General features: G+C 36.7%; 1 protein-coding gene and 1 long non-coding RNA gene across 2 annotated transcripts; one reads left to right on the top strand and one right to left on the bottom strand.

Annotated features, from left to right (window-relative positions):
* Positions 1 to 16,847: 16,847 nt before the first annotated feature.
* On the bottom strand, positions 16,848 to 26,286 carry LOC109058835. The gene is made up of 3 exons (XR_002012501.2): positions 26,156 to 26,286; positions 25,931 to 25,963; positions 16,848 to 17,335 (listed from the first exon to the last, which is right to left on the bottom strand). It is a non-coding gene; the product is annotated as an uncharacterized LOC109058835 (long non-coding RNA).
* A 46-nt stretch (positions 26,287 to 26,332) lies between these two features.
* On the top strand, positions 26,333 to 59,651 carry LOC109072182 (ephrin-B1-like). The gene is made up of 5 exons (XM_042724289.1): positions 26,333 to 27,328; positions 42,356 to 42,633; positions 54,202 to 54,294; positions 54,669 to 54,812; positions 56,449 to 59,651. Exons 1-5 carry the CDS (start codon positions 27,129 to 27,131, stop codon positions 56,832 to 56,834), a joined length of 1,101 nt encoding a protein of 366 aa, XP_042580223.1. The 5' UTR covers positions 26,333 to 27,128; the 3' UTR covers positions 56,835 to 59,651.
* Positions 59,652 to 72,089: the final 12,438 nt, after the last annotated feature.

Here is a 72,089-nt window from a genome sequence, read left to right as displayed (position 1 = left end):
CAGCAGCACATGTACGCAAGTGAGAATGGGTATGCTGTGAGAAATGTCATTTAATTTCCAAAGCAAACAGTCATCAAGTTCATGTACAAGGCAACACCCACACATACACAAAACACAAAGACGGAGAACTATCTGCGGCCACAAAAACAATATGGTCCGGTATATAATGTGGTTAGCTGATTGAAGGCCTTTTTGTGTGTCTTTTCGCTGTTTGCTCAACTGTAAAATGATTTGAAATAAATAGAAAGCAATCCTTTTTTGCAGTTATTTAGATTCACACAAACAAACTGTTTTTCTTTCTCTGATTCTCGCTCGCTAAAGAGACAGGAGTAGGGTGTGTGAGTCTTTCCCGGAAGTGGTTGGCCGCTGGGTTGTGTCTCTGATTCCAATCCCAAGGAACAATCAGCAGGAACTTTTATACAGACACAGGAAATGAAGGGGTTAGGCGACGCTAACACACACACACACACACACACACACACACACACACACACACACACACACACACACACACACACACACACACACACACACACACACACACACACACACACACACACACACAACACACACAACATGTCATGCTGTACTGCATGCAGCTGTTTGTAATTCACACTCTTGGATAAATAAAAAGGCTGGTTTTGGGATGTTTGGGAAATCTAAAGAGCAGGACCTCTCAATATAAACAGAGGAATAAAGGTGTGTGCACACATACACATAAACGCTTTCTGGTTAATGAATATGAGAGATGTGAAGAATGAAAATGTGTATGTTGCTCCTTTAATGAAAGAACTGAGAAACACTACCAGATGAAGGAAATGTCCAGCAATGGGTTTTCTTTTTAAATGATCTATTTCATCCCAGCTCTCTTAATGAAGGTCTGAAATATGATTTCGTCAGCCATGATAAAGAGAGAGCATTTAGAAATGAGTGCAATGTGTGTGTGTCGTTATATGAGACGTTCAGCGTGCTCGCTGCTCTTGTCTCAGAGCCACTTAGCTCTGAAAACGGAGAAGAAAATCTATCCGTCCCTTTCTTCTCCAGCAACCCTGAAATCAATCTTTTGTGCAATGAGAAATTTGCATTTATTTGCCTGGTTACCTTCACTAAACAAGCCATAGGAAAACATGGGATACTGAAAGTGTCAAAATAAAACACGCATCATGTTGATACACTACATGCAAACAGACATTTGGTCACGCACTCTAATTCTGTGGTTTCAGAGAGACTGAAAGGCAATAACAGAGTGGTCAGTTCTTGTAATCAGACGAACAAATCGAGTGGCTTGTTTATTTTCTGAGTAGAATTCCCAATATGACGTATGCCATATTTTGTAAAACACTATAGCCATAACAATGTGTACAGTTTTCAGATACAGAATACTCAGTTTTGAAGTCAAAATGAAACAGAATGCACAATCTAACAAAACAATGTGAGGTACACTACTGTTTAAGAGATTGAGGTAAACAAGATTTTTATAAAATAAGTCTAATATTGTGAAATATTATTACAGTTTAAAATATCTATTTTCTGTTTAAATATATTTTAAAATATAATTTATTCCTATGATGGCAAAGCTGAATTTTCAGCAGTCATTATTCTAGTCATCAGTGTCTGTCACATGATTCCTCAGAAATGTGCTGATTTTCAAAAGAATAGTGTTTATTGAAATGAGCATCTTTTGTATCATTATAAATGTCTTTACTGCCACTTTTACATAAAAAAGAAAAAAATCTTACTGACCCCAAATTTTGAATGCTAACTTATTTCCAATTTTATCCAAAGTGTGTCTATTGATTCTGCTGATTCTCCTTCACAGCCAACAGAAAACACACAGAAAAGAAAAGACACATACTAAATGCAACAACATTCAAAAAGCCTACAGCTCTGAGGTGCCATTTCATTTACAAAGAATCACGTCAGAACTTTAAAAGCCACAAAAGCAAGCGGAAACTGTTCACAAAATGTACTTGGTCTCAGCATGACTGTGCTCTCATACTAACATACAAAATGGTCTAAAAATGAATCAAATGAAGGACCACCTTTTATAACAGAATGAAAATTGCTCTGCTGTTGACTTCCAGACAGTGCGATTTTATTTGTGTCCATCTTTGTCATCTGTATCAGTGTCCATACTGCCATTATACACCATATGGCCTGTGGGATGTCTTCTCCCACACACAGGTCAGATTCCACCATGTGATGAGTGCTCGGTGACTACTAAAAGAATTATTCATATTTATATTTTATAGTCAATTATTTCAGTTTTTTGTACTTTAAATCCATTAAAGGAATATATATATATATATATATATATATATATATATATATATATATATATATATATATATATATATATGTGTGTGTATATTACACCAATAACCCCGTTGAAAACTAAAAGGAGGAATGTGAATTGTCTCTTAAGCTCTCCTATGTTAGTTGACGTAGCAATTTATAATTAAAAAGTATAAAATATAGTAAGATAATCCATAACTATCTATTTAAAGGTACACCAAATGGTAAATTGAAACTCCCTGAAACACTTATTTTTCTAGAATGTGATACAACAGCTGCCTCTCCGTTACCTTATCAGTCTTATCAGTGCCTCATCACTCGTCTAAGTACATAAATTGCAGCAGACATGTGACAGACAACATTTAGTAACGCAGCAAATTCCATTGAAAGACTTATCTGAGTGAGATCATAAGAGTATGTTATGTCTCAAGACAGTTAAGTCAAAACTAATTCGAGGTGGGTAGGACTACAAGGGAAATTTACTATCACATGAAATGAACTTCACTGCCTTTCCTCTCTTGATACAAACCTCAGTCTGCCTGTTTGTACATGACCTCATGTTCACTCTCATTTGAGTGAACAAATCATTGTAGATACACATGGAGCAGATGTCAAAAGTTAATATCTGAAATCACACGAATATGCAGGTAATAAATTCATATTTATGTTTAACAGGGCTACAGCTCGTAAGTCACGCACGCACGCACATACACACACAAACACACACATACACACATTTATTCCTGTGAATTGTGAGGACTTTGCATAGGCTTCTTTTACTTTCATACTGACCAAATTATATTTTCAGTCCCTTAACCCTAAACCTACCCCTTACATAAAACATGTTTGCATTATTACACTTTCAGATAAACATCATTTACTATTTATAATATTTTTTTTTTTTTTCCCTCATTTTTTTTTTTTAAAAATCAACACACACAAACATACACAAACACGAAAACAAACACACAAAAAATAGCATAAACAAGTACACACACACACATACACACACACGCACACACACACACAAACACACACACACACACACACACACACACACACACACAAATAATAGAGAAATCATATCTTCATTCCAATTCTGTCTCAGCACAATGGTGCAATAACTACTGTTAAAAAACATTGAACATCAATAAATTGTATTGTAATCTCTAATGTTCACTTCAAGATGTATTATTCTGAAAAATAGGCTTGAGGTATAGGCTTGTTCAAGAATACAATGAAACACATCAGAGCCAAGCACTGGAAGGAGTGTGCTTTTACAGTGTGTGCAACAATCAAAAAATCTGAGCATGGGAAAATTCATCACAGTTACTTCATCATTTTATATGGTCTTTAAGACTCCAGAGACATTTTTCATTGAGGATGTTAGCAAGTTGAAATTTAGTGTATAATCAGTTCTCATAAGGGTAGAAAAAAAGCATTAAGTCTCAACCTGATACTTCAATGGTTAGTATATTTTTGAGCTATTAAAAGGCCCCATAAGGATCTCTCAGACCCCAAAGAAAAAAATAATGTTTCGCGGTTTCACAGAAACAATGAAAAGTTTTGCTTTACATTTTATTTCCCAATAACTTTCATAGTCTTTCTAGCTTGCTATAATCACATCTTCTGAAATGATATGGATCCTGGAGAATGAATGAGTATTTATCTCTGATCAAATTCATTTAGGCATATATTGTATATACTAAAACTTTACTCCAGCCAAAAGATCTGGAGTTCCTTGAATTATGTGTATATAAATATGTTTTTAAAGTAAACAGCAGAGGAACCTGAACTGCATGAGAATTTAACCAGTGTGCCAACACCAGTTATGAGTGTTCAGACAGAAAAGCATGTCTGTTTTTCGGCTAAATATGATCTATTTTGATTAAAAACGGATTTTGATTCCAGATGTGTGCGAGTTCCACTTCACATGCCAGTGCGTCCTATTGGCTCACTGGGAAATTGTCTTAGTAGTTAGTGTCGGATGAATTGGCCTGTCTCATGATATCTGGCTTTGAACTGTAGTGTTTGGAGAGTTGCCCTCATAATTTACTAAGAGTATAATGCATATGAAATATACTGAGCAAGCACACTCTTAATATAGAGAATGGATAAATGCTAAACGTGTGAACTCTATACAACCTTTTTTATACACTAAAAAACAAACAATCAAAAAAAAACAAAAAACGTCAAAATTCAAAGTGTTGTGGGAAATTGGAGTAGAGAGCACTTCGAATTTATCATTACAATTTATAATTTTTGCTGCATGATAAACAGAAACCGTTGAGTGTGGCATCAGTCTGACTAGCACTCTGACTGCTATTCAACCTGTTTTTTATTTACATACATTTTTATGTCTTTTTATGTCTTAAATAGGCAGAACAGGAGACAGACAGGAAAGCAGAAGGAAAGAATGGAGGAAATGGGATCAGGAAATGACACAGGACAGACTCAAACTTGTGTCCCCAAAGAATGGCACGTGCCATAAACGTGCCATCGTTTGCTTGTGCTGCAACTCGGCTCTGAATCTCTATAAAATGTAAATGGAAAGAAATGACATTACAGGTGGGAAACAAATTACGCACAAAACCCTCAAACTTTCCCTGAAGTCCTGCCATGGAAAGGTTGAAGAGCACTGATTTATCCCAGGCGTTGGATGAATCAAGTTGTTTATCCTAGTTTACCAGTTGGGTTTTACTCTTATGAGACATTTATTCCACTGCCGGCTTTTAGATGTTTATTTATTTGTATATCAGACATAAAACTCCGTAATCAAGCCAAATCAAACAGATAACGGCTCACAGAATCTGAGCGAGGCAAGTCTGTACATGTGCGTGCATGTTTGTGTTTGGCTTTTGTATTCGTGTGTTTTAATGTATGCGTGAGGTTAGTTAATCAGTTACGCTTCATACGATGATAAGCTTCCACCCTCAGGATCTTAATCTACTTCTGCACCTTTCACACAGGGAACGCTCACATTCTCTCTACCTCTCAACATCCCTCCAATCACATCCGCCATCCCACTGTGTTATTTAAGTCTTCACATTACGTCAGAGATTCTAAAATGCAGAAAACGTCCAACTTAAACAACACAGAGCCAGACAGATGTGTGTGAGCCACAGAACTTGCGGTATTTACTGTTTTTGCACATAATGAGCTTGTCCAAAAGCAAACGTTACTGTCTATGTGGAAAAAAGATTGTTGATTTTTGAAAACATGATTAAAGACAAGCAGAATTTGGCAGTAAAAAGGATCTTTTTATCTCTCTCTCTTCTGTCTCCCTCCCTCTCTATATCCATCTCTCTAATGTTCAGTTATAAATCAAACCTCATTTGTTCTGATAACGGTTCTAAATAAATTTCAAGATTACAAGATTATATTACATTACATTATACAGATTAAGCATACACATGCTGTTGGTTATGAGATATTTCTTTATGCACTGATAAAGCAGATATCAAACGATCTCTGGCCTTTGTGAGTGTGTGAGTTGTTAGTAGAATGTAAGTGTTAAGTCCCAATGACACCAGCAGCAACTTTTGTCACCGCATGTCAATTGTCTCTGTACTGTGAAGTTGTTCATGGGTTTATCTGGTGCTGTTGCTTTAATGTTATTGGTAGACTGTATGTCTGGACATATATTTAATGCAATCACAGATTATATATATTGCTGGAAAAAAAAGACATCATTCTAATTTGAATAGGAATTATTTTTGTTATTAATACAAATAATTTTGCTTTTGTGTTAGATAATGTACAGTAATGGTAGTGCATTAAATCATTAACAAGATGAACAATAAACAACTTAAACTAAAATACTGTCCAAATTTCCCAAAAATCATTTGAATTTGACAAAAGTCTATTTTCTTGAACATTGTGCTGAGGATGCAGCAGAGAATTGCATGGTAGTGAAAAACAAGAAAAACAAAAAAACAATTCATGTATGAATCCAAGATAGCGAACAGTTTCCTTTTGGTGCATCACTTTATTACATCCATGTATGTGTTTACAGATAAATCATACAGATGAGTGAAATCCAAAAATAATGCTTCTTGTCTTGCCTGCACTTCAACAGGGGTGCCATTTGAATAAAGTTAAACAATTCTCAACGTTTTCAAGTGGCTGGGAACGTCAGAAATCAACAGCTCACCAATGAAAATGAATGGGATCAGATTGCTTTGTCACTGCATGCCGCAGGCGGTAGTAAAATTATAGTTTGTGTATGTGATTATTAAAAATGAGTCAAGTCATGAAATCTAGGAACATTATGTACAAAAATACACCAGATACAAGCACAATGACCTATAGCTCTAAAAATGCTGTGTGTAAAGAAAGAAAGAAAGGAAATAAAAAATAAAAGATAAAATGATACAGAAATAAGAAAAAAAACATTTAGAATAAAAAACAATTATAAAACTAAAAATAGAAAAAAATAATATAAATAACAATAAATACTATAAAAACGAAAACAAGCAAGTACATAAATAAGTAAATAAAAGCAAGCAAGAAAACAAATAAATAAACAAAAACCAAAACCAGTAACAAATCAATAAATTATTTTTAAAAATTAGCAAAAAAGTAAGTAAGAAAGATGTGTATCTGATTAAATGCAGAATAATGAAATGCTTCCCAAACTGATCTACTACAGATAGATCAAAGTTCTGCTCTTCTCTCTCTCTCTCCTCCAGAACAAATGGAATACTGCAGACGGTTTATCATTCCAGTGATGAAAGCAAACCTAAACTCACACAATGACCCCAGACCGACGAGGTGTATATCACTCTGTTTCTCTTCCCCTCTGGAGAGGAGAGTCATGCTGCGTGCTTTTGGGTCTCCTCCTCACTGATATCACTCCCCCACCCCCATCATCACCCCTAAACACACACAGCCAGGTTGTTCTCTCATCTCCTGCCAGGTTTTCGTAATAATCCTGCTATTCAGATTTTTTGGATGAGAGTCTGCATGTGTTCAGTTGTGTGTATGTGAGGCTTTGCAACATTAAATGAACTCTCCAGAGTAGCACGGCTAAGATAAGATCATCACAAATTCAGGAGAGGAACTTCTAAATACAACACATATAAATCATAAGATGAATCTGACATGGCCATGATGGACTATAATGAGAGACGGAGATGACAAAGGAGATGACAAAATACCTCTTCTAAATGACAGCTGAAATTGGGCTTGAGAGCTGAACTGATGCAGGAAATAAGAAACAAACCATCTCTATTCAGTGTGGGGGCTATGAAATACTGTCCCATTACAGCGTCTCTGTCTATAGAACACAAGCTCTAATCACTGTCACTCCCTCCTCAACGTCTTAATAAACTGGAGACAGACCGAGAGAGAGGGTCTGCTGGGATTTAACTGAATTTGAAACCTCTCATAAAATATGAAACATCAGCGCTCGCAGCTCCCACTGAAAAACACCGGGACCCGGCAATTGCAAAAGCTAAAGAAACAAATAGAAGAAGAGAACATTGATAACACAAGGAAAGAAAAGGAAGAATGCTTCTCAGAGAGCATGCTGGGAGCTCTCAGTGGGGGGGTGGGACTAGAGAAGGGGTGGGGGGATGGGCTTGTTTAATTGATGGACGCTTTGTCAGGAGCTATGTGCATGATAATGAAGTCAGTTTTCACAGACCATGTCACGTTGAGGCCTTTATTAAACAGGATATTCACAGAAAAGTTGGGAAATTATTACTCATTCTCATTATTACTAGAAATAACTGTGCAAATTCCACACACTCCAATTAGGAAACATCTCTCTAGACACTTTTATCTTGCAACAAACATCACTCTTCTTACATATATGAAAAGTAATTGGTGCTGGCCTGTCTATTTGAACAAGGTCTTTTAGTGAGGTGGAAGGCATTCAAGTGTGTGTGTGTGTGTGCGTGTGCGCTTCAGCATTTTTGCTAGGAGGTCTAGGAGCCGCTTATTTTGGCTTCTTTTAGTGAGGCCAGTTGCTTATTTTGGGCTTGTTTTGTCAGACTAGGTCGCTAGCTTTTTCTAGCGAGACCTGGTAACTTTGTCCATGGGATACAAAAGGACCTCATTTTAAAAATTAAAGTAGATTTAATTGTTTTCTGTGAAATGCCATTTTAAAAATATTCATTTCTACCCATTTAAAACAACAATGCTATGATCTAAACAAAGAATTGAATAATCGTAAACCATTTTAATTGTATAGGATTTCTTGTTATTTCCTTTCGTGTATATGATGTTTACAGTACTTTTCAAATGTTTGGGATAAGATTTTATTTTTTGTTTAAAAACTGAAAACTTTTATTATGCATTAAATTGATCAAAAGTGAAAGTCAAGACATTTATAATGTAACAAAAGATTTCTACTTCCAATAAATTTTTCTTTTTTTTTCAAAGAACACTGAAATAAGTAATTGTAAGCCCAATTGTAATCCCCTAATAAGTAATCCCAGTTGTGCTGTCTGGGTTATGTAATCAAATTCCAAAATGTAATTACTTGTAATTAGATTAAATTACATACTCATAATCAGACTTCAATTACTTTTGTACTGATAACATATTATTCACATTATAACAATAATCTCCCTAGTTCCTCTTTTTCACCTTTTAAATGTTCCTTTATAAAATAAATAAAAAAAAAAAACAATAATTAAACAAAAATAACAATAAAAACAATAATAAAATAGTCTACCAATTATGTACATTCAGAAAGGCTTCCAGTTTAGTGGACCAGTGTCACAAACTTAATTTCAGTTTTTTTTGACCACTGGTTCTGGTTTAAGAAGTGTTTCAACGCTGCATTAACTACTAATGAACACATTAATTTTTATTTGAATTATCACTCAGTAGGTTATTTATCCATACTGCTTCTTCGGAAGGCTTTTGTCTTTTTAAACACATTAAAATGCACGTTATTTCTTGTAATGCAGGCATTCCTAAACTTTTCTGTCATCTGAACATCTTTCCCCAATATTTTTTCTTGAAGTACCCCTGAGATTTTAAAATGAAAATTGTAATAATTAAGTATCACATTTGCATGTTCAGGGTTAATGCATATCAATATGGTACAAGATTAATCACTGTGATAAAAGAGTTAGGTAAAAGTAATCTAAAAGTAGTCTGATTATATTACTTAAAATGTGTAATGTAACGTTACATTCCTAACTACAATTTATGTCACATAATTTGGAATCAGTAATGGACTACAAGTTGAAAGTTATACCCAGCTCTAGCAACTAATAATGTAAGTCAGTAAAGATGATCCCCTTACAACCAAGAATGACACTATGGCATTTCATTTTCATTTTCAATTTGCCTCCTGTAACACCCATTTATGAGACATAAATATAAAGATATAAATTACAGTAAAACACATTTCTGCATTTTTCATCATTAAAACACCAGATAATGTGGAGGCCATGCTAGATTGAACTTCAGCTCAATTCTGATTTACTTGTTTGCCATTTTTACAATACCAATATTCTAAAATCAGTTCAAAAAGAGTGACAATGGCAACGAAAAACTCCCAAAGAGCAGGGAAGAGACATGTCTGTTATGCTACAAAGCCACAAATAGTCATTGTCTATGGTCACCTGTCAGAAAGCACCCTGTCCAAAGGGCCCATGTGCATACCAGTGCTTTGGAGGAACGTGGGGCTAGAAGGTTAGAAGTGTTTAAACTCATGTTTTACTTTGTGTGTAGTCTTGTGTGTGAGTAACGGCTGCATATTTATAAAGCTGTGCTGATTTAGTGTGCTGAGAATGTGTACATGTGTGCATGTATGTATGATTTAGGAGTCAGGTCATGGACAGGTGAGACCCTACTCTGAGTAAGACGAGCCAGACAGGTGCAGTTTGTATAGAGCTGTTGTCTTTGACACAGCAGGGTGTGTGTGTGCGTGAAACAGAGGAATGTGTTTTGATAAAGATAGCTGTAAACAGAGAAAACCTGTCACTTGCCTATCTACACACACACACACACATTCACATCTGGAATGTCTGCAGATAACCATGTAAATTACATTACAAGCCAAACTAAAATTACACGTTCAGCATAGATATAATTTCAGAAGCTTGACATTAATGTAATTATTCCCATCTCTTGCAACACATGCAGTACATAAACTTGCCCTGCTGGGAGCAATAGATTGAAGTTATGCGATATTTTTGAGGTTCATCAAGTTGCAGCTGTGAAATGACCTTGGTATGTTTTTTTTCAATGTGCATTTGTGTTCTGATTTTAAATCAGTTTATAATGACATAATGACATAATGGAGGTCATACGTTTCCACTGAACAGCCAAGTGACAACAGCCATGCCAGAATCTGCTGCACTCAATTAGCGGTAAACACATAAGAGTGAGCACGATTAAACCGCATCGTATGAGATTTAGACTTTCGACTACTGTAACTCTACTCAAACGCATCTGTGCTCATCCACACACACTCACACCTGAACAAACACACAAATATCCACACCTGCAAAGACACATACACACAAGAATTTTGGGGTCTTTTTTTCCAGGCATGCTAACCTTTTCCCTGACCTTCAAGGCTAAATTTGGATGCCTGGACATTGTCCTTCCTCTAAAAGACTTTAATAACAGAAAGACTAATGGCTTTTACAAACAGACACACTCACCTACACTGACACAATTATATACACACACTCAAGAAGGCAGGATACAGATCTCAGGATGTTTTATTTTTCTCTGTTTTGGCTGCTTGACATTAGCTACACTGCACTTCTGTGTCAGCATGTTAGGCAGATATGTCCACAAAAACACTTTTTAACCTCACGGTTCCCACGGTCATGGACAACTCGTGATTCCAAGACCCGGAAAAATAAAAATAAATTGTTCTTGTTATACTCAGCTCATTGTTCTAGTTATGCTCAATGTATCAGCGACAGATTTTTTTCTTCATGCATAGTTGAACTAATCCTTTCATGTAACCCTTTCATTTTCATCAGGTCTCACCAAGGCTGCATTTATTTGACCAAAAATACAGTAAAACATAAATATTATTGCAATTTAAAATGACTGTTTTCTATTTTCTGTTTACATTTATTTTTTTAACTTCAGCAGCCATTACTCCCCTAGTAAAAAAGTAATATATTTAAAAAACATTTATTTCATTCTAAGTATAGTTCAAATATATTAACATATTTACTGATGTATCAATCGAGACTTATTGATATGAAATTACAATTAAACCTTATTTGGAATACTACTTGTGCACAATGCACATTTCTTAATATTAAGGGGGAAGTCGTGGCCTAATGGTTAGAGGCTCGTAACCCAAAGGTTGTGTGTTCGAGTTTCAGGTCCGGCAGGAATAGTATGTGGGGGACTGAATGTACAGCACTCTCTTGCACCTTCAGGGTATTTTTTTATTAAGTTCATAAATATTTGAATGTATTTGTAGTACAGAGCCGTATGGGTAACCATACTTGGCCACATGTCACGTCACATTAAGCTTAAAATGTGTTTTATTGACACTACTGATGAGGACGGTATGATCTTTGAATAATATTGGTCTTGAAATGCTAGATATTTATAGTGTACTGTACCTGAAGTATAATTTCAATAGTTCCATTTTAGCACAATCGAATATACTTCAGTATATCATTAGTTGGACTTCAGTACTGCTTTCACACAATTAAAGCAGACTTTAAGTATAGCAGTTTAGTATACCAAAAGTACAATTGCAGGGTATTTTTTTATTAAGTACATAAATATGTTAATGTATTTGTAGTACAGAGCCGTGCACAGGGGGGTGGCCTGGTGGCTAGAGCCACTGCCCCTTTGCCCTCATTGGCTGAGGTGCCCCTCTCACCAATCCTCCCAACAGCCCAGCTCAAATCTGTTTCGCTAAAGATCCGCTGGACCGCTGATTCCACTAATCCACTCCGTGTTTCCCGGCCGCTCCGCAGCATCACTCACAATCTGTGTACCACTCTCTGGAGAGTGGAGACCACAGTCCCCGAAGGTCGTGGCATTACCAGGTAGATTCATTACAGTCCACATTAGTCAGTGGATGATCCACTGAATTAGTAATTAGTTGGTAGTTTGTTTTTATTTTTGTCAGTAATGACTCGGCCTAATAAAAGCATTTACATCTAATAAAGATAACACCAAATTTGCGGCTGTTGGCACACTTTGTAGAAAAAAAAAAAAAAAAGAAGACAGAGAGAGAGAAAGAGCGAAGGGAGGCTACTAAAGGCAGTTCAACATTGCAAACACGAAGTCAAAGCTCCAGCAAGCCAGCAGGTAAATCATCATTTAGCAGTTTGTCACACTTTAATTCTTGTAATTAAGTACATTTCCCATTATAATTACTTGTCTTGATACTAGTAATCTATAACACATCATATTTTATTAAAACCAAATTAATATTAATAATAGTTAAAAAAAATAGTATTAATGTTCTAAATTAGTTGTTTCTTAGTATATAATATAGATTTATGCTGTAAAATATTACATTAAAATACTAATAACTTATAATAACTTATAAGTCTAATACTTATAAGGGACAGTAGGGTAAGATTAGCCACTTTTACTTATGTGGTCCTCAAGATGAGAGAAAATCACACAGAAGTACAATGAAAGTATCTATCCTATCCTATCCTATCCTATCCTATCCTATCCTATCCTATCCTATCCTATCCAAATGAAAGTATTCCTATCATTTTAAATGATCAGAATTTATCTATGACAAAGGGTTCTAAAAATATAGCTTCTTATAAAAAAAGTGTTCCCATGGCTCAGTTTGCCCTGGGTTTGGGGTAAGTTGATCCGAGTCGAGTCAGTGGGTAAGATGCACTATCTGAGTGTAAAATGACCATCTGACTGAATCTGATTCAAACCCATATGAAATAAATAATAATTTAAAAACTAATTTAATAATTTCCTTTTAAAAACAGTTATATTTCTTTTCTTAAAGTCAACTTTAACAACATAAAACCAACCAAATGAAGTTTAAATTTCAAAATGTATTTGTTAGCATTTCTGAAACAACATGTTGAACACCAAAGCTGTAGCCTTCTTAAAAACAGACTAAACAGAGTTTGTTGGCCATTAGTGACTACAGGTGTAAAATATACAGTATATCTGATTATAATGTGATGAAAAGCATTTTCTAGTTTTTTATCAGAGAATGATTTGGTGCACTTGAACACTGTCCCTATCAAATAAAATGTATAAATGATAAACTAAACCAGTAATATATCACATTAAAATAACATATTATAATTCAGAGATTTAACTAAACTACAATGCCTTATGGTGGGGTAAGTTAAAATGCTGACTCAATTTACCGCACAGCATTTGGCTCACTTTGCCACACAGCTGCCATTTTGGAAAAAAAATGATTTGCATGGTTTTATATGTTGCTAAATCACCTATATGTATCATAAATATTTTTAGACCTGGATAAATTTGCTTTGATGTAACCACCTTACATCTGTTATGCTAAAATTTTACTTTGACAAGCCAAAAACAGTTTTTAAGGTAAATGGGTGCCTTCCATTCCCATGTGTTTCTCCTTTTCACAGGAAATAATGGGTGGTTCCAAAATACATCGTCACATGACAGTAAAAGTGTACAGTTGCCAAGATACAAGGGGTGGGACAACTTACCCAGTGGCTCAACTTACCCCACTCTCCCCTACTTCCATTGAAGAGAGTGAGGGAGAACCCACTCTTATCAAAACATCTGCAATAAAGTCAATTATTACAAAGTGTGCTGTCTTCTCTTTTAATTGTATATTTGTGACAACTGGATAATTTGTGTTAACAAGCATCCCCCACCCCACCTTGCGCCCCCTTATTTGATTTGGGCCACTGCCCTTAAAATGTCTGTGCACGGCCCTGTTGTAGTATACTTGAAATAAAAGTATTTCAAATACATTTTAGTATATTTGTTATTCAGTAGGGTCTAGTCTTCAGTGTCACATAATCAATATTTTTTGTTGGAAACTGATGTATTTTCAAGGTTTCCTTGATGTATTTATTTTTATGAGAAATATTTTTGTAACAAATTACAAAAATACATAAGCATTAATTTCTCTAAAAAAATCTTACTGACCCCAAACATTTGATATACACATACATGCACAAAAAAAAAAAAAAAAATAAGCTGACAAGATTTTTTTTTTTCCGGCAACCCACATCCCACCGCTACTTTGATGACTACGAGAGAGAGAGAGAGAGAGAGAGAGAGAGAGAGAGAGAGAGAGAGAGAGAGAGAGAGAGAGAGAGAGAGAGAGAGAGAGAGAGAGAGAGAGAGAGAGAGAGAGAGAGAGAGAGAGAGAGAGAGAGAGAGAGAGAGAGAGAGAGAGAGAAACAGATGTTTTCTCAATTACGAAAACACAACAATGCAAGCACAGTTCTTATCTATCACTGTCAGGCACACACAGATGGAGTGAAGTTTGATGAAGTCATCACTTAAACACTTAGATAGTTTACCAGCTAATTCAGGATTAGCATTCAAATGTCAGTCAGAGTAATGAGAGAAACAGCTTAGCACTGCAACATCATTAGGCTTACTAACTCCATTCACTTTACTCTCTCTTTTTTCCTCACAAACACACTAGTGTAGAGGAGCCAGTCAGAGGTTGAATGCCAATTCACACTATTCTGCTTTACATTAAAGGTACATTCTTCAATAAGAAAGATACAGGAAAGTACATAGTTTTAGTAAGTAGTAAAAACCAAATGTTATAAAATTCCATTGTCACCTACTGCTTATGTTTACATGTTTGTGTTAGCATGTAGCTAAATTCATTACATTGAAATGCATTATTACTTAACTTATAGATATTTTTTTTTTAATTTTTAGGTTTATATTGCATTTTATTCCCTACTTGTTTTCTGAAAAAAGCAATCTTTTCTCTTGTTCAAATGGTTGGGGGCAATATTAACCCTAAAACTGTATAGTGATCTAGAATGTTCTAATCCTAATCATGCCTACCATATAGAAGAGCATTCAAATTGCTCATCAGTGAGAGTCTGATTTACCATATTCACATCTTAGCTCTGGGACTAAAACCTACTAACTAAAGCTTCTTAATAGGCCAAAAACAAAGCCTTTACTATGAGTTACTGTCCACATCGGTAATACATCTGTCCAGAATGAGACAGAACAAGAGAGGGCTGGTGATTAATTAAACTGTAGTTGTCATAGTGAGGTTGAGTGAGATACCACAGGTCACGAGTGGGTCCATATCATGCCCTCTCACTCCCTTTTCTCCGGTGTCCTCCTCCTATTTCAGTGATCCACCTTTCCACATCCTCCTCCCCTCCCTCTCTCTGTCCTTGGTGAGCGCCGAGGCGTGGCATTGTGTGTTTGACCTCAACAGAAGTATATTCTAAGCATAATAATTCAAACCTCAATCTATCCTCCTACATGCACCGCCCAACATTCATTACTCTGATTTAATAATTACATTACAAAGTCAAAGAGTAAAAGATGATAAACTTGCATTAAAGGCAGGAGGCCAATGAAACTCAGCTGGTCCCATTTTAACAAGACAGCTGACCGTTGTACACTACAAACATAGTCTACATTAACCATTAACCATGAGTATGTCTAAATTAACTGTACATTACAAACTAGACTCTACAATAAATGATCAACTGCAACATTGTAGACATCCACAACATTACATCTCAGATAAATCTTCACTACTTTTTAAACATTTGGAGATAGTAAGTTTTATTTTTTCAAATAAATTAAACTTTTTTTTCATAGAGGATGCATTAAAATTATTAAAAGTGACTGTTTCTTGAACCAACATTATTCAATATTACTGTTTTTACTGTATTACTGATTAAATAAGCAGTCTTGGAGAGCATAAGAGATGTGAAAATATATATAAAAAGAAATCTTATGATATATGATCTTATATTTAACTCTAAATAAATCAAATATATCCGTGCAACAAATATTGAATTAAATACTAAGCTAAAGATAATGAATCCACTATAATAAATCCCTCTGAAAGAAATCTGGCTCTGATAATGGCTCCTTCACGGGAAGGAAACAGTGAGATTGCTGCTTTCCTTTAACTTTCCGCTACCATTGATTGGATGGATATAAATACCCATATGTCCTTAGAATCACCCTTTGCAGGTCAAACACACCATCCAACATGTCTTAAGTGGGAAGATGAAAGCTACAATGAAAAAAAAAAAAAAAAAAACCTGACAACAAAACATTTTATGACATCTATAAGAAATGACTTTTCATATTGTCTCTTTGCTAACTGGCATTACTTAAAGCAGATTGTTAACATCAGTAGTTGCCAGTAGTTGCCTGAGGCAGTCTGTTAACCTCTCCCAGCAGACACTGGGCACTTTATTTAAAGACTAAACACAACTTCAAAGTGACTCTTGCTCAAAATATGTTTACATGACATTCATACGTAATAGCTTTTAATCTGTAGAAGACTGCTAAACTGTAAACTAAACTGAAAAATGTAAAAATTGCTTCATTTAGTCAGTTAGGCACGTGACAAACTTACGGCTTTTCAGATGAAAAGTATTCATGACCTAAAATTTCGAAACGTCATAAAATTACAAATACAAATTGTTCATGTATGATTAATTTCATAAGGTAAATTTGAATTCAAAACAAAGCATGGTCTTTTGACAAGAAAGCATTTGTCAAGAAAATGTGCATTTTAATGTAGATCTAAAATACAAGATACACAGGTAAGGAAAAAAGAGAAAAGGATGGTACTTTAAAAAAGAATGAAGGAGAGAGAAGCTCAATTTTGTCCTCTTTAAAAGAAGGAGTGTGTGCGGGGATGGGCAGTAGTAAATAATGTCTGACCAGGCAGACAGCAGCAGATAAAGTGCCTTTATCTGGACAGAGGAATTCTTGTGTTTGAACACACACTATACATGTTCCCACAATGTCACACACACTCCTACCTGTCACTCAGAATGATTGATGTGTACTCCAGCAGTCCCAGGCCTTTGATAGGGAGGGGAAGAGGCGGGGCAGTGGGAGGGGGGCCGGCTCAATCGGTGACATCTGTCCCGTACTTCTGAGGAACAAGAGAAAAACACACATGAACAGTCCGAATTTTACACATTCGGTTTCTTCCTAAAACAGTTGTTTGGAGAGTAGCTTATGTTAAGAATGTGTAAATGTGGCTTGGGACCTTCTTCGTTGGGTACACACACATCTCACTGGCAAAATTACACCAACAAAGCAGTTCACTTTGAAAAGGCGAACTACTTTTTTCACCCTTTCTCACAAAAAAACATACGCTCACACACGCATCTAAATCCACAGCTGAGAGGCAGTTCAGCTCCATTTACTTACACACTGTGCCACTTAGACACGCTTTACTGCACCCACTAATGAACACATACAGGCTCACACACACACACACACACACACACACACACACACCACCACGAACAGAGTGGGGTTAATGAACGACAGGGTCCTTTGCTTGCTTGGCACCTTTAGGCTTGTGAACATAATTGGCTTGTATTGTATTTCAGTCTCGTTAGAACAGAAATCTCAGCCACAAAATGATTTAAGCGCACTCACAAAATTCAGACCAGATTCTTGAAAATTGTGTTTTACAGAAATTTAATTTCACACAATTCTCGGACACAGTTTTATGGGTCTGTATCCATATCTATGTAGTCAGAGAGTCTAGATTTCTAAAAAAGGTTTAGTGTATTTCTGTATGTTTCATGTTTAAATTTTCAATATTATTTCAGACATTAGAAAACATGGCTTTGCTGAAAAGGAGATACAGGGTTTATTTTTATCCTTACCAAATCTTTCGGTAAGCGGTGTACTTTCAAAACACGACTGTGCATGCAAACGTTGAGTGAGTGATGTTAGTCCATTCCTATGGATATGGGAGTTTTGTTCACTGTCATTTTGTATCGTTATGTGCACGCACACACAAAAAAACATTTGAGGAGTTCACGGCACGGTGTGGTGGGGTCAAAATTGAATGACAGGTGCTAAAGAAACAGGACAGTCGTTAGAGCTCAAGTTACAGAAGACACACACATGATCATTTGTACAGACATGCACTCAAAATCATACACTCATTAAAACATACAGGTGCATCTCAATAAATTAGAATGTCATGGAAAAGTTCATTTATTTCAGTAATTCAACTCAGATTGTGAAACTCGTGTATTAAATAAATTCAATGCACACAGACTGAAGTAGTTTAAGTCTTTTGTTAGGTTTCCTGAGCCTTCAAAATGGTCTCTCAGTTTGGTTCACTAGGTTACACAATCATGGGGAAGACTGCTGATCTGACAGTTGCCCAGAAGACAATCATTGACACACTTCACAAGGAGGGTAAGCCACAAACATTCATTGCCAAAGAAGCTGGCTGTTCACAGAGTGCTGTATCATGACTGTATCATGATGCATGACCAACCGAGAGAACCGCAGCCTTATGAGGATTGTCAAGCAAAATCAATTCACAAGGAATGGACTGAGACTGGGGTCAAGGAATCAAGAGCCACCACACACAGATCTGTCAAGGAATTTGGCTACAGTTGTCGTATTCCTCTTGTTAAGCCACTCCTGAACCACAGACAACATCAGAGGTATCTTGCCTGGGCTAAGGAGAAGAAGAACTGGACTGTTGCCCAGTGGTCCAAAGTCCTCTTTTCAGATGAGAGCAAGTTTTGTATTTCATTTGGAAACCAAGGCCCTAGAGTCTGGAGGAAGGGTGGAGAAGCTCATAGCCCAAGTTGCTTGAAGTCCAGTGTTTCCACAGTCTGTGATGATTTGGGGTGCAATGTCATCTGCTGGTGTTGGTCCATTGTGTTTTTTGAAAAGCGAAGTCACTGCACCTGTTTATCAAGAAATTTTAGAGCACTTCATTCTTCCTTCTGCTGACCAGCTTTTTGAAGATGCTGATTTCATTTTCCAGCAGGATTTGGCACCTGCCCACACTGCCAAAAGCACCAAAAGTTGGTTAAATGACCATGGTGTTAGTGTGCTTGACTGGCCAGCAAACTCACCAGACCTGAACCTCGTAGGGAATCTATGGGATACTGTCAAGAGGAAAATGAGAAACAAGAGACCAAAAAATGCAGATGAGCTGAAGGTCACTGTCAAAGAAACCTGGGCTTCCATACCACCTCAGCAGTGCCACAAACTGATCACCTCCACGCCATTAAAGCAGTAATTAAAGCAAAAGGAGCCCCTATTAAGTATTGAGTACAAGTACAGTTAATGAAAATACTTTCCAGAAGGCCAACAATTCACCAAAACTTTTTTTTTTTAATTGTTCTTATAAAGTATTCTAATTTGTTGATAGTGAATTGGTGGTTTTTTGTTAAATGTGAGAACCAAATGCTTAAACTACTTCAGTCTGTGTGCATTGAATTTATTTAATACAAGAGTTTCACAATTTGAGTTGAATTACTGAAATAAATGAACTTTTCCACAACATTCTAATTTATTGAGATGCACCTGTATACACGAACACACACGTGCACACCAAAAGATATTCTTTTACACATGCTGTGAAATTGTCTCTAGTGAAAGCATTGCGTAGCACACAGATAAAACATCACAGTTATCTGTGATGTAAAAAGAGAGGGTGATGTAATTCACAAAACTCCCCTCAAAACAGCCATTCACAATCACATCAAATACTTTTATGATAATATCTTATCTATCACAGACTTTAGCTGCAGGCAACAGCACAGAAACAGAACAGAGAGAGAAAAAGAATGATATGACGGACATCTCAGGCCCGTTTACACTAGTGCGTTTTCGTTTTAAAATGCATAACTTTTGCTACGGTTACACCTATCGTTTACACTACTCTGGCGTTTTCGACCCTCGAAAACGGAGACTTTTGAAAATGCTGCAGACCCCGTTTTAGTTTGAAAACTCCAGGGTTGTGTTTCAGTGTAAACGGACCAAAATGGAGGCTTTTGAAAACGATGGCGTGGCTGCCGACATTCGCTCTGCGTACCCTTATGAAAAAGAAGTTTATTCAAGTGTGCTATTAGTATACTTCTTTTAAACTAAAAACAGGAAAGTATGCTTTTAGTTAACTTTTTATGTACTTCTTAGAAATGGGCTCTATGTACTCCTCAGAAATATACTTAATATGGCATTTAAATATAGTTGACTATACTTACAAAAAGTATAAATATATTTGAGCTACTGTATATTTGTGCTCCTAGAATCCGTGTTTACTTTATATACGGTAGAGGGTGCTAGTACACATCTTCTGCACAGAAATTCCAAAAAAAAAAAAAAGTGAATAAGAAAAAAAGAAACAACAGATACTAACACATGTAATCTAACACGATCATCTGACATGAAACAGCATCAAAACTGTAACATTATGGAATAAAATGTTGACTGATGAAGAGGTAATGATGACTGTCAAACTTTGGGGTGTTGATCGAAACAAAACATCTATGTTTTGATTATCATTCTGAATCCAATTCATAGTCTTTTTTCAGCTTTTTGTTCAAAATGTTATTTCTTTATTTTTTTTATGAAACACCCACATTAAAGTGTTTTAAAAAAGAATACATGAAGCTAGAATAAAATGTTTTTGATTACAAGCAGATACCCCGTTCTTTCTTTGGATGTTTTGTATGTCCAGATATTCATATAACAAAATATATACAAATTAAAATCTAAATAGGGACATAGTAGTATACTTAAAGTATAATGTAAAGTTCACTTAAAGAAAACTTATGAGTATACCTGCAGTATAAATCTACTAAACTAGTAGTTTACTGAGACTTCAAAGTGTACAAAGTATTTAATTAGTAAACTGTCAGTATACCTATAAGTTCACTTTTAGTATAATTGCAGTACAAACTAGAGGTAAACTAATTGTGTACTCAAAGTTTGCTACTGTTATACTTAAAGTATACTTAAAAGTATATTTTATACACTAGAAAGTGGGCTAATTTAGTCCCAATGAATATTGAAACAGTACACTTACAAGTATACTACTAGAACACTGATATTTGTATACTTGCTACATAAAGTATACTTAAAAATATACTTGAACTTTACTTAAGCATACTTAATAAAATAAACTTGAAGTATACTACTTTTTGGTAAGGGTATCCTTGTCGACTGTGTAAACAATAACATTATGCGCATTGTTGTACCCATAGATGTATACATAGATTCCCCATTCAATCGCTCCAAGCACGTAGACGCGTTTGCGATGTAAATAATAGGGAATCTACCTATTCATATCTATGGCTGTACCTGAAAAACGGGGCCTTAGTGCCAACGTATTGGGCTGTATACAACCAGATAACTCACATACACAGTTACAGCATAATTACATCAGACGTCTAAGCTAATATCTGCTTGCTGATGTGTGACCATCTTTAAAACCAGTACAAACTGACACAGACTAGATTTTCCTACATTTTTCTCCTTACAAAAAGCAAGAGATACAAAAATCTAGAGAGAGACAGAGACAGAGAGATATATTAAATTACAAAGGAATGCTGGATAATTGTGTGTTGAGAGCAGTGTTCAGCTTTCTGGCCTCTGTGAGTGTGTGTGTGTGTATTCATTTGTTGATTCAGGAACAGTGCAGCCAGTCTGTTGTGGTTTGAGCAGCTATAAAACTAATAGATTTATAATGATCAGTGAAGAGCATTTCATCATGCACTCTCATTAAGCATGAAACACGTGTTCATCTATCTTATTCTTGCATTTCTCTTGATAGAAAAGTAGATATATGTGGAAATAGTTAAGTAAACAAAGCTTTTACATTATATTTGAGTATAAAAGTATATGCTTTGTAGCATAACGACTGCTAGTACAGTTTTAATGTTAAAATGTACATTTAAAATAACAATGGGGGTTGTGTGCAACAAACTTTTGTAGTCTGTATAACAGGTTATTTGCTTCCATTTCAGGTTTTTTATTTTGAATGTGCTTCACTAAAAATAGAGCTGTTTTACTCAAGATGCCTTCAAAGGAGATATCAAAGATGATCATAACCAGTGTCCATCAAACTTGCAGATTGATATCTAAAGCTGTTTACACTCTCTCCTACAAAGTGGATTCAATGAGACTTATTTTCTGGTGTGGTCAGGTGCCATTTGACAAATAACCCACTATAGAATATTTATTAAAAAGCATATATATTTCATTTTGCAGTTTGCAATTTAGTCAAGTCTAAGTCTAAACTATTTTTACTGTATATTTTTTTTAACTTTACCATATTAAATTGGCACTGCTTTTGTACCACTCATACGGAAACTATAATGTTACTGTTAATGTAATTCAATCAGATTCAATCCCTTAACCTTTCTCTTATTTATCTTATGATATTTTTTTTTCCTCTGTGTAAATATTTGAATGGCATTAATATAGCCTAAAACATCCCCTTATATGCCAAAACTTGATCTTGACAGATTTCTTTGCCGACAGCATTTCAAAAGAAACCACAAATAAAGCAAATTATGCTAAAACTGAGGAAGGAATGACTGGAAGGTATGTGTGTAAGTTTAGCCATGACACAATGCAACAAAAATCTTCCTGTTGAGATGTAAAACAACTACCCAGCCGGCTCCGTGTCTAAACTGAATGCAGATCAGTGGTTAAAAGCAACCTGCACACCGAGGTTAAAGGTTATTGATCTGGGATTGATTGGAATCCTGTCACGTTTAAATGGAGTATGTAAGTGCAGCGTGGGGTCCATTAGAAATACATTATTTAAGAGTCAGGAAAGATGATCAAACCTGAGACACAGACACTAGTACAATGACATGAAATCAATACTGGATCCATTTGACGAACATAATGGGTTTCTTAAACAATCATTAAAGGCACTTAACACGACTTTTATTTAGTACTTGATACATGCGAGCACACGCATGCACACCGATGCACACACATTTTTCTTTTTCTCCAACCTGTTGTATAGGAACAAAGGTAGTAATGTGTGTGTGTGAGCACCACCAGAGTGGAAATGAGGATCCGTCACAGTCGCCACCACAATTTCACGCCAAGTTTACCGGTTCAGACACGCACGCACACACTCACGCACACACTTATTCACCCATAGTGACACACAGAAGTTTTCTGAGCCCATTGCTAACCGTGACAACCAGATCATCTGCCTATGGCTGCGTTCCCAGATAGACTTATAGAGGACTGGCACACCGCATACAGTCCATGTGTGCATGTAGGTGGCTAGTTTTGCTTGTATACAAGTGATTTTTTTAACTGGGCTGTATGTGCATGTGTAGGTGTGTGCCTCTTTTTGGTCCAAGCAAATGTTTTTGTTGTAATACTGTGCTCTCAGTGTGCTGAGCTGGGCCTATTGGGGGGCTTTCTGGGTGGGGCAGTGTTGGATTGTCATTCATGATTCCCTACTGACTGAGTGTGGGAGAGAGAGAATAAGAGAGAGAAGTGTGTGTGCTGGAGCGGGGGGTGTGTGTGAAATTGGTCTATTATGTGCTTGAATATTCCATCAACACCCTCCTGAGTTCCTCCATTACAATCATTCCACCTCCTAATCACACACACACACACACACTCACCTTCTTGGGTGGAACTATTCCAAAACATTGTTAAGATAATCTACTGTATTTTGGACCAAAACCAAATCCAACATTACACAATGTAAGGCCTTCGCCCACACATACGTGCACAAACATATGCACCTTAAATGCATGCAGACATAAATGCTACCTTAGCTTATCCAACAATGATGACAATTAATAATACTAGGCACAAATAAGAAGGAAATGGAAGAGTTCATTAGGGCAGAGACATGTTAAGCCACCATCACCACCCAGTCGACTTTAATCTAAGCTTTGGGCTGCCTGGTAACAAATGTTCAGACATTAACACTAAAGCATGTGTGAACAGGAAAACAGGGTGTATATAGATTATGTATGTGCGATCTAAATGATCATGAAATATTAAATGAATTGAAAAATAAACAATATTTAACTATATTAAAAAGTTATTTCAAATTTCATATTTATATTCAGGAAGGATGCACTGATCAAAAGTGAGACTTTTATAATATTACAATATATTTCTATTTCAAATAAATGCTATTCTTCTGAATTATCTATTGACCAATCCTGAAAAAATGTGACAGCCTATTAAAATTATTTCTTTAGACTCGAGTAGTGACTGCTAAAAAAATCAGCTTTGCCATCACATGAATACATTACATTTGAAAATGTATTAAAACAGAAAACAGTTTTTTTAAATGACAAAAATACTAAACAATATTATGGATTTTACTGTATTTTTTGAGCAATAAAAAAATACATTTAAAAAGATAAACGGTGAACATAAAAGACTTCTTCAAAAAACATTAAAAAATCTTACCGACCCCATATACTTTTGAAATGTAGTGAATTTATATGTATGCATGTGCATGCTTTTTATGAACTTTTATGCAAAGTTCAAAGTGTTAGAGGGTCTGTGTGGTTGTGCGTGCTTTTGGTTTATTAGTAACTGTGTGTAGACCGCAGTATGGACATATTAGTGAATAGCTGCTGACAAATGCACTCCGGTAATTTCTCCTTGGGTGTGTGTGTGGTTTTGCTCTCTTCGAGCTTGTTGCAACGAATATTTTCAGTTCAGGCTCGAGGTCCTAAAAACGTCAGTTTGTCTCAGATACAGAAAGAGCAGATTAAAGAAAAGAAGAGAGGAAAAAGAGGGTGTATGACTGGCTGAAAAGTCTTAACACTCAGACTAAGGTGGAGGTACTATATTTAGCTCTGAGTTCTGGTGAAATAAAAGGTCAGATATTTGTATGTATGCAAAAGGACATGTAAACATTACACACAAAATTGCAGAAAGAATCACACAGAAAACACCAAAATGAGCCTCTGATAACTAAAAGTGATCTATCTTAGAACACAAACTGCTCTTTCTTCAAGAGCTGATGACGTTCAGCCTTAAACAGATCACATGACTGCATATATATCATTTCTAAATGTGTGGCTGGCCTTTCAGACCTGATCTAAATGTGGGTAATGAATAAACTGACATTTCATACACACAAGAGCTCAAAGAGTAAAAGCTACACCACACTTATGTTATCTAAACACATGCTGGAGGACTAACCCTTCTCAAAGACATATGGCTCTCTGAAGAACCACACACACACACACACACACACACACAGAGATTGGTTTAGTAGATTGACAGGGCACCATATGTCACTCAGAATCACATCTTACTTGGGGAGGAAGACACAAATCCGTCATAGACCTTACAGACAGATTTGCCATCAGTCATGGGCAACTGAAATGATTAATATATGAAATAGATTCATTTTGATTCAAGTCATATTTTGATATGCGTCACCGTTTGTTATATGGCATATTGTAGTAGTTTTGCACTAAAACAACAAAAAATAAAAGCTAAATAAAAGCTAAAATCAACCATTTACAGTTTGAATTGTTCAAATTATTTTTTTTAAAGCCGATAGGGGGCGGTATTGACTACTGAAAGGATTAGCGTTATCTTTGTTTGACCATCAAATATCATTAGTGTCACTCTCTTGGATGTCTTTGGGATAATGATCCTAAATCTGTTATTAAACGATTTTACGGTGAAGACCTGTGTTTTCAGCTGTAAGCCGTGATGTGTTGTGAATACAAAACATACTTACGTATTCAAGTGACTCCAGGAAATGATAAACTAACTGAGAAGGGAAACGAAAATACCACATTAGAGATAAACGTACGGAGTAACCATAGTAACAAGTAGTCAACTTTGCTACAAGTTGTCTAAGAAAAATATTAATTTGCGGCACATTTGTCAGCAAAAAAAAAACTTAAGACAGTCAGTTTCTTAACGGCAATGTCTTATCTTTATGGAGAAAGACTAGACTCACTCTCCGTCTCTGTAAACACATCAGTCTCGCAGCTGAACTTCTCTGAAACTTGCTGTACAGAGAGGGACACCATGTTGCGACGTTGCCCTAAACGTGCGCTCCGATTGGTCCGTTTCGAATAGGGCGGGGTTTAGCAGCTCGGTGGGAGTGGAGGTGATGGATCGCGAGCCACTGTGCTGTGAACGGTGTGCGGGACTGACTGCGGACGCACCGGATCCACGGTTGAGCACCGAACAACTCCAAACAAGATCCAAGGCTAAAAGACGCGTCATTAACTCGCAGAGGAAGCGCCGAACAGCTGGAGTTTCCCCATCTGTTTATGTCCTTAAGACGAAACTGTGTGCACCTTTCTGCACGCGAGCCAGGAGCGGACAGTAGCTGATATCCCGTCTATCAGTATGCAGTAAAACAATATCAGAGGCAGCAAGACTCCGGAGTTTACTTTTCACGGTTCTTTTTCAAAAGAGAATCCAAATGGAATTGGACAGAGATTTTTGCCAGTCCTGTGACTGACAGTTGGACACTTTGAACATGGATATAGGGCGATAAATTCTGGACAAGAATTGTTGCATATCTAAAGTGCATCTCTATGATCTGGGATCATAAGCGAAAGGAGTCTAATTTTAAATCTGACACATGATCAGGACCGGATTTGTGCACCAACCCGAACCCCAACACGGGATCGATGGTCCTTATACCTGTGTGCATATCTCTTACCCCATATCTAGCGTGATCTGACCTTTTGTGAGGCTACTAGCTCAACTAATAGATGAGTACAATAAAAGAGTCAGGCGCTGCCGTCTACCTAAGTGCAAGGTAGCAGCGATTTTGGTAACAGAGAAACGTTGGCCCAGAAGCCGCCTGTGCAACGTTGTGCGACACCTTTTTTTTCCTCAAGACAACGCTAGAAAATTTGGATTTGGAAGTTGAGCCATGGAGCCCCTCCGCCTGGACGCCTAACCTACTCTGTTGCATGTGGTTCGGTAACCCGGAGTACAGTCGATCGAAAGGATCTTATCTTCTTGCTGGCTTGTCTCTCCGAGAACAGTATAAGATGGCTGGAAGTGACGGCTCGTGGAAATATTACCTCTGGATTCTGACAGCCATGTGCCGATACGCGTTACCCGCAGCCAAATCACTGGAATCTGTCGTGTGGAATTCACAAAATCCCAAGTAAGTGCACGAGCGCGTGTTTTAACCCCCCTAGAAAGAGCATGAATTGTAGTCTACGGTCTCAAATATGTGATTTTTCTAGCTGGACTTGTATTGTTCATAAAAGAGTCCGATCTGCAAATCTCCGCTACTCGTATCACGGCTTGCTCTCCGGTTTGATGACATGAAGCTCTCGTTGAGCTCGAGCCTAAAGTGACCGTGCAAGCGCGCGCTCTCCCGGGGATATAACACACAGCTGTCATACTTCACCGCCGCTTCTCTTCAACTCACAAAATCCCTTGTTGAGGGGGATTCGACAACACTTTTATGCTAGTACAACTTCGTTAAATGTTTATGCGAAAGATCGTACATTTTAAGAATCTCTCGGGTTTCAAGGGATACATCATTTTAACGTGTGGCCTTGACGCGGGCCTATTTCTCCGGTCAATACTTAAAAAAAATAGAAATAGGTAGAACTGCTACTGTTACTCGAAGATTTTTTTTTTTAGCAAGAGCCTCTCTCTCTCTCTCTCTCGGCGTGTGCATCTTTTCTTCTTTTCCCATGAGAGGCTAACTGAGTATCCGCCACCGGCCTACCCCAAATCCCGGCGGCCCGGTGGCTCTTTGCGCCTGAGATATTGATCAAATCAGAGTTGTGTCGAGAGAGTTAATATGTTTTTAAGCGGGGGTTTCCTAGACGCTCATAAAATCTCCCTGATTGCTGCTCATAAAACGTTTAAGGGAGCGTCCAACATGTTTACTTAACCTGAATAATGGCTCGAGACGCCACTGAAGCTTGACTGGACAGAATAATAAAGAAAGCTTATTGTTAAATTTTGCATTCGCAAAAGAATTCATAATGTACTTATTTAACTCAATGTATATCGTAACCAAAAGCTCATTGTCTTGTTAGTTGACGAACATGATGATGTGTCTTGTTTTGCACTTTGTGTGGAATACTGGCTAGGTCTCAAAACCTAATGAGCTGCCTACCCTGACAGCATTTTTTGGGCACCTAGACAGCATTTTGGGAATCATAGACCCGTCTTGGTAGGCAGCTCAAAAGGTTTTGAGTCACAGCTGCTGAGTTATGAGCGTAAACAGGGGAACAGGAATAGTGCACATGTGTTTTTCATCTCCGAGGGAATAGTTTAATTAAGGAGTCTCTCGGTTGGCCTTGTAAAAGATGAGCAAAAACTTGAAAACTTAGCATGTGAGACCCGAAGGTCGACGCGAAAACATAAAATTGTGATTTTAAAACTAAAACCGCATTGTAAATTACAAATGAACATACGTTTATTTTGTTTTTGTTTTGCCATTTGTACTGTTCTCATGCTTAAACTGAGTAAGGAAGGGGAAAAAAGGAGGAAAATAAATAGTTAGCTGTTTAGAGATTGGGAAACACTTTATAACAACTTTAAAATATATATTTCCTATACAGTTAAATGTAGTTAAACATCATTACATTGTATAATGCTTAACATATATTTAGTTAATTTACAGACATTTAGAAATGTTATGCTACATTTATACATCAAATACACTGATATCTTGTAAGCACTGTACAAAGTTTTAAATTACTTTTTAAAGTTACTTTACATTATTATAGTTTTACTAAAATTAATTTAATGCAGCCCCCTAATTCAGACATTTCATATCCATATTTTTTTCCATTTATATCTTTTAATTTTTGCAAGTAAATTTTTTTTTTGTACATGTTGAAATATAACCTATTTTCCTACATGCAAAGCACAAGGGCCCTCAAGATTCAAAGTATGGAAAATTTATGTTTTGAGGGTTTTTATTATTATTATTTTAATTAATATTTTTTAAAATTGTGTGTAGAAGTTAAACCCATAAGAGAGATCTTCGAAATCAGCAACATTTGAGCTTCTCGTCCTGCGAGGAAAAAAAAATCCTATCAGTCGCTGGAGCCCCTCTGTGTGTGGATTGTTTTACTCGTTGAAACAGCTTTGAGCTCCACGGCACAGCAGATGCGCAAACTGGCCTGGTCTGTTTTACCACAGTTGCTGCATGTTGTTTTAAGGACTTAATGTTTATTTACTTACAGACTGCGTTTGTGTGTGTGTGTATGCACCTGTGCATGAGCATGTGTGTGTTGCTCAGTCACAGGTTCAGGGACCCTGACTGAAGATTGAGAGGAAGAAAATTTAAAACAGCGTGTAAAGTTGAGAAAAATAGTTTCAGTTTTTCAATTTGTTAGTGAACATTCTTGAGTTTAATGAGAGGCACGTCCGCATATCTCAATATCATTAAAACAGCGTAATGACTCAATGCACAAGGATGAATTGTTCGTTGAATGCAAAGATTATCCTAAGCACTCTCATAAAGACATATGGGCCTCGGGCAAACACGCTCTTTGCGCTCTATCTCTGCAACGGACATATGGGAGCGTCCACTACCACTAAGTCCAAGCCACCCTTTAAACCTCTTACCAAGCTCTCAGCAGTGAGACCATCATGCACACACTCACACACACAACTCTCTTACCCATAATAATCTCCCATTTGTGTTTTAGGTCAGACTTCTCTCAGACTGAATGTGAATTATAATTGAAGGACTGTAAAATTAGAAAAACTCTGGCTGCGTTCTCCACCCCTCAGCACTCTGATTATATTTATATCAGCAAAACGCAAAGTTTACTGAATGCTAAAGCTACCGCTGCGTTTTCTCTAGAAGAAACATTTGGTGGAACAAGAGCTTCACTGATTTATTCTGTTGACACAATTATGTAAATTTAATTACTTTTAGACACAACTACACATATACGCACTCACGCACAGACTTACTGCTGGTTTCAGATGTATAATTCTGTTCCTATCTGCATGGTTCACAGCTATAATTTGGACTGAGAAAAATGTAAAAGCGACACCCCTCCCCTCCCTTCCTCTGCCTTGAGGGAAGAAAAGAGAAGTGGAGTCTGCTGGGAATGGAAAGAGAGCGACAGACAGAGAGAATAAAGTAGCTAATCACTGGGACAATTATCACATTGAGGCAGAGATTTCAGGTTATATCTTATTCCCTTAATGTGTCACACACTACGCACCCAATCAAACACACACAAACAACAAAATGATGACTCGCTTTACTTCCCACGTACGTCGTCAAATTCTTCTAGTTACAAATTAATATAATTTTACTACATTCAAGTACCTGGCAGCCACTCGCTTCTCAAGAAAACACTCTAGCTGTTTAGAAACAATTTTCTGATGAACGACTGCAAATGAACCACATTTCTTTTGGCTTTTCGGATTTTTTAAGAACAAAGTAAAAGGGAATCCATGATATATGTATGAATGTGCCTGTGTGTTTTGGCTATATTCCAGTGCTAAGGGAGGAGATGAAGAGCTAATTGGAAATCTGTCTCTCATTAGCTCAAAAATGCTACTGAAGTACTTTACTTATGTGTGTGTGTGAGTGTGTATTCAAGCGTACTAGTTTGTTCATTTACCCAAAACTCTCTGGTGCACAATTAGTCTTAATCAGCAACTTCTATGTGCGTATATAACCGTCTAAAGCAGCGGTTAAACATCCAGTTTAGCTAATGAACACTCTTTAAAAATGTAAAAAACTTTTTTATTTTTAAGATATTCTGAAAAAGTGTTATTTTGGACCCCACTGGCAAAACTCTTCAAAATATCATTAATGTTCCACAGATTAAAGAAATTCATACAGCTTGGAAATGAGTTGTAGTAAATAATAAAAGAATGTTCAAGTAAATGGCATTGGATTTTCAAGAAATAAGTACAGAAGTAAAAGAGAATTCCAGAAAAGTATAAAATAAGCCTATTTATGTAGGCCAGACTTAAACCTGCATCCCTCTGAGAGGCTCCAACCTGTTGCAAAAACGAATTTGCCGCCTCTTGAGAATGTAGAAGTTTCCAAAGGCAGTTTTTTGGGTCTGAAGAATCTGATTATGATGACATGAAAAGACATAATGACCTTTGACCTGCTAGGGGATCATGTTGGTCTCAACTGCGATCAAAGTTACAGATTTCTACGGATGCCTGTGTGACTGTTCGGGAGCATTTAGGACATGTTTGGGCATATATTCAGTCATCCACAGCAGTAATAATTATTCTCCGAGTCGTGTTACTTTCAATCATGTGTCCGTGTGCATTTACGAGTGTGTACGCATGAATGTGTGTTTGTGTATGCATGAGTTAGTGTGTGTGTATGTCATGATCAGTGGTGTTATAATAGGAGTTGACAGTGAGGAGATTAACTCTGTCAGAGTTTCAATATGTTGAACAGCAAGAGAGGACTCATGCAGACTCACACACACACACACACACTTCCCTCTGTCTCAGCCGGCATTTCCACAACAGACCTGTTCCTCTCTGAAGTGTGTGTGAAGTGGCTTTTGTTCCAGCGTTGATAGCATTTCACGGTGTTGTGGATGTTTGTCAACTTGTGTGTGTGTGAGTTGCATTCTATAAATGTTATATAATCCTGAGTCTAACTATGTGATGTCTATAAAGCATGTACATTTTAACGGGGATTCAGTTTGCAACTTAAAACCATATTTCTGTAGTCGTTATATAACAAGGAGAGAGAAAGCGAGAGCGGTTGGCATTGAACCTAATTTTATTGTACATCCATATGTGTGTGTGTGTGCATGGCAAGGGCTTCATTAACAACAGTGCTTAAGTAACAAACGCACATTGTCTGTCCCTGACCAAGCATGACCGCTGGGCTCTCACAGCCTCCTCAAACGGCTCTCACACGCACAGACGCGCTCCGAGCCCAGCGCCCAGCGCCCGTGTTGTTTTAAGCACTGTAATGTTTGTAGTTGTAGGGTCTGTTGGAGCACACGACGGAAGAGGAGCAGTGGCAGCTGCTGGGGGGTGCGTTTTCTTAGCTATACTTTGGGGACAAAGTTGTCCCCAGAAGTTAGCTAAATTTTGACAAAACCTCCCTTTGGGGAGGCACCGGATTTCCTCAGAGGTCAAAATCATTCATAAATAAAGTCAATTAAGTTTTTTGGAAAATGTAAAAAAGCTCAAATGTTTCTATTAGGGTTTTGGGTTATGGTTAGTCTGATGTAATTATAATTAGCTTCATTTATAAACAGTAGAAGTCTGTGCCGGAATGTCCACGTTTAGCTAACTAGGTAGACATGTAAACACAGGCTTTTTAGGGGAATTCAGTGACGTCTTCTAAATATTTCAAGGGACAACAGACCCAAAAATACAAATTTTTCATCATTTACTCACCCTTATGTTGTTTACAACCTGACTGACTTTGTTCTGTGCAACATACAATATATTTTGAGAAATGTCTTAGTTTTATTTTCCATACTCTAGAAATCAGTAACTAAACAGTAACTAAAACTGTAACAACAACAAAGATGACAGAATTTTTAGTTTTGGTTGAACTATCCCTTTAAGGTGGTTTCCGTGGGTTCATGAACATACTAAACATTCAGCGCGCTGATATAAATCAGAGTTTCATTGTAATAGCATCTGATAAGATTGCTCTATCATGGTACCACCACAGTAACATTTTTGTAAACAGCCAAAACCTTTTGTAAACAGTCCCGCTATACTTTCTCCTTTGTCCTGTATTCAGCCTGTACCACCAAAATGACACTATTGTGGCATTTCAACTCGGTTCAGAGGATATCATTAGTTTTCTTTACCCAAGGCCTTAACTTCTAGAGTTACAACGAGAATTCAGACCTCATATACTCACTTCACTTCCTTCCAAACTTTTTCTGTCTTCTGTGGTACACAAAATGTTTTTGTATCCCATAATAAAAGCAAACACCTATTTTTACTGTCAGGCTCCAGTAGGGGCAATATAACTAAATAAATATTAAAATTAAAATTTATAAATCCTTTTTATGCATACACTACATTCCAAGTCTTCGAAAGCAATATGATAGCTGTGTGTGAGGAACGGACTGAAATTTAAGTCCGTTTTGGCTGAAAATTCTCCCCTCCATCAGAGCACTTAAATATCTTTTACACAATTAACCATACAAAATTTCCTGCCTGAAGACAAACCAAGTTTTTTGAACTTATCTTTTAAACGAGATTTGAGAACCAATAATTTGTCTTTGTCCCTGACACAAAGCTGTCGCGTAGGAATGTAGCGCATGAGTCAAATGCACTTTTATTATTATTATTATTTTTTTTTTTTGATAAAATGATTGCAGATGTACATTTTTAAGTTTTATATAATAAAAAAATGAATTTAAATATATTTTATATTGTAGTTAAACTCTGTTTTACCTCATTCAAATACATGATTATTCCTAAAGTTTGCTTAGAACGTGACAAGTCACATCTAGGTTGCAGGATAAAATCACTACAGTGCTGTGGTTTAGGGTGGATGCTCGTATGTATCATTATAGTTGGGCCGGATTTCTGTCTCTCTGTAGCAAACTGTTTCCTCTCTCCTTCTTCTGATCAGCCATTATGCAAATACCTCGACTCGTAAACGTCGAACAAACCCGAGACGTTAAACACCAGTTTCTGTCTTTCTTTTTAAAGAGGGAATAGAGTACTGCATCATCAACAATAAAACAACCCAAGAAATATCACACCAAAATGTCTCTCCCCAACGAAAAGCACACATACACGCTTCCTTTTGTACAACAGCTGCAACCGTCCCTGCAAAGTGACTTTGGAAATTCATAGAGCCTGTCACACACACACACACACACACACAACCAAACATAAGGGTGTGAGGTGGGAAATGATTAGCGTTCTGTAAGAAGAGGTTTGCGATCTGTTGGTTCCTTCCCTTCTCCGTGTGCACATTCACACTCTCATGTTTGCTTTCTCTTTTGACTTTGTGAGACAGTACACACTGGTGGATTATGGGCATATATATCTACCCTTAACACATTTATGCTCACATGTAAACGAAGAGAGTCAACGCCAAGTCTAGCAACTCCGAACCTGCTTAAATTCTGCTACGTATACTCACACACACACACACACACAGCAGGCCATCAGTCACACCCTTTTAGAGTTCAAAGCTCCTCCATCCTTTTTATCCACTTTCCAGTCGACAGCTCAGACCATCACACTCACTAAACCCATCATTCCTTGCCTGCGTGTGTGCGTGTGTGTCCGGAGAAATGGTCACGCTTTCAGTCAGCTAAATGCTGCTATAAAGCATCAGAGAAGCTGGAGTCTCCAGCCTGCTTTCATCTCCAGCTGATCTGAGCTCAGCGCTCTCTGCATGCAGTTTCAAATCACAATAACCTTTATTAGCTCCGGCTGACCTGAGAACAGATCTCTCATGCAGCAGTTTTAAGCTGCTTACGGTTACCTGCCATTAGAAGACTTACTCCTGAACGCACACCGGGAGCTCAAACTTTAGTCACCGATCTTAGGTTTGGTTGAAAACACACACATATCAAGCTCAGGACGCCCACAGATAGATCAGGCTGAAAGCTGTTTACTGGTCTGGGAGCTGTGGAAAGCAGCTTTTAGGGATATGTCTGAATCAGCCATTTTAAAGGCTCATTATTATTTAAAATGGAGGGGAGAAGGAGTTTAGAGCCATTATTGGTGAGACAGTGATCTCCGCCTGCAGCTGGACAGAACAAATGGAAAATCGAATTATAAAACAATGCCGAAAACACACTCGATGCACACACATTCACACGGCTAATTCATAAAACATGAGCAAAAAAGAGAGTTTGTTCATCTGTGTGTGTTTACAGGTTTGGCTGTGCTTGTGAGGCCAACATTTTGGAAATGGAAACCTGTTGAAAAGTGAACCTGACAATACCAAAGGCTCATAAATCATGTTTTACTTCAAATCTGCTGATATCGGGTTTGGAAAATATCACCACAGTTATTATAATTCTGGCAAATACTGATAAAATAATATGGATTTTCATGTTATGACCAATAACTGATAAATGGACAATTCTATACGGTTTAAAAGTTTGTATGGTGTTCTTATATTTTTGTAAGATGTGACAGTTAAACAAATGCATTGTTACAAAAAAGATGCTATTACTTAATTGTTTTTTTTTTAAAAACTTACTTTTCATCATAGAATCCCTCAAGATATCTCAAGTATTAAGATTCCACAAAAATATTAAGTGCTTTTAACATTCATAGTAATGTTTCTTCAGTATTAAATCAGCATATTAGAATAATTTCTGCAGGATCATGTGACACTGATGAAAATTCTGCTTTGCCATAACAGGAATGAATTACATTTTAATATATGTGTTAAAATAGAAAACTGTATTGTTGATAAAATAATACAGCCTTGGTGAGTCATTGTTCAAAAACATAAAAAAAAGTCTGAATGGAAATTATAACACTAAAAACTAATGGGAACAGATTTTGGAAAAAAATAAAATTTAAATTTAACCCCTTTATTAAATCATGTTATTCTTAAAGATTTAACTTTAGGCGAGTGTTTAATAATCTCATTGTAAAAATAGAGGAAATTCACTTTCACAGTTAAACTGTAAAAATATCGCTAAACGAGTACCAATATCATCACCTCTGTTAAAAAACTTTTTGAGTCTGAAATGTTGTCATGTAAGATGTTTAGTTTCTGTGTAAGATGAGTTGAAAAGCTACGTACACTTATTCTAGTCCACATTACCATGACAGGCATGCTGAAACACACATAAAATGTGATGATGGAGTTATTTAGTGTGTAATGACAACTTGTCATTGTTCTCTTGTTGGTTTTGGTTCCCAAGAGTCTCTCTATCACTCCTATTATATTTCTCAGAGGTGTAAATATCAATCAGTGATGCGGTCACAGAGAACTACACGTGTGTTGCTATTAGTAAAATGACAGTTTCTTCCCTGTGTGTGTGTGTGTGTGTGTGTTTGATTTCTTCTGCTGTTTTCTCCCAGGCATTTCAGAGTGAGCTGTCAGCCAAGTATAACCTGTTTGTGTGTGTGTGTGTGTTTATAGTTGCTTTAATTGCTCTGTAATGTGAGATCCTGTGAGAAAGAAACACACTCATAGACACTGAAACTCTTTCTGCATCACTGTGACCTGTGACTCGCACACACACACCCATACACACATTAAGAGCATAGATATTATTCTCAGTGTGTGTGTGTGTGTGTTTAATGGTGGTATCCTGGAGGAGCTCTAGAGGAATTCATACCTTTCATCAAACACAATACTCCTGACAGTGAGTGGGAGAGCAAATATGTGTGTGAGTGTGTGTGTGTGAGAAAGAGAGAGAAGACGAGACGAGAGAGACAGACTTTGACAGAGAGAGGAGAGACCAAGTAAATATGAGCATTTCTGGCTTTTTTTTCCCCTTTGCACCTTAAATATATATACTGTCTGCCATAGCAACTGTAACCACTGTGTCATTGCATTTGGAAACCTGTAAAGTTTGTTATGAATGCTATTATTAATTTAATGAATACTCTTTTGCTGTTATAAATAACAGAGTTATTAGTATTCAGTTGTTATTTAGCGAAACTGAGGTGTTGCCAGCCACACAAAAACTGTAACACATTTTACACCAATTAGTTTTAGAAAATAGTTTGAAACTGTAACGTACTTACTTAGGTTGAACTGCAATAATAATAATAAAAAAAAAATGCTTAAGTTATTTGAAGGACAAAAAAACCTTTCCATTATGTCAGACTAGATAATTTATTTAGAAAATCAGGAGGGTTGCTCAAAAGAACTTAAATGTACACAAAACAAAACCATTTATAAAATGCTTACTGTACAATTTGTATGGTTATTTGCTTGTAGTTATTTACTCATTGAGAGTAATTAAGTATAGTACTGCAATACTTGTCTGTCACAATATTTAACAGCTATGTATTTATTATTATTATTATGTATTTGTAGCAAAATGAACAGGTTCTGTAAAGTTGGTCAAATTGTCCAACGGATTTCATTTTCTCTCGTGTGAGTTTGAGGTAAGAAAATTCTACAGTGGCTCAAGTCATTGTTTCAGAGCCGAACAGATGTAAGATATCTTCTTGCACTACGGGAAGACCTGTCATACAGATGTCTTCCTGTAAGCTTGATGTGAAACTATCAAATGTCAGAAGAAACTCGTGCAGCAGTCCAATAAAAAAATATGAACTTACTAGGCACATTATTTCAAGGGTATTGTCATCACAAATAAAACTGCCGAATGCACTGCAGCGCAAACTAAAAATAGTTTTCTTATTCTTTTGTGGGATCCCAGGTGATTTCCAATTCCACCCATACCACCAGCACCAGTCCTACATGGGGATCAGGGTGAATGGAAACGTTATGACACTGGTAAACTATAATGTGGAAGAGTTCTTGTGAATTCTGTTGCATTTGCAGATCTTGATAGTTCAGTAGGGAACTTTAGCTTGACCTTTAACCTCTAGCCTCTCTGAACTGGTGAAAGTAATATGAGTGGAAAACCTGCAGCTAAAGACAGAGGAGCACAGCAGGAAACAAATCAAGTGAAGAATATACTTTTGTCTGATTGCATGTGTGATGGAGAGTTATATCGCTCCAGGGCTGACCTGGTGCACTATTATTATTATTATTATATTATTATTATACTAACTAAAAATCCCAGAAATCCCATTTGCTTGCATTCAGTATTGCTATCAGATAGGATATGAAAGGATTAGCCTATATATTTAGATTAGGATTTCATGCAGGATATGAACCTTCAATAAAACGTTTAGCTGTGTAAAAGTAAGAAACCGGTTTGTAAATTAAGTAAATACTGTTTTTAATTAAATCAGAAAGTAAAAATCAACTTTTTTTTTTTTTGATGGTAGATTTGGTTTAGCTATACTTTGAGGGCTAATTTGTTCCCAGAAGTGATCTAAATCTGACATACTTCAATTTGAGGACATCCAGAGATGTGCTTTTTTGTAAAAACAGTATAGAAATGAAGTAAATCCTTTTTTTTTTTTTATTCTAAAACTGCAAAAAGTTCATCCAAAGTGTGTGTGTGAGAGAGAAAATTAATGAGGATGGGGGGGGGTCCTGCTATGGAGATTCCTCATCTCTCTTAGACTCCATTCACTCATTTCTCCCATTCTCAACAAGATGCCCAAGGCTCTGTGTGTTTTTTGAGTGTGTGAGTTTGTGTGCAGTTGTTATTGTGAGTGGGATATGTATAAGCTGTCGCGCTCTCTCTCTCTCTCGCAGACAAAGAGCCACTTGTAGGAGCTCTGCCTTGAGAGTGGACAATCACATGACCACCACACTCTATACATACACCCGGTGTCTCGCCATGCTGAGTGTGTGTGTGTGTGTGTTTCTGTTTAAAGAGAGATAGGTGACTACATTTTCCAGTTGGATATGTCGAACACCAAAAATAAAAGCGAACTTTCCAGTCTTTAAATTTTAAAATAAGGTATGTGTGTTGTGTATATGAGTTGCCGATGTTGGTCCATTGTGGAGTTTAGACTTAATGCCAAGAAATGTGATTACAGCCCCTTCTCAGAATGTAGTCGCTTGTGTGTTAAGAGGTGTCTGTGTCTATGTCTCTCTCTCTCTCTCTCTCTCTCTCTCTCTCTCTCTCTCTCCCCCTCCCTCTTGATTGAGGCTGATTTGCATGGCTGCTGTATTCAGTATTTAATTGGTGCCATTCAGTCCTGGTCTAATCCCGTGTTCACTTGTTTAAAAAGCGAGGAGGCCTCTTATTGAGTGTGTGTGAGTGTGTGTGTGTGTGTGTGAGTGTAAGCTTGTGGGTCTAACTCTGTTTCACACAGTGAACAGAAACCGAAGTGTATGTGTGGATAATTACATTTACAATTTGAATTAAGATATCTCCCCCACTCTCTAATGTGATACTGATTTAATTCAATTTTAAGAAGGAAATGCCATTTGTTTATTATCTCTGTCTTTCTAGAATTTTGTTATTCTGACTTTGTTCCTTAAATATTCATTTTTAATATATTTTTTTGTTTATATTTACATCAATTACACAAAAACTTACGAGTAACTTTCATTGATAATACAAAAAATTATTATTACATGTCATTATTGTTAAATTAATTCTGAACAGATTATTAATTAATGTATATGGTAAAAGTAAGATATCTTTTACCTTTTAACTTTAGTGCTGTCAAGTCGATGAATAAGTCCTAAATAAGTTTATTTAAATATTAGATGTGTGTGTACTGTGTATATTTATATGTATGTGTGTGTGTGTGTGTGTGTGTGTGTATATATATATATATATATATATATATATATATATATATATATATATATATATATATATATATATATATATATATATATATATATATATATATATATATATTTAAGAAAATATGTAATATGTATTTGTTTATATATAACATAAATCATATGAATATATATATATATATATATATATATATATATATATATATTATATATATATATATATATATATATATATATATATATATATATATATTCTTTTTCACATACACACACACATAAATATTTCTTAAATATGTACATGTATTTGTGTGTATTTATATATCAATGCACAGTGCAAACATATATCATGTAAACACAGATTTTGGATGTGATTAATCACGATCAATCGATTTGACAGCACTAATAAAGTTTTATGGTGTTATCACAAAGTAAACAAGCGTTAATAAAAGAAACAAAAAACCCTGATTGTTTGGCCTGATCTAATCACACACAGGAACACAAACTCCTAAACCTCCTGTTTAACAAGGAAGGGTTACCTAAATGATTCTAAATTTGCTGGTGAGATCTTCTCCGAATCATCACTGTGTGTTTAGGGAGTGCACTGTCTGTTATTGAACCTCTTTGAGCTTCCAACACACACACATTCGCAAACAATCCCTCTCAGGTCCTGCTTCTGAAATTCTCAGTCTGCAGCAGCTGCTGATTTGACAGGAAGTGATGAAGTCTTTTCTTCAGAGTTGACGAGGTCAGATTCCTCCTCCTCCTCGCTCGCTTTCTCTTTCTGTTTCTGATTTGTTCAGTCATAGCCGGCCGTCAGAGGAAGGCCATGAGTTTGACATCTTCATTGATGGGGAAAAAAGAAAGGGATGAAAAGAGATCTAGAAACAGAGGGATAAAAGAAAGGGATAGACAGGAACAGAGAAGAGGCCGCAGACAGAGGAGGCAAATGTCACACAAAGAGTTTAACCCTGCAAAACTCCTTCAGTCATGCAAATCTCTTATTCTCTCACGCGCACACAGATATTCTCTAGTTCTGCGTGTCACCGCCTCAGATATCTGCTTTTATGAAGTGTTACAACATTAAAAGTTAATCTCTGGGCTGTTTACCAACTCATAATATGATAAACATTGCGTGTGCATGTCATAATTTATTACATCAGATTATCATTATTGGGTCTTGCCAAACTCATTTTGATGTCAATTTTTGTCAAAATTTTTCAGTGTCTTTAATAATAATAATAACAACAATATATACAAAATCTTATTTTTGTATTTTTTTTTACCCCAAATATACTTTGGGGTAAAATGAATGTTTATGCTCATCACAAATACAATAAAGAACATTAATATTATAAAATATTAATACAATTTAAATAATACCTTTCTATTTTATATATTTATATATTAAAAAGTAATTTAAAATTTAAATTTTTTTTTTTTTTCAGGATTCTGATGAATAAAAAGTTCAAAAGAACAGCATTAATTTGAAATTTAAATCTTTTGTAAAACTGTAAATGTCTGTCACTGTTGATCTTCTTAATGCATCTTTGTTGAATAAACATTCATTTCTTTTTTTTTTTCATTTAAAAAATCATGACCAAAACTAAATAAATAATATATAAAACCCTTTATTGATACATTAAAAAAATCTTTAATATTGGTCGATAACTGATGTGGTACAAATATATATTGTGCATCCCCACTGACTCGCTTTTCTGATATTACATGCCACTTACCGTTTGCTTTGGTTTGTTTTTCATTCACATTTTTTAGTTATTGATGTGTTTCCTCTCTACTCTTTTAAGTGAAAAAAAAAAAAAACCAATTATAAGCTATCATAACTGCAGTGTGTGTGTTTATATTCTTGTTTATATGAGTCTATCTATTTCCATTGTTTCCCTTCTTCTCATTGAGAACATAATCGTGCTTCTCAATGGCTGTAATCACTCAGTCATAATTGGATTTCACAATCCTGTACACACCTCAGACACAGACGCATGCACATGAACACACATACAACATGTCTTGTGAATAGACGGATGCCTATGCCCCAGTAAAAGGTTTTTGTTGTTAATCCGTCTTTCGTATGCTCTTATGTGTGTTAAACCATCGAACAGCCTTCAGCGAGGAGTGTGTGCATGAGTGCAGAAATACCAGCAGAATGAAATTATACAGAGACAATATTTGAGTTTGATCAGGACCATATATCAGGGAAATGCAAGTTCTCCTGAGCTCCACTGATGTGTTTTTATTTAAAGGCTTTGTATATTTACTTGCCATTATTTAGTATGTGTCCATGTCTTTTTGATTAGAGGCTGTGTGTGTGTGTTTGTAGTTTTAGGGGATTTTTGTGTAAGTGTTTTTGTCTGTGCATGTAGTTTTAGGGCATGTCTGTGTGTGTTTGTGTGTGGTTAGCAGTAAAATGTGTAAAGGACTGTGTTGCAATCATCTCCCGTTACACACACACACACTCGCGCACACACACACATTCTCAAGTCTGAGAATGAATCATGTATTCCCTGAATGTACAAGCAGTGTTGATCAGCACATGAACAATAAATTAAAAACTCTAATACATGAAGTCAGATGCTTCACTTTCCCTGTCTAATAAATCATTACATGTCTAATCCCCATCCAGCTCATTTCTGACTGCTCTTCTGTGGCTCTCTCTCTTTAATATTTGGAATTGTTTTATATTTTGAAATATGTTATTAAAAGGAAAAATGGAACGGCGATAGTCCCTCTGGAGCATTTTGTGGAGGATCTTGGCAGTCTGGAGGGCTATTTGAACCCAAGTTTTTCCTCTCATGATCATGAAGTCTGCAGAGATGCAGATTCTACTGAGAGTCAGAAGACTGTATAAATGTGTTTGTGATTTATTGTAACTCTGTCTGCTTTGTGTTGCAGGTTTGTGTCTGGGAAGGGCTTGGTGATCTACCCAGAAATCGGTGACAAACTGGACATTATCTGCCCCAAAGGGGAAATGGGGAGACCGTATGAGTTTTATAAACTCTACCTGGTGAAGAAAGAGCAGGCCGAGTCCTGCAGCACCATACTGGACCCCAATGTTCTGGTGACCTGCAACAAACCAGAGAAAGACATCAAATTCACCATCAAGTTCCAGGAGTTCAGTCCAAACTACATGGGACTTGAATTCAAACGCTTGACAAACTATTACATCACCTGTAAGTAACTCCAATTTTACTTTTAGGAACTCATTTTTCACTATCAGAAAATACTTGCAAAAGTTGTAGTACTGTATAATTAAGAAACTGCAGTACCCTTAAAAGGACATCATATCTACCCGTAAGGTACTACTTTTAGGGGTTAAAGCTACTGCCTCACAGACAAGCTACTGTACACAATTTTTTCTGAGAGTGTTGATTCACTACTAAAAATCCCTAAACTTGTATTTCACAAATTAGTGTTAATCTATTGTAGTATCTATTGTATCTAAAAAGTTATTTTAAATACAGTAGAAGTTAATGAGAAGTCCAATTTCAGATGTGTGTTTGGGTCAGGTTTTACCTACCGTATGGGTCCAAATGTCCCCAAAATAATAGTCAAACTAGAAATCATAATGTGTGGACCAGCCAATGGTCCTTGTTGTTGTTTAATTTAAACCACGGACTATGTGATGGTTTGGGGTATGGTAAAGTATAGAAAAGATCATTAGTGCTGTAGAAAAACAATAGAAGTCAATATATTTAATATATAGCAGCCAGTTTCTGCCTTAGAGTAAAAAATAAAATGTGTAATTGAAATAACGCCTAAAAATGAGAGATACCATTTAGGAAAAAGAAGCAAAGTCACAGTGTGACACATAAAGTTGCAATTGTGGGAAATGAAGTTGCAATTACGAGAAATAAAGCCACAGTTATGACAAATAAAAGCAGGAAGAGGCTTCCATAGTAATGGTAATATATTTGTGTAAATCTGTAAATGGCACAGTCAAGCTTTTGTGAAAGAGGTTTTCATTGAAGGGAGGATTTTCCAGCCACAAACAGCATGCAACAGTTGTACTGAAGCGCTGATTAATCATTCATTCAGAATTAAAGATTTCCAACACGTTCAGCATAAATGCATGCTAAACCCTTAGCATAGGAGATAAAAACAGCATGGTAAAAACATGCTTTTTCTGTCCCCTTTTCTCTATGCCTCAGTGTACCCACCCCCTTTACCCCACTGTCTTTTTTAACTCTTTCTATGGTGGGTGGGTGGGTGGGAGGGAGAGACACTTTCAGTCAGGCATGTCTCATTGGTTGCCATGCCTCACTGAGTTTTTGGTCTTTTGGCCATGATGCCCAGACATGTCCCATAATCCACTTCACCTCTACTGACCCATCACCACAACTACACCCCCAGCAAGCAGCAGGGCTGCTATTAGACCCAGTAAAACACACACACACACACACACACACACACACACACACACACTCCCTAGCAACCAGTTTCCTTTATCTTTCTGTGGTAAACAGGATGAGTCTGGTTAAAATAATTCTGCTGAAATGTGTTTGTGTTATGGGTTCAGTGGTTTTTGCTGTTTGGTCATCTTGTTTTCACTGGTCAGCCGAGTTAATAACTCAGCGAGAGACTTTAGAGCGTGACAGTTTCACACGCATTCGTTTGCTTCTCAGAAAAAGCCTTTTTACATTGTGCGCTATTAGTATGTCATATTTACATTGTTTACATACAGTGACTCCCTGAATTGATTGTAGTTTGGCATCAGTATAGCTGCTTTTCAATATAAACCTCGCCTTGTGTGTTAAATGTAAGCAAGATGTTTCCAGATGGCTAAACTGACCACTAACTAGAACTTTTTTAAAACGCACACAATCTCAAGGAAGCATACTGAACTAATTACACTCTCAAAATCCCCAAGTAAAAAAGCATTTTACTGTGTACACTGTAACCCGGATTGTGTGTCCTGCCATTTCTTGTGGTTAAAGTTTATAGCGTCTTTTAATTATCACATTTATGATATTTTTGTTAGCTCTCAGCATTAATGAAATGTTGTCTTGTGGTTCGAAAATGAATAGCTACCATTTAGCTTGTTCTGATTGTGTCAGATGCTGCTGCAGACCTCACTAACACTGACAAATCATCACGCGTCGCTCTGCCCACCCGCCTTGAGCGTGTCTGTCAGGCTTTTTCAGTTGCTACAGTGTCACTCCAGGTGCTTTTTATCCATCCACAAAAATCTGCTGTTTCTCCTTCACTATATTTGCCTCTTTTGGCTTGGTGTCGTGTTTCTTTCTCTTAGCCTCTGTGCCTTTCCTGTACCCTCAGTATGTTGATTTCTGTGATGCTGACAACGTTTCCCAGTTTTTGCCGAGCTCAACACTCACCATATCAACATGCCACCCGCGTCATACCCTAAAACGGCCCTTTTGGTCTTTGATTCTGTCTTTATATCAATATCAATTCTAGTTTAAATCTAAACTCCAGTTGTTGCCCACATCCCAGGATACTCAAGTCAATATGTAGACAATGTGGTCCCTACCAAGGTTCAGCGCGCTGGCTCCAAAGGCCAATCCAGCAACTGAAATCTCCTCGCTCTTTTCCTTTATCCATGTAACTATTTGTCAAATCGTCTCCAGTCTGTCTGCAGAAGTTCTTTGAAGCAGGCCGGGTCTGCTCTCCCGTCTCTCTGTCTCAGCCTCCAAGCCATACATGTTAACTTTCTCCCGTCGAGCTGTGCCGCAACAGTTAGCTCAAGTGCTCCAGACGCGTTGTGCTATGCACTAAAATAATTATTTTTAATTGGTATTTTTGTCTTGTTTTCCAGTAGAAATATCGAACCATGCTTTAAACAACATTAAATTAACAAAAAAAATTATGTACATTTATAATCCTCGTTTTTAGAGAATACATCTTGCATTCATTTTATTTCCTTTTACTCCATTGACATTGACAAATATTACCAAACCTTTATTATTTAAGTATTTTTGTTTCCATGACGTTAAGATTTCTTTTGGAAAACAAGATAAAAATACTGATTAAAAAACAACAACCCATCAAATAAAAAGTATTTCTTATTTTATAGTTTCTTTTGTAATCAAATTCATTTAGGCATGAATACAAAAATATGCAGTCCTTTTGACATCGCTGTCATTCATGCGTTAAGCTATGCGCGTTTTTATTGTTTGGGTATTTTTTCATGTCTGGACTGGGGTCAGGAAGTCTGTGCTTGGTCAGATTCTGTGTCTGTTTCTAATTGTGAAGAGCGATTCTGAGAATTCACTGTCTTTTATGGCCTGATTTAATTCCAGTATGAGTTCCAGCAAGACATTGTGCTGATCATGTCACTCTTGTGTGGAGTCATGAAGCAGTACAGGTTTAAAATGTGTGTGAGTGCGGGTTTAATTCGGAACCTGTTGGATGAGAGTGATTTGAGCTCTTATAAATGAGACATCGACTTTAGAAGCATTTCTAAAGCATTTCTGCATTTTAGTGACCTGATTGTGATATTTACATTGACAGGGATCAGCCCTAACCCTGCCATTTGTTTTACTGATTTCGAAACCAAACCAGCAGCCATTTACTCATTCATCAAAATTTTAGCTCCATAAATGAATCTTGCTGAAAGATATCAAATTGTCAAAAAAGATGTGTGCATGTACATATGTTTGAGAAGTTGATTTGAAAAGCATGACAATGGAAACAGTACCGTCATACAGTCAAGGGAGTGCTAAATATGATGGAAAGAGAAAAAAGCCAGGGATGGAAAGTATAAAAAAAAAAAAAAAAAAAAAAAAAAAAGTGAGCAGTCACAAGATTTTGCGATTATCACTGCATGAAATGCACGTAATGACCAGATGAAGAGGAGTGTGCGGCTGCTAGAAAGGCTCTAATGGTTTTTGCAATGTTTTCAGGATTAAGGGAGTTAAAAAGGGCTAAATTAAGGGTTGTTTAGGGTCAGCTTCTCTTGACTGTGTCGAGAGTGTGTGTGTGTGTGTGTATTTTTGTGTTAAGGCTGTGTCAGCAACATATGATTCTGATTTCAGACAGTCCAGCTTTGAAGTAATTCTGACCAAACCGCTGCACCAGAATGATGAGTGTGTGTGTGTGTGGGTCTTTGTGTAACCTCTCACCATAACTGTCTCTCAGGCCACAGCTGAAGTATGAAAATGAGTGGCTTCATTTCACTGTGGTCGCGCTGGGGTGAGAGAGGTCAAATATCACATTGAGTTGTGTGTGTTAGTTGCCTGATTTAAACTACCCCTTTAACATGCACAAAAACTAAGAGCAAACGGTTGGTTTAAGCCGCTTTGTAATGTAAGAAGAATTTGGCTCCTATTGCATATGGCTATTGAATTGCAATCCAATATCCAGTCAGCCTGATATCTCCAGCTCTCTGAAACGTTTAACCCACTACTGCAAGCAAACGTATACTGTAAAGAACATTTTGTTGATATTAGGTTATACATTTAACGAATATAATCTTATTTGAAAATTATTTGATTAATTTCTTTCCATTGTTGGAGTGTTGCCTCAAAGCTTTTTTTTTATCTTTCTGTTTAGATTTTTTTTTCCTGATGTGGAGTCCTTAAGACTCCTATTTGGAAGCTGCTGGGTTGCTGCTTTGTCCAATATAGTCGTTGTTGTTGTTGTTTTTTTTAACATAGAATTTTTTAACAGGGATTTTGATAAAACAGAACTACAGGTGCCTGTTTCTGACACTGAAATCTGAAGGATATGCAGAGTGGCGGGTGTTACACGCAGCCAGGAATAGCACAGGGTTTGGCAGACTTTCCAACATTTTACTCTTATCATTAGTTATTCTGGTGTTTGGAATAATAGTATCTATCTTGCTTCTATGTTACCTCACTGTGACTGAGTGGGCCAAGTTTCTGAACTCTGAATAGGCACTGTTGACATGCTAATGTGAGGTCAACTGAATACTAAACTGCATTTTTAAATTACAGTGAGCACTTATTGTAAACATTTATTCGGAATACTTCATATACAAGAGCAAGACACAGAGACACACTGCAAATCTGTTGTGCTTTGCAGACAAACATTGGCTGAATATTTCAGTTCTTTGTTTGTGGTATATCTGACCTCTTTGGAAAGTACTAGCACAAAAAGACATAGTCAGCTAAACAACTTTTTCTCCCCTTTGAGGCACAAGCGAATAAGAGAGAAGGAAAGAGACCGAGAAAGAAAGGAATAGGGAGTTCATCTTTCTTTGTCTTATGGGAAGTTGAGCACCAGGTGCACCAAACCAAGCAAGATTTCCGCTGTGTATGTGTTTGTCATTTTGCCTTACGATCACTGTGTGTATGGATGTGGTTGCTGTAGTAATGGTCACTGTTGCTGTAGTGATGCCCATGCGGATGTCCCAGTAGGCGATGAAGGTCAGTGATGCATGATGGGTCACACTACCCATGGAGCTAATGCACGTAATGAGTGTTTGTCTAGGTGTGTGTTAGAAAGACATCAGAACATTGACGTTTAATTACATTCCCATTGTGCGCCATCTCTGTTCTCTCTCCAACACGCATAGGTTAAAAATATGGCAAGGGCAAGCAGGTCTTCAAAATTAGGATCTAAATGAAACATATTGAATTCTGGGAGATCTGGAGTACTGCCCACTTTTCCCCTCTGCTTCATTAATCACAAAACGCTTTACCTAGAAATGCTGTTAATATGGTCCGAATATAATAGACATAATGGTCTGTGTTGTTGTTTTAAAATGGTCTAATTTGCAAGAACACAGATAGCCATCTACGATCAGTAACAGAATGTGCTGGTCATTTTCTTCACTTACAGGTAATTTGAGAGAATGGGTGGTAGTGTTTACTAAAGGAAGACAGAAGTAAAGAAAGAGAGAAAAAAGAAGGAAACAAAGAAACGTTAAGAAAGGAACAATGAATGAACCAAGGATGAAAGAAAGAAAGAAGCAGGAAGGATGGAAGGAAACTCGAGCTAGGAAGAAAGAAAAAGAGAAAACGAAGAGGAAAGAAACAAAGAAATATAGCCATAAAAGAGAAGGAAGTAAAGAAAGAGAGAAAAGGAAGGAACAAAAGAAAGAAAAGTGAAGGAAAGAAAGAAAAAGAAAAGGAAGGATGGAACAGAGGAAAGAAAGAAAAGAGAAAGATACAAAGAAAAACTAAGAAAAAACACTGAAAGAATGAAGGAAGGGCAGGAAAATCAAAGAAACAAGAAGGAAGAAAACCAAGAAATGCAAAGAAAAGAAAAAAGGAAGAAAGAAACAGAAAGAAGAAATCAAACAAACAAACAAACAAACAAAAACAAACAGGAAGAAAGGAAAATAAAACAATCAAAACTGTAAGAAAGGAGTGAGTGTTTACATGGTAGAAGTGTTGAATTCCATCAGTCCAGTGATCCATGCAGAGAGAGAGAGAGAGAGAGAGAGAGAGAGAGAGAGGAACAGCAGGCCGAGCCTTCTCTTGTTTCATTCCTCTCTTCGTCAGACCTCATGAGTGTTGCTTCATTTTAAAGGATTTTCTACTGAAACAATATAAGCTTTGTTGAAGATAACAAACCATCACCCCTAAAACACACACACACACACACACACACACACACACACACACACACACACAGTTATGACAAACACACTTGCTCTGAACCTGTTGGCAGAGAAGACAAATTTACGTTTTTGGTATTCACGTTAAGTTCCGTCTGTATTTGGATGTAGAATTACAGGGGAGTGTGTGAGGCTGGAAGGTTATTGCATTTTAATTTTCTTCCACAACACACTCACGCACTCCCATTGAGCTGCTCTTCCTGCGGATTTAAAGGTCGGGTGTTATGCGACTGCTGGACCAGTGCAGCGATCTGATTGGATGAGCTTCTGGAAGCAAAAGAAGATCTAATCTAGCTGTGTCTGATCTGATGAGTTGTGTACATATGTGTGTGTGTGTGTGTGTTGGAGTGACCTGTCACTGGCTCTCTGTGTTATGTCGACTGCATTAGAATGAACACTGACCCAAATCTCACAGACAAACACACATGCTCACCCACCGAAAGACTGAAAACCTTTAGCAGCTACATTTATTAGTCTCCCACAAAGCTGTGTTTCAGATCTTTCTGCGACTCCAGTTGTCTTTTCCCTGAAGGCTCAGAGCGGAGCTGTTGGCTACTGTGGCTAACTCGCTCAGCGAAGCGTCTTTTTCTTCCGCTCTTTGTTTCAGTTACTCATCAGTCAGAGACTCGAGGGAAACAGCACTGGGCTCTGCCGACTGAAACGTAAATGTTACAGTTGTCAAAAATATTCGTTTCGAAAGTCTGACTCAGCTGTGGTTGTGAACATTTGATGCGCGTTCATTGAGGTTTGGATTCTCTCATTCTGTGAGACGTGATGGGAGAACTTCAGCTCAATCAGGGCCTGTCATGCTGATTTAACAGCTGCATGATTATACTTGAAAATATGGCACAAAACCTGAGCCGTGCAGCTGAATATTCAACGCTTGCTTCGAAACCAAACTATTCTTGAGTCCTTGATGTTAGAATCTTTAATATTTGGAAAAAAGGAATGTTCAAAGTATGACTATAATTTTCCAAATATTATTAATTTTTATAATTAGTAGTAGTAGTATCATTATTGTAGTTTTAATTAACATCAAAACTAAAATTCCATACAATGACTTAAAAGACTAGTATACTGTAAATTACCATTTTTTATGTATTACTATGTATTCAGTTTCATTTATTTTTTGATCTAGGTGCTTGTTACTGGTTTTATCTGCCTTATTTTGTTATTATTTAAACTTTTAGTGTTTAATTATTATATATTTCTATTTTAATTGTAATTCCTTTGAATTACTTTTGCATTTTAGCTATGAAAAATGCTAACAAAGTGTTATTAGTTATAACAATTATTATTTATTATTAAAATGATTAACACTTGGTACTAGGATCCACAGAACAGGGTAGCTAAAAGCCGTTACATATTATATTATTTATAAAATAATAAAATATGTAATGGCTTTCAGCTAACCTATATCATGTGTTGTCATTAAATTGCATTGTTCACATAAAAATTCACATGAAATGGCTATTTAATCAGACTATATAATTTATCTATCACTATATATTTGCCTTTCACTATTTGTGAAAATACTGCCCCAAAAATACTGTAATATTACTGTGTTTTGCTTGTTTTTCTACTTCAGGGATTATGTTTGTGTATTTGTGTACAAGTTTAGATATGTGTGTGAGTGTGTTTGATAAAATATGAGGCCGGCATGAGATGGCAAATCATGAGAGTACAGCTACAAACAAACGCTGATACACACACAAAAAGTGCACCCACACTATATGTCAGTCAATAAGAGATGCTAACTGGGGCAACATTATATTTATTGTGACAAGACTGAATATTTCATTCTTTGTCTCTCTCTCTTACTCTCACACGCACGCTCACACACACACACACACACACACACACACACACACACACACTCACATAGAGGCAGATGGTAAATCCTCAGCCCCTTCACATTTTTTTAATGTGTGTTTACACCTTGTTTTTAAATCTAAATCATGTTAATCTCCCTGCATGGTCCTTGGGGATTTGTGTATTTGTGTGTTTACGCTATATTCTTTTTTGAAATAACTGCTTTGTTCTCTGTAATGATTTTACTCTTCTTGGAATTCAGTTCGACGTGAGTCTGACTAGAAATGAATAGTCTTAATTCCATCCATGCAGCAAATTTCCTTTTTTTTTTTTTTTTTTGCACAGGGGCAGGAAACTATTTAGACCGAAATGTTCTGACCAGCTAAAACTCTAGCAGTGATGTAGTGACAGAACAGTACACAGGGTGGGATTACCCTGCCTGTCTGGAATGTGTGTTGTGTTTTAGCCTGGAGTCAGGATGGTGTGTGTGTGTGTGTGTGTGTGTGTGTGTGTGCGTGTGCACAGCAGCACCGTGTGATGCTATTCCGTGGTTGGAATGGTGACAGGTTGGCATGGTGCTACCGTAAGGAGACTGGCACTCTGCCTACTGCCATACATCTCAATCTGCATGACATCATAGCAGCTCCTAGCAACCACACACATCACCCCTCCCCCATACACGCCCACAAAGGGCCATTCACAAGCACTTTGCCCTCCCCTGGCCTTTCTCCCTCACTGGAGTCTCTCGCGGCTCTTTCTGAGCACAGATCCATACTGCCACTATAAAGTTTCCGATACTGGTCAAAGCAGTGATAATTAGAAGAGAGACAAGACCTTCCTCTTCAAGTGATGGTAATATTGAAATGAAAGGGAAAACCAGTGTTGAATTTTTGCTGGGCTCCAGACAAAAAATAAGAATAAAAAAATAACAAGGGAGCCAAATATTTTTGGGGAATCTTGAAATATTTTAAGAGCCAAATGACTTTCTTTTAGCTGCCAAATGACAGAATCTGTCATATTGATGCTGTCATTGAAGTGATCCTTATTGTGATTGCTTCATATAAATGTCACACTGTTTCTTAAGAGTAGTCCTGCCTACATAAAAAAAAGTTGTCAGATATTGTGCTGATAATGGTACCAACATCTACAAAACTCTGTTATGAAAAATCTTGAATTAATGGTTAATGATTCATTTCAAGTCAGATATAACTAAACAGTAATTAAAGGGATAGTTCATCCAAATATGAATATTCTGTCATTAATTACTCACTCCCATGTCGTTCCAAACCCATAAGACCTTTGTTCAACTTCGGAACAAAAATTAAGTTATTTTTTATTAAATCCAAGAGCTTTCTGACCCTGCATAGACAGCAACACAACTGAAACGTTTTATGGCCCAGAAAGATAGTAAAGACATCGTTAAAATAGTCCATGTGACATCAATGGTTTAATCGTAATGTTATGAAGCTACGAGAAAAATTTTGTGCACAAAGAAAAGACTTTATTCAGCAATTTCTTCTGTGTCAGTCTCCTCCGCCATTCATGAGAGTACCACGATGCATGCGTGTGCATTCCTCTGCTTGTAAACAAGGCTTCGTGCATGCGGTGAAGACTGACCCGGATGAGAAGAAATTTAAACTATTCTTGTAGGTTGAACCACTGATGTCACATGGACTATTTTAACAATGTCCTTATTACTTTTCTGGGCCATAAAACATTTCAGTTGCGTTGCTGTCTATCTATGCCATGTCAGAAAGCTCTTGGATTTCATCAAAAATATTAAAAAATATATAATTTGTGTTCCAAAGATGATTAAAAGTCTTACAGGTTTGGAACGACATGAGGTGGAGTAATTAATGACAGAATTTTCATTTTTGGGTGAACCATCCCTTTAACAGTTTAATGAGGGAGTAAGTTGCAATTTCTGTAATGGCTCTGAACGATTCACTCAGAACCAGTGATTCTGATTCAGTCTGCTTACTCACCTGCAAGTTTAAGATTTGTTATCACTTATTCATTTAAACAAACCATTTTTTTTGTTATTTGTCTGCAGAATGGATATCACAACTTACTCAGATTTTTATAATTTTTTTTAACTGACACAATGTGATTTTTGATTGATACAAGCTATATTTAAAATAGTCGGAAATGCAAAAAAAGAAAAACATTTTGACAATTTTAGTTGCAGTCTAGAGAACTAATATGGTGTTTTTCTGTTTAAACTATTTTAAATGCATAATATGTTGTTAGTAGCTTTATCATGTTATTTGAACAAGTAAGCAAGTACTCGCAGTGCGCTACGCCTCCAATGTGGAAAATACAGTAATGCTACAACATGCATTAGTGTGCGAAAGGGGCACAACTTCTGTCTGATTAAATTGAGCAGGAAAAAAGTTAAAATGATCTTCTTGTGTTTGTTTAACACTCTATGAAAATGTTAAATTAAAGTGTCATGTCTAGTGAGGACTAATCATAGTCTCTGTGATGGCTGTGAACGTGTGTGTTTTTGTGAACAATCATAATTTCTTATCTTACCTGTTCTATAGGTCCTCCTTAGTGCTTACACATACACACATGTACTCTCGACACTTCTCAATCACACCTCTTAATGAGCACGAACTAATGGAAACTAATAATGTGTATGTGTGTGTGTGAACTTGTGCGAGTGTAATTGGGAGTTATTAAATTGAATGAAGGTGGATCACCTGCTGTGGCAATATTGGTTTATTTAACTACGTAGTGGGAGTGTGTGTTTGTGTGTTTTGTATACATTTATGTGTGTTTCACCTATTCAGAGCAAGCTCACTTTCTCACACTTATGTCTTTCTCAGACACATAGCAGAGATGCAAAATGGTACTTTGTGGCATATTTTTAGGTCTGTTTGTGTCTCCGATCTCTCAAACTCACAGGGATCATTCTGTAGGAAACATTGAGGCTTCTGGGCCTACGCAAGAAAATTCATACACATGGCTTTTCTTACTGCATGGCGGCTTGTGTGTGTGTGTGTTTGTGCATTCCCATGGGATCAGATTACTATCATAGGGACTAGTAACAGGAGAATACACTGGAGCTTTTTTCATCTTGTCCATATTCTGAGACACATACACAAACGTTAGTTTGTTTTTGGATGTTTCTAAGGTAATATTAGGTTGCAATGTCTGATTTAAGCGCTGAATGAGCATTTCCTTAGCCAGAGACTGTGTGTATATGTGTGTTTGCATGTGCTTGTGTTTTGCGTCTGATTTATAGAGGTAAATTAGGGTTTCCTTTTCCTGCTTTGGTTTTGCAGCAAGAATTCCAATCAAAAGTCCTATAAATCTAAACCTAATTCACCAAGACAATCACCAAGCCTCTCTCTCTCTCTCTCTCTCTCTCTCTCTCCAGCAACTTCTAATGGAACACAGGAAGGGTTGGAAAACAGAGAAGGTGGGGTTTGTAGCACGAGATCCATGAAGATCATCATGAAAGTGGGCCAAGGTGAGTTACACACAAACATACGCACACACACCTTCTTTATCTTCAGCATGTCCAAAGGTAAAGTCATTTAAGCCCTATTTGGTGGATGATTAAGTCAGCTGACTCATTAACCACCAATTAGATTTTAGTTAAACATTATCCAAGTTAGCATGACTTCATACCGCCCACACGTCATATTTATACACACAGAATGCACAGTTTCTGCCCTTAGATTTTGTACTCATACTTGACTCTTAAGCAGAAACAAGAACTTAGACATAAAAAGATCCTGACACTAAAATCAAAACGAATACATTCAAACATATGCTGAACTGAAATTCATTTCCGTGAATGTTTTGTTCCTAATTAGTTATGTATGTGATTGTATGTTTCAGATCCAAATGCACCAGATCCGGATTTAACAGACCTCCCAGACCAGGACCGGGACAATGAGATCAAGGACCCCACAACCAGCCCATCCCGCAAGATAGACCGAGGCAGAGACGCAGATGGAAACGAATCTATAATGCCCGGCAGAGGTGAGGAAACACAAATCATCTGTGTTTACACCAGCTGCTTTGGGATGATGATGGTGTTTTCCTATAAGAGACATTGGCTAGTCAGAGGACAAACTGATCAGAGTTCAGCAGTGAAGATCTACCACAGTAAAATTCACTAATATGAAATGCAGCAATGCAGAGCTACTGCCTCCCTCAGGCAGTTGCGTGTGTGCAAGAGAGAGACAGGAGTTAATGTAGCATGTCTTTATCACGTCCCAGCAGCCATTAACCTACGGGAGGTCTAAACTTCATTAGGAGAGAAAGAAAGAGAGAAACAGAGAGACAGAATCATTAGGAAAGAACAGAGTGACTCGTGCTGCAGTGATCACACCGCACAGATTCTTGAGGTCAGATTCTTCTGCTATGAGAGGACACATTACACTCTGACATTAACTGCTATTGCATCTTCTCAAAATCCGGTTAGTCGGTGGGTTATATGAATGACTCGTCAACTAATTGGTATAATTAAGCTCGGTTCAGGATCACATGATGCCATTTGGACATTCTTCAGTTATTTAGTCCACTTATACCCCGCCACTTTCATACAGTTGACCTCAAGCTTGCATTCAGATCTGCCTCCATCCAATCAACAGTTTGTTGATAGAAACAAGTCCTTACTCTGTATTTTTTCTTTTTTGATAAAATGTTTTTACATTGAATATCTGTTGCTACTTCTATTTATTACGACTTTTATTTTAATTCAACACAGACTGTTATAAAAACACTCAAGATGGAACACACAACACAAAAATGTGTTTGACGCTGGTTTAAGACAATGAATTTAAAGTTAAACAATCTATTTTTAGAGTTATTTACCATGCAAGCTGTGAAGCTGAAGCACTACCATTGAAATACATGTTGAAATACAAACTACACTACTGTTCCAAAGTCTGGGGTCAGTCATTTTTCTTTTAAAATGGTTTTCACAGAAATGTTTCTTGAGAGCCAAATCAGTAGATCATGTGACACTTAAGACTGGATAAAAGGCTGCTGAAAATTCAGCTTGCCATCACAGGAGTAAATTACATTTATCTATACACACACACACAAAAAAAATTGGCAACCCCTAAGTTTTTGAATGGTACTGTAGATAGTAAACCTCACTAATCAACTATTTGATGATTATTGAACCATCGTGACTACTATTAAACTACAAATGCTTTGCTGCTTACATTTTATGTATGCCATTGAAATACACAGTCACAACTTTGTATTGTTCATTTGCTGGACTACCATTTGAAAGGATTATTCCAGTCTGGGTGTGTGTTGTTAAGCTTCATACTGCCGATAAATATACTTGACAACATGGATTTTATTGTCAAGGAAAAATGTGTATTCGTAATGCCTAGTCATCGGTAGCTGTTTCAGCTGGCAGTGCAACAATAAACGCAGCAACGGTTTTATTTACTTTAAAATAAGCTCAGTGCCAATGCTAACAAACTCAGAAGTTTGTTTCTACAGTCATCCTCGCTTATCTTTGCCTCAGACAACAGAGAGTGACTCTAAACACTGATAATGAGTGTGTGTTGCTGTAATCATTCTTACTGATAGTCAACAATGAAAGAGAAATTGAGTGTGCGTCACTCATAATATCGTTCTTTTTTTCACTTTTCAGACACAAGAAACCAGGATAACAACCCCGGGTCAGTGGAGGGAATTTTCGGCTCCAAACCGGCCCTCTTCGCTGCCATCGGAGCTGGCTGTGTCATCTTCCTCCTCATCATCATCATCCTCATCGTCTTGCTCCTCAAGCTTCGCAAGAGAACCCGCAAGCACTCACAGCCCAGGGGCGGAACCGCCCTGTCACTCAGCACTCTGGCCACACCCAAAGGAGCCGCCCAGGCCGGCTCAGAACCGAGTGACATCATCATCCCCCTGCGGACAACAGAGAATAACTACTGTCCACACTATGAAAAAGTCAGCGGAGATTATGGGCACCCCGTCTACATAGTGCAGGAAATGCCACCCCAGAGCCCCGCCAATATCTACTACAAAGTCTGAGAGAACGCGAGGGAAGCAACTGCAATAAGAACTCGTTTTTGTAAGGTATCCTGAATCTTTTTTTCATTACCTAACCCCGTCTGCAAGAGGATGGAGAGGGAGAAGTGGAAAAGAGGAATGAAAAAGACTATGCGGATGATATTTCTCTCAGATTTCCTTCCCTCCGTCCCTTTTCCGAACACTACACTGTGTGTACGTGTGCGTGCCGGTTGCTCTCGATGTATGTGAAACGGCAGAAAACCTCCCCAAATTGTGTGGCACTCAGGCACGGACTTCACTGCTGAAGAACAGCCGACAACCAATCACATAGGGACGCTAGAGTGACATCAGAAAGCAGGAAACTCTCATTTGTTGTTTTTTTTGTACCGCTGCGACTCTTCACTTAGTTTTGTTGTCTGTTTTTCACCTCTCAGTCCATCACAGTGTTTTGTTTTCATCAGTATCAACTCGATTCTTGCAGCTTTCACAGTGTGTCGCTCAAAGAAAATGTCTTAAAAATTGTTATGAATGCCGCTCTCTTCCTCACACACTCAATATGTCCTCTCATTTCCTTGCGTCTCTCCAGACACCCATTCATTTTACATGCTTGTAGAGGCAATTGAACAAAAACACACACTCACACTCGTACACACTTTGGTGTTCACGGGTCAGTAACAAACAGCTTCTCGGTGGAAAAGCGAGTGAGTGAAATAGGGAATTTAACATGTTACAAACACCAGTGTCAGACCTTCCAGAACTCCCGGTCTGTTTTTTGTTCATTTGAGAATTGTTTCAGTTGAAATTCTCTCTCCTCTCAGCCGAACACAAGTAGTTATTTGCTATCTGTTGTCAGTGATGCGTGAAGTGCTGAATAATATTTGTATCTTGTCATTATTTTTTTTTCTTATTCTATCTCCCAAAGGTTTGTAGGTCAAAAACATCTTTAGGGATTTGCCTCTACACCATGAGCCTATGACCTCTTTTCAGTCACAGACATGCTAACGTGTATCTTTGCATAATTTAGTCCACTAACATATCTTTTTTTTTTGGTCTGTTTGGATGTAGACATGTACTCTAACAGTATGACCGTGTGTATGTAGAGTCCCATGCAAAAGCCAAAAATCCATCAACATACAGAACATGTGATATTATGCCTTCACCTCTCCCTCCTCTCAGATATGCATAGAAATGATCCCTGTTTGCATACAAACACACACAGAAAAATAAACATCCACAAATCAGAGAATCAAAACAAGCTCACCATATCATCCTGGAAAATCTAGTGCTAGATCTATTTTTATATGGACTGCACATGAAATGAAAAACCGCAAACAGTGGTGGCAGGTGTTTACGCCTATGCTAATTTAAAATTAGCAGGATTTGCATCTGGCCTCCAGCGCAGCCAATCAGAGGAAGCCCAATATTTCTCTGTGGCTTTCTCATAAAAATAGATTTTTAAAATGATTTTTCGATTAGGGTTTATTGCTGTTGTTTTTTATTTTACTTTTTTGTCTTTTCTTCTTGATTTAGTTTCTAAGGCCCGAGATTATGTAAATAATGTATGTTGGGAAAAAATGTTGATATAAAATTCCATTTTATTAGAGACCCTGTTAATGAAAATATAATTAGGATTTTTGAAAATGCAAAAGCCTTTGTAAATAGTCTTTTTTGGAAAAAGACATTTTGTAAGTAAAAGGTTTCCTGTCTCATGGTTTTCTCTTTTTATTTGACTTTTTTTCCCGTTTCGGTTGGTTTTTGATTAAGGAGACTTAGAGGTCCCTGTACAACGGGTTTTAAAAGGTCAGCCTAAAGCAGCAAAAAGACATACAAGTCCCTTCACATACACACTTTATCCTCCCTGTTTCACAAGGGGATGGTGGTATTTTTGTTTTGTTTCGTTTTTACAAATGCTGTGACGGAACCAGGTCAAATATTCCATGACATAGTTCATAAAGGAGGAAAAGAGGAGAGAGTTATTACTCAAGAAATGCCTAAATATATATATATACACACACACACACACACACACACACACACACACACACACACACACACACACACACACTCACTCTTACTGACTGACCCATCAGTCATTCTTATAGCACACAATATACATACATATACATAAACCCCATCAGACACAGGGCAAGCACCAGCAAACTACTTTAACAAAACTAAACCAGCAACAGCTTGTGCAACTAATTATTTATGTGTGTTTGTCTGAGCTGTTTAAGGCAGTTCAGGTCTTTAGGATTGACCTTAGAAGAGCACTTTTTGAAATTCATGACTTGTTTTTTTACCCATAGAAATGCACATGGGTGCACTGACCCTACCAGTCAGCTAATTAAAGTGGATCAGTCGCGGTATCACACTGCAACCAAATCATTTTCTTGCACAGCATTTTTGTCTTGTTTTCCAGTACAAATATCTATATTTATCTCTTAAAAAAGATTGATCTGAACGCAAAATGACAATACATATATGTAATCGTAGTTTCAGAAAAATCTAAGAGATTTTGGTGAGATTTATGCTTAAATAAATACAGTCCTAAATATTCTGATATTTTACTGGAAAAATTCATGTATATTTTTTTGCAGTGCATTAACAAATGTTAACCCCAACTTTACCATAAACAGTGGCTTTCTCTGTACATGTTTATCAGCAAAAGCTGTGAATAATTTGTGTAGTTTTATGGATCAGCACTGCTGTAGTGGGATCTTATTCAGTCTTTTGCTTCAGGCTTTTTGCAGCTTAGCTTACACATTTGGTTCGCGGCACTCTTAACAGCTGTAAGGCATACGCTTCCTTTGACATTTGTCTGTACCATAACAGTAAGGTGAAAAAAAAAAGTCAGCCATCTTGTTTATCAGATTAGTCTTGATGCGGTCAGACACCTGTGGTATTGTGTGGATCTTACTGACAACTGTTAATAACATTTCTCCCAGTGAGGTTGACTTATTTAAGGGGAGAACTTACTTAAAACCCAGGCATTCACGCAAACAGACGCACACACATACTCGTACACACACTCCCCCTCGGGCAAAGAGACAGATTGGTGGTGACTTTTGACCCTGTAAGGATTATCACAATATTATGAGAGAGACAAATCTAATGAGAAAACCTTTTTTCTGGCCTAGATCCATCCCATCACACACAGTTCATCCACTCTTTCACAAAATTTACTTGTTCATAGAGCAGGTCAGTTTCATGCTGAGGCCTTAGGCCAACCGCGCCTCCCACAAAAAACGTTCACAAAAAAAGCTTGTGCTGCACAATGTTTCCTCCTGCTGTTGCTGATTTTTTTTATTATTATTATTATTCAGTGAACTACATTATTATTGTTATCATTTTCTTTTACTAAGATTTTGTTGCAGATTTCAGTATTATTGATTAAAGTTTTGATGTATGTGTTGGCAGTTGGCATTTTTTTTGTTTTGGTAGACTTCACACAGTGTCCTCAGAGTTCCCCGATATATGACACTAAAGCCAAGAATCAGCCCTCAGACAGCGTTTTAAAAGGATAAATAAAGTTTTTTCCTATGGAAACCGCTCGTCTCTTGTGTTTCTGACTGCTTGTCTGTGTGAAAGACACAATAAGAGAGAATGAATGAATGCGAGTGTTCATGTGTGTTTGCAGCAGTCGCTTTCTGTCCAGTGTACTCATGCTATATGTCAGTTTTTCTGTCTTGAATACACACAAACACAAACTGTGCTGCTATTTCAAACACAACAACTGTCTCAGCGTGTGACGCTCTCTGTGTCACAAATATTTCATAGTGCCTCTGGGTATCTGTCCCCGGCCACTCAAGACTCGCACACAAACACTCTTGTTTGACTTCAGCGCATTAAACTTTCAGTGAGTCTATAGTCAGTCAGTGGCTGGAGTACGGAGAGCATTCTGTCTCAGGTCTGTCAGCATTTGTGGAAAATGTCTATCTTCTGTTGTGTGCTATTTGAATTTGAACCATATTTCTGCTTTATAATGCAATTTCATTTTTGTCTGAACCATCTGATAGTGTTAACAAAAGCAAACATTTTCTGAAGCAACCGAGCCATTTTATCTTGCTTCTACAAGTCTTTAGCTGTTCAAACGCTCTGTATATCACAAGTGCAATGCTGTATCAGGTGAGCTACAGAGCAAGTTTACTACATCAGAAAAGCCATACATATGTGGGGGAATATGTGATGCAGACATCAAAATGTATTCATTTACAAATAATGCACTATGGTAAAAGCTTTTTGAGGTCATAACATAGTATTGTAGTAAAAATAAATCCTTATTAATCAGTGATCTACCCTGTAATCATAATTTGCGTGAAAAGCTAGAAACTACAGTTTTTGGAGTTCTGCAAAAATGTGGTTAGAGACACATGTTTCCAATAAGCCTTTTGAACTACGATACAAAATGTGCCATACAGCTATTTTGACCATTGAGAGGGTTGAGAAGTTCTTACAGATGTAATGATGATCATGACAAAGTAGTTCAGCAACAGAGATATAATTATATTTAGCAATGATATACAATTTACTATATTCACTAGTATATAACTCAAGTTTAGTGTGTGCGAGACAGAGACACAAGCAGAGACTTAGAGAGTATCAGGCAAGTCAAGTGACAGGTGATCAATCTGCACAAGACTGATATTAGATTTACTGCCCACTCACCCCTAGTGCATTCTGGGTAAATGCCGTGGGCTCTGCAAGGTCCTCTCTGCTACTATTACAGCCCCCAGAGGGAGGGAGAGAGAGATTCTACAGAGAGAACCGGAGGAGGGAGTTCAACGGGTGAAGTTAGACATCAGCGCAAAGACTTGAAGACAGAGAAAGAAAGAGAAGGGAAAATGTACGCAATTCTGTGGAAGATTGATTTTATTTTATCATCTGTTTGATGATGCAGCGCTAGATGGAAGAGAACAATCAAGCCAGAGATCTCTCGTCTCGTCAGTAATCCAATCAGACTCGAACACTGAACTGCTCCCTGCAGCTGCCATCAGATCACACTTGATTATTATCCTAAGAAATGGTGTCCTCCTGTTTCCAGGCACGCAAAGTTCCTGTGTCCTCATAACTTCACATTTCAAAATGCTTAACAGCTTTTTAAAAAAAGAGGTTACTTCAGTTGCATCTGAAAAAGTTAAAATGTAAATAATCTGGCCTAACAACAAAATGTGAATGTATAATACACAGGCCTCATCGTAATGCATTCATTATATATTTATCATATATATGATATTATATAAACTCTATGAATCTATATATACATGTTTCCAATAACACAAATGACTGTTCAAAAAATAGTGATCAGTAAGTTTTTTTTTAAAACAATCATTTTATTCAGCAAGGATTCATTCTGTTGATCAAAAGTGACTAGATTCCTGTTTCAAATAAATTCTTTCCACAAAAATATTAAGCAGTGCAAATGTTTTTAGCATAAGAAATGTTTCTTGAGCCCCAAATCAGCATATTATAATGATTTCTATAGGATCGTGTGACACTGGAGTAATGGCTGCTGAAAATTCAGCAATAAATTATTTTAATATATATTAAAACAGAAAGCAGTTATTTTAAATTGCAATCTTGTTTTAAATTGAATTATTAATCAATATAATATACAATATAGATTAAGAATATAATTCCATTTGACAACTTTATTTATCTAACATCTCAAGACAATTTTTTTTTTCTCCAAACTATAGCTTAAACCCTCATAAGTAAACAGACTCACACATACAGAGCTGTGTTTTGTCTGCCATTGGTCTCTCTGGGTGTTTGTGTAGACTCATGACGCGGGAGAAGGCTTCATATGCAGCGCTATAAGAGCTCAGAGAGCCGCAGTTGGGAAGTAACATAAATATTGAACTATAACGTCTGCTACCTTGCAAAGCAGAGAAGGAGAGATTGATGCCTGGAGAGTGAGAGACAGACAGAGATGGAGGTCGAAGGATTATACAGTTATTTCTTTCTCTTCCTCTATTTTACTTGGTTTAATTGTTAATTATTTTTTAACGAGCTCTGTAGAAACAAGTCTTTCCTCCTCTAAATCACTGTTTCCTCCACTCTTTCTCTCTCCCTGCTCTGCGTAGGACACTTTTAACAGGGATCCCAGCAGGAGCAGCAGGAGAACTCTCTTTCTCTCACTGTCTCTCTGCTCTTTCTGCCCCCTAACTCACTCTAATTCCCAGTCATCTGTAGGGGGGAAGTTTCAGGGTGGTTTCATTCATGTCCTCTCATTGGTCTATGTCAGTAGACACTCTCTCTTTCTTTTCCTTTTTTTTTTTACCGGAATACCTGAAAACTTTGAAAACTCAGTGCACAAATACACATACACACACATATGCATATATATATATATATATGTGTGTGTGTGTGTGTGTGTGTGTGTATATACACACATATATATATATATATATATATATATATATATATATATATATATATATATATATATATTATTTCCAGGCATATGTAATTTCAGTTAAGTCACTAATATAATTCTGTAAAATTCTTCTAACACTTAACAATAAGGTTCTATTTGTTATTTATTTATTTTACTTATTTATTATTAAAATATTATTATCTTTTATTATAATTTAATGGACCTGAGCTAATATTAACTAATAATAATTTGTTGTTAATAATTTTTTAATAACATTAACAGACATTAATAAATAGTGTAACAGATATATTTCTCATTGTTAGTTAATGCATTAACATCAACTAATGGGACCTTATCTGAAAGTGTTACCAAAATACTGTTTTTCTGTTTTAATACCCGAGTAGACCTGAAAACACACACACACACACACACACACACACACACACACACACATATATATGTGACCATGGACCACAAAAGTCATAAGGGTCAATTTTTTGAAACTGAGATGTATAAATCATCTGAAAGCTGAATAAATAAGCTTTCCATTGATGTATTGTTTGTTAGGACAGGACAATGTTTGGCCAAGATACAACTATTTGAAAATCTGGAATCTGAGGGTGCAAAGAAATCTAAATATTGAGAAAATTGCCTTTAAAGTTGTCCAAGTGAAGTTCCTATAGCAATGCATATTACTAATAAAAATATATAATATATATATTTACAGTAGAAATTAAAAAAATATTTTCATGGAACATGATCTTTACTTAATATCCTAATGGTTTTCGTTTTTACACATATGAATTTACGTTTAAGTAAAATCTATAATTTTGACCCATACAATGTATTTTTGGCTATTGCTACAAATATACCCCAGCGACTTAAGACTGGTTTTGTGGTCCAGGGTCACATATATACATGTACAAAAAAATTAGCTGCACTATATCATATCTTTCTTACATCTACACAAGAGCACAAACCTGTCTCTCTGAAATATTATTAGTATCAAGCCAACATTAAATCCTAAACTGTAAATCATTAATTGTCTAAAGGGTGTGTGAGTCTCAGAAACAGAAATTCACTTACGCAGAAACAGACACAAACTTGCACAAGGCAGTCATATTTTTTGTGTGTCTGTGAGTTTTAAAGGACGGTGACTGTATGAAAAGTGGGGCCGTAGTCACAGAGGTTCATCTGGAAGCGGCCTGCTCCACTGCCTATTAAATCTTAATGTATTTATGATGAAGCCGCATGGACATGATAGCGAAGATGAAGAACCTGCTTTACTTCCCAACTCAGAGTTTGAAACGCTCGTCCAGAACTCACTGAACCTCGCTCTTAAATTCTGTCTGACGCTGGAAAACCAGCCTGCTGGAAATGTGACCTAAATACCACACCACATGCTCACAGTCTCTCACACACACACACACATCTACAGCAAATACTGCCTGCTCGCCCCTCGGCCGGCACACACAATGTATCCAACAGCATATAAAACAGATGAGAGGTCATGAACTGAACTGTCCAATGCATCTCTCTAATGAGAGAGTTTATGTGTGTGTTTATTCAAACTGCAACTGAATGCACTGCATTCACATTTTGAACGTCTTCCAAAAAGGATTTGTTGAGGTTAAAATAAGGTGTGCCTGATAATTAGAGCATTTATACTTAAAAAGCGCATATGCATGAATACACAGAAATATTATCATTTCTAATCCAAATATAAAAGACCGAAACAAAATGACTTATAATTTTCTCTGAGCCTGGATGGCTAAAGTCTTGGCTGGACTCTGCCGTTCTGCTCACTGCATTTCATAATGGTGGTGAACAAACTAGAAACTCTAATTCAGGGATTACTTTCCAAATGCACTGCAGCAGGCATTCACATTACATTAAGAATATATAAATGAGGGTTATATGACTAAAGATTGAGTTGTTGTGTATTTTTTAGGTTCAAGGCAACTGGAAAAACTCAGAGAGGCCTGAAAACAAGCAAGAAAGAGCTTCTTATAAATCAACAAGATTTGTGCAACTTATTGGGAAAACCTAAGATTTATTCAGGATGTGAAACACGACCAAACCCTGTTCCAAATGAGCCCTGACCCATATGAATCATTTTTTCTTTCTCTCTCTCTCACAGAGAGGTGCTCTACGGGTCAAGTCTTTTATTGATATTGCCATGTTATGAAGTGGACTTCTTCAAATTTGCAAAGGCCGATGAACTGTAGTCATTTAGATTTCATTTCTGAAAGAGCGCCCTTAAACAAATGAGTTCATGAACCGCCACTGCATCCTGTTTTCTGTGGAAACCTTTTGACAAATCTGCACCCAAGGACCAAATTCTCAGCAGAACACTGCGAAATTCACCAATCATCAGTCCATTTATGCTAATGCTGTTATACACTGCATATGAGACCCAGGCGGCACTGTTGACAGCCAGACTTATAAGCTCATCTTGGTATCATCTTGGGAGACCGTGAGTGTTTAGAGTTTTGATGAGGTGTGTGTATGAAGTTAGATAAGATTATTTATATGACTGTATAAACCAACTCGACGTTACGTCCATGTGTCATATACACACACACACACACACACGCAGATCTCTGTGGATACGGACAGACTGCCAGGCTAGGCGTGTAAAACTGAACCCAGCAGAGTGGAATCACTGTTTCAGCAAATTTCATTTGGACAATGGCTGATCTTGTTTATAAAAACCTGATATTATATTCTTAAAATACGCATCTCTTGCCATTGCCTGATTTCTATGTGTTTGCGTTTTCCTGGAATAGCTTAAGACTGTCACACTGATCTGCTCTGACTAAAACAAACTCTCCTTCTCTCTGTTTCTCTCTTTCCACGCACCCGTCAAAAGATAAAAAGAAAGTGAAAACAACAAACTGATGTCAGAACACAACTCATCAGTCCAAATAACAAATAATTGATTATTTACTTCGTATATAAAACAAGAAATATACAGTTAAGCACGTCATTCCTTCGTTGTTGAACTCGACAGATAGAAAAGGCCTTTTTTGCATCTATCTGAATGCAGTCAAAAGTTACTGAGGGATAGAAAACATGAGGGATTTTGTCCAAAACAGACTAGTTGGCCAAGAAGAGACGGACACTTAATGCACTCAGAGCACAGTAATCATATTGGTTTTCATCAGCACATTATGGTTTAGTCTTTCCATTTCATCCGTTCCTCCCAGCTGATGAAATCATCGCAATACAACATTTAGCCTTTCTTGAAAGTTGTTTTGTCTAGAAAGCATCTGCCAAGAATACGTGCAACTAATGATGATATATGAAATTAAATTAGCTGGTAACTCTGCCCAAACAACCACCGTAAATACATTTTCCCCTGTAAATATAAGACAACATGGAAAGCAACATGTTTGAATCATCACACATATGTTAAAATATGCATTAAGTCAAATTCAACAAATGCATAAAATGGCATAAAATCCAAAATGTCAAACTACCGTATCATGGCTTTGGTGAGGTTTGCTGTACTGTATATTTTATGAATTCTACTTTTGCTTCTGTGTCAAACTAGGTTCTAATTTAGTTCCTTGCGGACAACAAACCTCATCCATTTCCTCTATCCCTATTCTCGTCCTATGCATTATATTAATTGGCAAACTAGTGAAATTTATTTCAAAAGAAAATGCTGCACCAAGGAGCTCATTTAGCACTCCAGGATATTTGAATATTAATCACAATTACGATGATGAATGGTACGTGTGTGCTAGTCCTATCTGTGGAGATAAATAGCATTAGCACGTGCCAAGCATATTAAAGTTGTGTTTCAGGACAAGGCAAATTAGCCAGAGTGTTGCTAATGCTAACTTGGCAGATGTGTTGCTGTAGCATTGGACTCAGGTACAAATCATCTGTCCTGCAGATGATGTTTGAGCTCAATCCAATACACTCGTGAATGTTATGGGAGGTCGTAAGAGGTTGTATAGCAGTGGAGTGGCTGCTAATAAACTTTAAAATAGTAATAAGAGGTCAAGGCGCTAGGACAATAACTTGGCCGGCTTTCTGGCCTGTTACTTTTAGGTATCACCAATAGACTATATTGGGTGAGAAGGTACATGTTATGTTCCTCATTTAAGCAGCTGTTAACACATGCTTTACAACCAGAGAAACTGCTGGAGCAAATGAGATAAGTTTACTAATGTGCTGCCAATTTTTCTGTTATGATACTTTTTTTTAGCATACACAATTTTTTCTCCACTCCACTCCACTCTTTTTTCTTTTTTTACCTTTTGGGTTGTGCCTGAAACCATCACACAAAAAGGACGGCTTAAGAAATTAATTTAGGATAAAATAGTATAAAATCCACAAAACAAGCAAATTGAAATTAATGCTGTTATTAAACTTATGATATAATGTAACTATTAAAAGTTACTTTCTTCGGTATCGTGATGAACATGTGAATAAAACAAATGGTCATTTGTAACCAGACAAAAGACTGTCATTTTCACGGTAAGATCAAGTTATGATTTTCTGAATAAAAATGTTTTAAAACACCACCCCCACCCCATAAAAAAGGAAACATACTGTATAAGTGAATCCTCCACATTACCTTAGTAACATCCTTTAAGAAAATATAAGGTGAATTTTCATTTGATGGCATTTTCAAGCGAGCAATGCAAACACAGAAATTACATTACATTGTAAATTTGTATAGAAAGCAACATATCAAGTTATTTTGTTTCTTGGCCTTTTAAATGTTTTAAGGTCCAATTCTTGCTATTAACTAACCATTAACTACAACTTTTGTGTCAATAAACTACTAATTTGCTGTTTATTAATAGTAAGGTAGTTGTTAAGTTTAGGTATTGGGTAGGAATGCAGAATATGTGTTTTATAAGTACAAATAAACAGTCAGTATATTATTAATATGCATGCTAATAAGCAACTAGTTAATAGTGAGAATTGGTCTCTATACTGAAGTGTTACCAAATATTTTTTATGCCACATACTCTTTTAAAACATAATACAATAATTAAACAAGAAAAATAAAAAATCTCAGCTGGGATCCCTGTTAAATAAAAGTTATTCATTTAAAAAAAACTAACACTACAGTATATTGCAGTGTAAATTTAAAAAGTACAGTGTCAATTTACTTGTTGCTGGAAAAGGTCATCTAATGATCACTTGTTATTTGAAAACATTATCCCTAACTTGAGATATCTGATCTGAGACTGAATGAAAATAAAGAGAAAAAACATTTAAGTAATGAGATTCTCCTTGATGTGTCTATAGTCACCTGCTACACTGAAGCAGTTCTGCTCTTTAGAATCATCTCTGTTGTGAAAACAACATGAGATCTGATGTGCTGCAATGTAAAACAACTAAAACAATTAAACAATTAAAACTATAAAAATTATGTGACAAAAAAACATTAACAGGAATAAAATATAAAAAGCTTATTTCACTATTGCAAAATACAACAAAATTACAACAAAATTAACAAAACTTTGAAATTAAAACAAAAGAAAAAAGTAAATCTAAAAATAAAATGTAACTATACATAAACAAACTATAATGGTATATCAATGAAACTAAGTTATTACTGACATAATCTGATGACAACAGATTACTTTAAACAATATACACTTGTATTACAAAACTGGTTTCTGAGAGGACATTTGCCCTGAATTCTCATTTGTGTTTCATAAAGTGATTTGCCATTTAGAGAAAGAAAGTAAGCAAGCAAGAAAGAAAGAGAATATTTGAGGGAAAAAATAGAAACATCACATGCAGGGTATTAAAAATTATGCCTGGAAACCTGTCATAAATTGTCAACATTCTGAGTTAGTTTGAGCCATGCATTGATTCATGTTGTTCATGTAATGACGTATTATGCACTGCTGCAATTTTTCACTTTCCTCAGGTTATTTTTAGCTGCAAGAAAACTGTTTTCTCATCTAATTAGTATGACATTATTTTTCCCAGCATTACATCTCATTACTGATCAGTATTTCAGATGCTATGGCCAGTGGTGCGGCTCACTAATAACTTTAGGGCATCAAGCAGCAGAAACGCCTACTAGTGACTAACAGTACAGTGACCTGATGAACTCCAGGGATAAAATCACATACGACTCCAAGAAAGAGAGTAGTATAAGTCTGTTATATGTCAAGGAATAATCTGAGCGTCACAAATAAAGCCTTTAAAGCTATAAAATAGTCTGACTGTAAGTAACACAGAAGATCTAATTATGAAGCAGCATCTAGAAACAGCCATAGAACTTGAGGCTGCAAACCTGAGCGAGAGATTGCTGGGAACAAAAGGACAAAGAGAGACTTACAGTAATGTTTTTTGCTTGTTTATTGCCAATACTTCATTATAGAATTTTTCATTATAGTCTCATAAGAGCGTGCAATGGTCTTGCATTTTTCCATAGCTCAGGATAGTTATCTGGGGTTGTATTACAAAAACATCCTAACCCAGAATGGTAATTTAATTTTTTTTTTTTTTTAAATCTTAAGACAAATTAAGAGAGAAAGTTTCTGTAATACAGCCCTGGTGATAGATCTGGGACGTCATTTTCCTGCAGTTACGGTGATCAGTCACATGGCATTTACAGCTGAGGTAATTGTCCAACAATTGTTTCCATGACATATTTCAGCATTGAGATGAACGGGAATGCTAACGTATTACAGACATCCTTAATTTATAGTTGTTTGGAAAGAAGATAGTTTTTTAGTGCTAGAAACAGGAAATATTATATGACTTTTCATTTGCTTGCTTCTGCCACTTTTCTTTCCAGGACACATGCAATGAACTGGAATGGATGTTGTGCCTTTTAGCGAGCTAGCTGCTTATACGCGAAGCGGTCAGACAGGGGTCTGATAAAGCCTGTTTTCTATTCTGTTAAGCACTCTCAGTCACATAATATCAATGACAGCTAGAGACGACTCTTTCTCACCCCTCACACATACAAATATATATCCTGCTCATGAATATTGTGTTACATTTGGGGTTGTCAGTCCTGATACTACTAAAGCTGTTGATGAGAACCAAATAGCCCCAACAAAGGACAAATTGGCCCTCAAAACAAACACAGAAAAAGACAAAAAGTGCATAAGAGAGATGAAAGGAGACTCTTCATCTACAGTCTACTTAAGAAAATGCTTTTATTTTGCATTTCGTCTCATTTAATTACAAATTATACTGTCAGTATAACAATTCTGAGTGTAAAAAAAAAGAAAACCGTTAATGAATTCAGAATTTATTTGTTTCCCTTTGCTTTAATGCATGAACTTAAACCTTTAGTTCATGTTTTGAGAATGAGCATATTGTGCTTCAGTGGTCTCTAGTCACATGGTTCATGTTACAAATATATTTATTTGATTAGTGACCTAGAAATAGTGCAGAATGTTTCTTACAGTAGCGTACATTGTAACATTAAATTTAAAACTTTAAAACATTGTAAAATTAAATCCCTACTGTACAGTATGTTTTGTCTGTTATATTATACCTTACCCTTGTGCACTGAGACACACACAGGACAGGACACGAATGGCTGTGAGACTGAAATGTCACTTATGTCTCATCCTTTTGCATCAGTCACAAACACCTTCTATTTCCCCTCCATCTGTCCTTTCCTATGGGCAGCTGCTGTCTAAAGAGCAGGGTTTATTTTCCATGTAGCTGAGACAGTCGAGGTTTATACATGTCCTAAAATCACTGACCCTAAACTACTGCTGGTGTAAATAAACATCTGCCTGGTTTGTCTGAACTCTCTTATATATTTATTTTGCCACCAAAAATGATCTGGAAATGATGATGTATAAACTTAAAAAAAGGGTCAGTGAGGACACTGGAACACTGGTAAGATAAATGCTCTTTGAGGAACCAAAATCCTGCTGAGAGCAGAGAGGCATAAATATTTTGTTGACAAACAGGCATGAAAATGTGACATCAGAGCATTTTATCACAATGACATCTTTAATTAAACTGTCCACGAACACCATGGGAGAGAAAACACTGCTGCTGCAGAGTGTTTTTGCCTGAATAGTTTTTAAAACTAGAATAAACTGTTCCTGAGCTTGGATATTATGCGTGTGTCTTTAGTGGATATTATGATTAATTAGTTTAATTCAATAATTCAGTTATTTCTCTATAAAATATGAAACTGTCAAAAGAACTAGACAATATACAGTAACGCTAATGACAACAGCTCAGAGTTTCATTTCTTAACGAGAAATGTTTTTTTTTTTAATTTTTATTTTTTTTATCACCTTTCAGTGAAAATCACTTCAATTTGACACACCAGTCCACTCACTTTATTTAACTTAGGTAATGCTTGTCAACATGCAGAAAAAAAAAATGAAGTGAAGCTACACTATGAGGATGAATACCGAGCATTCAGAAAGGATTAGGAACTTGTGTGGGAAGGTATCTATGTCTGCTTTGTGGCGGTGTAATGTCACAACTTAAAATATCAAATTCAAAGGTAACACCGTGAAACAAAGAACCTAACATTCAGAGCAGGTTCAGAGGGCATTTTGAAAAAGGCAAACAAAAGAATTTTTTCAGCTTGATTCCTGAACTAAGAATGAGTACCACTGCTACACAGACACTACTTTCTAAAAAACTTTCCCATTAAGTGTCCGTGCAGTGTATTAGTTCATTAAAAAATATTTACATTTTAAACGAACAAGAAACCTGCAACTCCAAGCTCAAGTGAAATAATAAATGGAAATTAACGAATGTCAAATGTCTGGGAACATGCAATGACATACGACAACCAATCAATCATTTTTTTAACCAGTTGTTGAAGTTGTTCAATGAACAATAAGCTTGAATAGTAATAATACAATTAGGAATAACTGAGTAGCAGAGATTAACACATCAATACAACAACTAATTGGTAATAAACA

This window comes from Cyprinus carpio, chromosome B5, assembly GCF_018340385.1.
Source record: "Cyprinus carpio isolate SPL01 chromosome B5, ASM1834038v1, whole genome shotgun sequence".
NCBI lineage: Eukaryota > Metazoa > Chordata > Actinopteri > Cypriniformes > Cyprinidae > Cyprinus > Cyprinus carpio.
This window is presented reverse-complemented; position numbering and strand designations above follow the sequence as displayed.

Coding starts and splice junctions, on each gene's coding strand:
- LOC109072182 (XM_042724289.1), top strand. CDS start 27,129: ATGTGGTTCGGTAACCCGGAGTACAGTCGATCGAAAGGATCTTATCTT. Junction 27,329..42,355: donor TGGAATTCACAAAATCCCAA/GTAAGTGCACGA, acceptor TTTGTGTTGCAG/GTTTGTGTCTGGGAAGGGCT. Junction 54,813..56,448: donor ATCTATAATGCCCGGCAGAG/GTGAGGAAACAC, acceptor TTCACTTTTCAG/ACACAAGAAACCAGGATAAC.